Source organism: Mustelus asterias, chromosome 4 (genome assembly GCF_964213995.1).
Source record: "Mustelus asterias chromosome 4, sMusAst1.hap1.1, whole genome shotgun sequence".
Lineage (NCBI taxonomy): Eukaryota > Metazoa > Chordata > Chondrichthyes > Carcharhiniformes > Triakidae > Mustelus > Mustelus asterias.
Genome location: NC_135804.1, coordinates 91782345 through 91854433, shown reverse-complemented (window position 1 = coordinate 91854433; position 72089 = coordinate 91782345).

Here is a 72089-nt window from a genome sequence, read left to right as displayed (position 1 = left end):
TTTCCCCAGGTCGGTGGTGACGTTCACGAGGGGTCATAGGTTCAAGGTGAAGGGGGGGAGGTTTAACACAGATATCAGAAGGACATATTTTACACAGAGGGTCGTGGGGGCCTGGAATGTGTTGCCGGGCAAGGTGGTGGAGGCGGACACACTGGGAACGTTTAAGACTTATCTAGACAGCTATATGAACGGAGTGGGAATGGAGGGATACAAAAGAGTGGTCTAGTTTGGACCAGGGAGCGGTGCGGGCTAATTGTTCTTTGTTTCTCGTTTCAAGGCTTCATTCTATGATCATCTTGCTGGTGCCAGTACAGAGCGAGACTGCGGATAGTTGGGAACCTGCCTCGGGGGCAGGGAATTCATATGGTGTTCGTGGAAGTGGAAATGAATAGGGTTGGGAAGCATTTTCCGATCAGGGCCAGTGTGATCTCCTGGACTCGTTTCGATCGCCTCAGGGGGTCGGAGAGGAATTTCCCAGATTTTTTTTCCCCATATTGGCCCTGGGGTTTTCACTCTGGGTTTTCGCCTCTCCCTGGAGATCACATGGTCTGGAATGGGGCGGTGGGGGTGAGTTAATAGGTTGTGATGAACAAAGCATCGTAGCTGTGAGGGACAGCTCGGTGGATAGGATATTAGTATGTAGATAGGCTGGAAAATTGGGCGGGGATCCTGGATTCAGGATTCAATCCTGGACCGGGGAGCGGCGCGGGCTTGGAGGGCCGAAGGGCCTGTTCCTGTGCTGTATTGTTCTTTGTTCTTTGTTATCTCCACTGTAATCTGAACACCAGAGGCTTCCCTGCATGTCAGGAAAATGATGTGGTTTGCACATCCAATTGATCCTGCCTATCCTTGTTCAAAATTGGTCGAACATTCAGATGAAGTCTGCAAGTCAGAAATCAATGGGCAAGTTGGTCTTGAATACAAGAGGGATTAAGTGTGGGATTAAAAAGGTGTGTGTGCAGTTGACTGTAGCCTCTGTGAGATCTCATACGAGAACTGTTTGCCCTATTTGTCTCCAAGGGTAGGAATAGAACTTGCATAAAGGGATTGTGACCAAAGTTCACTGGAGTTCATTAAAGGACTGGGGTATTGTCCCATGAGGTGAGAATGAGTAGAATGGGCCTGAGTGCTGCCCTGAGTGGAAGTCTGAGAATTAAAATTCAGAGTTTTTGCAGGGGCTTTGCCATACAGGAAAGATGGGCAGCATGGTGGCACAGTGATTAGCACTGCTGCCTCACAGTGCCAGGACCCAGGTTCAATTCCAGTCTCGGATCACTGTCTGTGTGGAGTTTGCACATTCTCCCTATATCCATGTGCGTTTCCACATGTTGTTCCATTTCCTCTCACACTCCAAAGATGTGCGGATTAGTTTGACTGGCCATGTTAAATTGCTCCTTAGTGTCGGGAGACTAGCAGGGTGGATGAAGTCCCAAATCCCGAACAGTAACTCTTAGAACAGTACAGCACAGAACAGGCCCTTCAGCCCACGATGTTGTGCCGAGTTTTATCTGAAACCAAGATCAAGCTATCCCACTCCCTATCATCCTGGTGTGCTCCATGTGCCTATCCAATAACCGCTTAAATGTTCCTAAAGTGTCTGACTCCACTATCACTGCAGGCAGTCCATTCCACACCCCAACCACTCTCTGCGTAAAGAACCTACCTCTGATATCCTTCCTATATCTCCCACCATGAACCCTATAGTTATGCCCCCTTGTAATAGCTCCATCCACCCGAGGAAATAGTCTTTGAACGTTCACTCTATCTATCCCCTTCATCATTTTATAAACCTCTATTAAGTCTCCCCTCAGCCACCTCCGCTCCAGAGAGAACAGCCCTAGCTCCCTCAACCTTTCCTCATAAGACGTACCCTCCAAACCAGGCAGCATCCTGGTAAATCTCCTCTGCACTCTTTCCAGCGCTTCCACATCCTTCTTATAGTGAGGTGACCAGAACTGCACACAATATTCCAAATGTGGTCTCACCAAGGTCCTGTACAGTTGCAGCATAACCCCACGGCTCTTAAACTCCAACCCCCTGTTAATAAAAGCTAATACACTATAGGCCTTCTTCACAGCTCTATCCACTTGAGTGGCAACCTTTAGAGATCTGTGGATATGGACCCCAAGATCTCTCTGTTCCTCCACAGTCTTCAGAACCCTACCTTTGACCCTGTAATCCACATTTAAATTAGTCCTACCAAAATGAATCACCTCACATTTATTGGGTTGAATGGTACTTACCCAGCAAGTGTGGCTGCAGTCAGTGTGTCCATTGAATATGTGACATTAGTGATACCTCCTTTAGTGTCATTGATGCACTTAAACTTACATTTATTTTGAAAAACATAAACTACATTACAAGTATAGGACAAATTTACCTTAATTTTAAGATTCACTTTAGATGCAGTTGAAACCAGCTGGTTGAGATATCGGAAATGCTGCAGTGGGGGCAGCAGTCAAGGCATTTAGATTGAAGTTTTGATGCTGGCCACCTTGAAGAGCATTTTAATTACTTTTTCATATGAATTATTTTGCATGATAAGGTCAGAGATGCCAGTGCTTAAAAATGCAACACTTGCTATTTTTAGCAACCTGTCATCAGCAAACATTTCCAGGCGATATTTCATATAGTTAGGTGCACAGGAAGAGTGCCCTCTCTTCAGCCCCAACAGAGCATTTCTCTACTTTATCAGTGTGACAATTTTTAATTTGCCACACCAGAAAGCTTGAACAGCACAGCCAATTTGGCTCCGTTGGTGCCATTTCTGAACTGTGGCTCATTTCCATTAGGAAATCGTTTGAAATTGTAAGATTATCCTTTGTTGCACAGTTTACAGACAAACAATTTGTGACCAAGAGTGGTGCAATAAGTTCCTTTCACTTAACATTCAGCAAGTGTATGCAATAGACCTCCAATAGTAATATTACATAATAATACCAGCTTAAACAGGCACATGCACAGATTTATCCCTTCGGCTATGTCTCAGCTGACAGCATACTCACCTTCTGGATCACAAATTTCTAGTTCAACTCCCTCTGCACAAAAATCAAGGCTGACATTCCAGTGCAATACTGAGGGACCATTGCACTGAGGATGAGATGTCAAATCAAGGTCCCGAGATGGATGCGAAATCCCAAAATAGCACTATTTGAAAGAAAAACAGAGGTGTTATCTTCAATACTTACCCCCCAATCAACATAACTAAAATAATAGATTATCTGGTCATTATCACATAGTTAGTTGTGGAGGTTTGCTGAACACTGATTGTTTTCCGAGTTCCTTTTATCAATAGTTCAGCAAATCATTCATAGGCCTCAAAACCTGACATGTCACCTGGAGATGATCTTGTTCTTCATAATGGTCAAGTGGTTTGTTCCTTCCCTATCTGCGGAAAATAGCTTCAGTATTCAGCATTTTACTTAACTTTAAAAGGTCTGTTTAGCCTTCTGAAACATGTCGCTATATGAAGTTTGGTAATTTTTCAAGTTTAGTCAAGTTACAACAAAACTGTTACAGCAGTAATTTATCTTGTTACAAGACTGGCAAACTATTTAGGACCCTTTATAGTCTGTAGACTGAGAATATTTCCATTCCATTAGGCTCAGATGGATTTTGACAAGGTCCCTAAAAGAGAACACCTTTAACACAGATACAGTTTACTTACTCAGGATGTCATTTAAAGAATTTCAATATTATCTGCTGTTTTTCTCCCTTTGTATTACTTTGTAATACTTTATATAAATTGAACTCCGTTTAAAACACATGTAACACTGCTTAATATATTACATTAATTTTCATTCTCTTTGAATTCCATCTTTCAATCTATTACTTTTATGATCATTAATGTGTTCTGACATGCAAATTTTCCATCCACATCATTCATGGGATGTTGGTGTGGGTGCCACTGGGCGACACGGTAGCGCAGTGGTTAGCACTGCTGCCTCACAGTGCCAGGGATCCAGGTTCAATTCCCAGCTTGGGTCACTGTCTGTGTGGAGTTTGCACGTTTTCCCTGTGTCTGCGTGAGTTTCCTCCAGGCGCTCTGGTTTCTTCCCACAGTCCGAAAAATGTGTTGGTCAGATGCATTGGCCATGCTAAATTCTTCCTCAGTGTACCCAAACAGGCACAGGAGTGTGGCAACAAGGAGATTTTCACAGTACCTTCATCACAGTGTCAATGTAAGCCTACTTGTGACTAATGAATAAAACTTTAATTTTTAAACTTTAACTTATTGCCCATCTCTAACTGCCCTTGAACTGAGTGGATTTCCAGGCCATTTCAGAGGGCATTAAAGAGTCAACCACATTGCTGTGGATCTCAAGTCACACATGGGCCAAATCAGGTAAGAATGGCAGATTTTCTCCCGTAAAAGACATTCGTGAACCAGATGCAGGTTTTACAACAATCAACATTGATATCATAGTCATCATTAGACTTTTAATTCCAATTTTATTGGATTCAGACATCATTATCTGCCATGATAGGATTCAAATCCAGGTCCCAGATCATTATCCCTGGTTCTCTGGATTACTAGTCCAGTCACAATACCACTACCCCACCGCCTCCTGCATCGGAATGATGAATAGGCACTTTACAGCCTTCCAGACATCGAGTTCAGATCATAACCGTTTTTTTCTCGGAGTCACCTGGTGTTGATGATACAGCTATTCCTACCTGTTGATCGATCCTCTGTTTCTTTACATGTCTTGCATCATCATAATTTCCTTTGTCACTTCATCTCTCTTGCCTGCCATCCTATCACAGAGTTCTCCTTCTATTCTTTCCTCTTCTCCTCCTTTCCCTGCCTCAAAATCGGACACATCTCTTAAGTTTTTCAGTTCTGATGAAGCATCCACATACACAAGCAGGGATTATGACTAAAGTCACATCTCTCTACAGATGCTGCCAGACCTATCAGGTATTCCGAGCACTTTCTGGGTTTTTTAAATTTCAAATTTACAGCAGCTGCAGTATTTTGCTTTTGTATATCATAAATTCCTTTTTTTTCTCTCCAATCCAACTTTCTTCTGAGGTTGTCTCTCCATTAACACAACATCTTGCATTAGTTCAAAGTATTCAACTCCTTTTCAAAGATTTGTCAGTTTATTGTAATTCAAATTGACTGAAGTTATTCCTAATTATTACCTTTCTGTTCTTTCAATGATTGGAGACAATGTCATTTAATAATGTCCTCCCTTAAAATAGAATAGATTTTAAGTTGAGATGAATACGACCCTGGTTAATCCATCTGTGAGGCTATGATTATTTTATTATCATTTTCTTATTTACCTGGAAAATTAGACAAGCTCGGAGAATTAAGACTGAGAACATTTGATCATCCACCTCTGCACTCTCCCACGCCCATCTCCTTTCCCAGTAAGCAAAACTTTCTTTTTTTTATTATTCATTCATAGGACACGGGCATTGCTGGCTGGCTGGCATTTATTGCCCATCCCTAGTTGCCTGAAGGCAGTTGAGAGTCAACCACATTGTTGTGGCTCTGGAGTCACATGTAGGCCAGACCGGGTAAGGACAGCAGATTTCCTTCCCTAAAGGACATTAGTGAACTAGATGGGTTTTTCCGACAATCAACAATGGTTTCATGGTCATCAGTAGATTCTTAATTCCAGATTTTTAAAATTGAATTCAAATTCCACCAGCTGCCATGGTGGGATTCAAACCCAGGTCCCCAGAACATTAGCAGAGTTTCTGGATTAATAGTCTAGCAATAATACTACTAGGCCATTGCCTCTCCTATAAGTATGTTGTTACCTTAATTGTGAACTTGTATCCTTCTTGACATTCACTCCAATCTCTGATGTTCTTTGAGCTCATCTTGTCTGTGAGACTCACCTCCTGTTATCACAGCTTTATTTCAATGAGACAGTTGACCACCAAATTTGCCTGTTCCGATTTCCATGCTCGCTGACATTTTAAATGTCCATAAGACCATAAGATGTAGGAACAAAAATAGGTCAATTGGCCTATTGAGTCTGCATCACTCGCACTCAGTGAGATCATGACTGACCTGATAATCCTCAACTCCACTTTCCCCATCTTATTTCTACAGCCCTTGATTCCCTTACTACTAAAAGGCTATCTATCTCATCCTTGAATAGACTTAACCTCATGTCTACATCCCTCTGCAGTAAAGATTTCCACAGATTCACCTACCTTCTAAGAGAAGAAATTCCTCCCCACCTCTGTCTGAAGTGCCCAATCCCTTGCTTTGATATTATGCTGGTCCTAGACTCTCCCACAAGGGAAACAACTTTTCAGCATCTACCCTGTCAAGCCCCCTGAAATTCCTACATGCCTCAATAAGGTCACCTCTCATTCTTTGGAACTCCAGTGAGTACAGGCCCAACTTACTCTACCTCTCCTCATCAGAAAATCCTTCCATACCTAGTATCAACCTAGTGAACCTACTTTGGACTGCCTCCAATGCTAGCAGTAGGGAGAGAGCATGTTCTAAATGAGACACAGCCAGCATGATTGTGTGTGTTTGGGAATTTGGAGCACAGTGAGAATTCGGTGCAGAGGGGAAAGAGGTGCTTGTTTGGTTTCTAACTTTTTAATCTTCAAAGAGTGGCCTAGCCTTGCTGCAGGAGTAGAGGCTACAAGGGAGAGAGCTGATTGGTAAGTAGTGGGTTGGGTCAGTTGTTTTTCCTCAAATTTCAAGCTAAATTTAAATTTAAAGGAAAGGTCAGATTTCTAGCTTTTTTTAAAACAAAATTTGAATAATTTTCTAATTGGCATGAGTTTAATGTGCATCTTTTAACAAAAAGTCTGATTGAGGATCTCAGTCCCATGTTTTGTATGACCTGCAGCATATGGGAATTCCGAGATTCTCTGTACAGTCCAGATGACCACATTTTCAGGAAGTGCCACTGATTCGACAAGCTTGAGAGCCAGATTTCAGAGCTTGAATGTCGACTAGAGGCACAGCAATTCATCCGCAACTCTGAGAGTTTTGCGGATAGCACGTTTTTGGACGTGGTCTTCCTGCAGCTCAAGAAAATGTAGTCTGAGAGGGAATGGGTGACAATCAGGCAGAAGAAGGGGGACAAGCAGGCAGTCAGGAAAGTCCCAGAGTGCATCTCATTCAAGAACCGTTTGCTGTGTTGGAAAACGGTGAGAGTGATGGTTCCTCTGGGGAATGCAGCCAGAGCCAAGTTCATGGCACTGTGGGTGGCTCAGCTGCACAGTCCAACGCCAGCATCTCCACATCACAGCTGCACAAGGGGGGAGGAGTAAGAGTGGAAGAGCAATAGTGGTAGGAAACTCAGTAGTGAGGGGCATAGACAGGCATTTCAGAGGCCACAGACATGACTCCAGGATGGTGTGTTGTCTCCCTGGTGCCAGGGTCAAGGATGTCACTGAACGGCTGCAGGGCATTCTGAAGGAGGAGGGTGAGCAGTCAAAGGTCATTGTTCACACTGGTACCAATGACATAGGTAGAAAGAGAGATGTAGGATAGAAGGCAGAGAGGGGGGACTGATATAACTGAACAGATTGAGAGTGAGGAGGTGTTAGTGGTTCTAGTGGGCTCAAAAATAGATAATTCCCTAGGCCCAGATGAGATGTATCCCAGGCTGTTGTGTGAGGCAGGGAGAAGATTGCAGAGGCTCTGACGCTGGCTACAGGAGAGGTGCCAGAGGACTGGAGAGTGGCTAATGTGGTACCATTAATTAAGAAAGGAAGAAGGGAAAAAATAGGTAATTAGAGGCCACTGAGTCCAGCCTCAGTGTTTGGGAAATTATTGAAAACAATTCTGAGGGATCAGCCATGATCTTATTGAATGGCGGAGCAGGCTCGAGGGGCCGGATGGCCTATTCCTGCTCCAAGTTCTTATGTTCTTATGAATTGATCTCCACTTGGAGAGATAGGATTGTTAGTCAGCTGGGCTTTGTCAGCGAGAGATCATGTCTAACAAATTTGATTGAATTTTTCGAGGAGGTGACTAGGGGCCTGATTTTACCATTGCGTCGTGCCCGTTTTCGGGCGCGAAAATGGGGTAAAGTCGGGTGTGAGGCCATTAATACGATACGCACCCACGTCCACGCAGATAGCCACTTTACCGAAACCCGGGAGTGGCGGCGATTCGATTCACGCCCAAAATGGGTGCAACAGCGATTTAAATGCATCTGCATGCACTTAAGTTGAATTAATGAACTGCCCGTCCAACTTTATCAGCATTTCCCCCTTTACCACCGCGTTTGCCGATCCGGAACCGCACCGTAATGGACCTGCTAAATAAAAGTCTGAATCGGGCGCTCCAGCTTCTGAAGAGCGCGTTCGGTGTTTCCAACGGCTCTCTGACTCAGATCAGTGGTGGGGGTAAGGAGGGAGGCAGGTCAGATCATTCTCTGATTGGTGGGGAGGGGAGTGAGGCCAGATCATTGTCTGGAGGGGAGGGGGGGGCAAGTGAGGCCAGACCATTCTCTGGGGGGGATGAGTGAGGCCAGACCGTTCTCTGGGGGGGTGAGTGAGGCCAGATCGTTGTCGGGGGGGCAGGAGGAGGGTGACGGGTAATATGTATCTCAGGTGCGGGGGGGGGGGGGGGTGCGCGCGGCAGATGGATCTCTGGTGGGGGAGGGGGCAGATGGATCTCTGGCGGGGGGCAGATGGATCTCTGGTGGGGGGGCAGACGGATCTCTGGTGGGGGCGTGGGGAGGCTGGGGGGTCTGCTGCCACTCTGCGAGTGATTGGTGTGGGGGGAGGGGGCAGGGTGATGATTGGTCTGGGTAGCAGGGGGGGTGGATAAGGGGGACAGATATGTGTGTGGGTAGTGGGGGGGTGGATAAGGGGGACAGTGAAGTGTGTCGGTAATGGGGGTGGATAAGGGGGACAGTGATGTGTTTGGGTAGTGGGGGGTGGATAAGGGGGACAGTGATGTGTGTCGGTAATGGGGGTGGATAAGGGGGACAGTGATGTGTGTGTGCCACCCTCGCTCCTGCTTTTTGCTCCTGGGCCGCTTTCTCCGCTTTCTGCGGCCCAGGAGCGAAGTGACACGGGCGCACTTTTTCAAACTTTTTTCCAACTGCGCATGCGCAATTCAGAGCTCCAATCGTTTTGGCCACGCTAAGCCCCGCCCACAGCGCGAATGGGACTGGAGATGGCTGAGAGCGTATGGGGGCGTCTGAAAGCAGATTTCTAAGTCGGATCTGCATTACGCCCAGATTCAGCATTTAGAATGAAAATGGTAAAATCGGGCCCTAGGTGTTGAGATTAAGGTAATTGATGTAGTCCACATGGACGTCAGTAAGGCTTTTGACAAAGTGCCACATGGGAGACTGATCAAGAAAGTAGGAGCTCATGGGATCCAGGGCAAGTTGGCAAATTGGATCCAGGAGGCAGAGGGTCATGGTCGAAGATTGTTTTTGACTGGAAGTTTGTGTCCAGTGGTTTACCACAGGGATCGGTGCTGGGTGCCTTGCTGTTTGTAGTGTATATGAATGATCACAAAGCTAATATGGGGATATGATCAGTAAGTTCATAGATGACATGAAATTGGTGTGGCAAAATGTGAGGAAGAAAGCCTTAGATTTCAGGATGATATAGATGCTCTGATCAGATGGGCAGCATAGTGGCAAATGGAATTTAACCCTGAAAAGGAAGAGGTAATGCATTTTGGGAAGACTAACAAAGCAAGGGAATATGTGTGGTGAACCATCGTTGGTTCCCATTGGATAGTACTGAGCCAGGGTCTGGCCAGTACTACAAGGATGTACATATGTTACTGTTGGGTTGTGCTATTGTTGCTGTTGGGGTTAGGGTGGGGTTGTTACACCTTTGTACTGTAGTGTTGTGGCACATCCCAGTCGGGCTCCGCCTCCTGGGAGAGGTATAAGAGTCCCTGCTCTGGCCGGGACCCCTTCAGTCTGGGATAGTGTATATAAGTTCTGGCAGCTTCATTACAGTAAATAAAAGCCTTTCATTTACTGAGCTTCAGGCCTCGTGTTTGAGTAGCGCATCAATTTTATTTACTGTCGTTAAACTCTCGTCGAAAAAAAAAAGAGAGAGAGTATGGAGCAAATTCTGAAGCCGGAACGCCTTACGCTAGATCCACGTGTGGTGGGCGCTTCTAACAACTTCGACCACTGGCTGAAGTGTTTCGAAGACTACCTGGCAGCCTCCGCAGCGGTCACCACAGATGATGACAGACTCCGGGTCCTCCATGCGAGGGTAAGCGACACTGTCTACCTTGCGATCCGTGCGGCCACCGATTATACTAAGGCCCTCGAGCTTCTGAAGAAGCGCTATATCAAACCACCCAATGAGATACACGCTCGTTACCTCCTAGCCACTCGACGACGGCAGTCTGGCGAAACGATGGAGGACTATGCAAACGAGCTCCTACAGCTAGCCAGGGGCTGTAACTGCAAAGCTGTGTCGGCTGAGCAGAGCATGTACGACCTCGCCCAAGATGCGTTTGTGGCCGGGGTCGGTTCGTCGTACATTCGACTTAAACTGCTGGAGAAGGGTAACCTTAACCTTACCCAGGCCATCGAGCTAGCAGAGATGCTCGAGACGGCCTCCAAAAGCTTGGTATTATATCCGGAGGACCATGTGGAGACAACGTGGCAGGAGCAGTCGCTAATCCCTCCTCGTCCCTTGGGTTCGAAATGCTGCGTAATGGCGTGCTCACACTCGGGCCAGACGATGGCAGCAGCCCCGGGCGGCCCGCGGTGCTATTTCTGTGGGGGAGCGAAGCATGCTCGGCAACGGTGTCCCGTTAAAGCTGTGTAGTGCACCGCATGCGGTAAAAAAGGGCACTATTCAAAAGTGTGCCGATCTAAACCCAGGAACGGCAGTGCGGCCTGCGATTCTTCAGAGCTCGGGTCTTCGTCGTCGAAGTCATCGCGGGGTTCATCCATGTGCGTGGCCAGGACGACGTCATTACGGTTGATGGAGTCGGAGGAGTATGACCACCAGGGGTCGCTGAGTTTGGCGCCCTCACCCACGTGCGACTCATGGGAGCGGCCATGTTGGTCGACACTGACCACGAACGACCAGCAGGGGTCCTCCTCATCGATTTCAGCTGCCTGCAGTGGCGCTCATGAACCAACGGTTGCGTCGATCATCCTGGACCAGGCCAAGCCTCATAGACTTGACAAATCTATGATGAATATCCAGGTAAATGACCACGTGATTTATTGTCTGTTTGACAGCGGGAGCACTGAGAGCTTTATCCACCCAGACACTGTGAAGTGGTGTGGACTCCAGATTCAACCTGCCAAACAGACAATCTCTATGGCATCAAGGTCCCGGTCTGTTGCCGTACTAGGGAGTTGCGTGGTAACCTTGAAGGTGCAAGGCACAGTTTACGAGCGTTTCAAGCTCCTTGTGTTGCCATATCTTTGCGCGCCAATACTTCTCAGACTAAACTTCATGGTCCACTTGAGGAGTGTAATCCTACAGTACGGTGGGCCACTCCCTTCACTGGCAGTGGGAAAACAGCAGCAGCCTCCAAATTGCCCAACGCGCCCCGCCTGCAGCCTCTCGACGCTGAAGATCACCACACCCTCCTTGTTCCAGAATCTTGTGCCAGGCTGCAAGCCCATCGTGACTAAAAGTAGGCGTTACAGCGCTGAGGATCGGATCTTCATTAGATCTGAGGTTCAGCGGCTCCTCAAAGAAAGGATCATACAACCCAGTGCTAGTCCGTGGAGAGCGCAGGTCGTGGTGGTCAAGAGCGGGAACAAACCCCGGATGGTCATTGACTACAGTCAGACCATTAACCGATATACGCAGCTGGATGCGTATGCCCTCCCGCGCATATCTGATATCGTCAATCAGATTGCACAGTACCGGGTGTTCTCCACCATAGACCTCAAGTCTGCCTACCACCAACTCCCCATTCGCCCAGAGGACCGACAATACACGGCTTTTGAGGCGGATGGTCGCTTGTATCACTTTCTCAGGGTTCCCTTTGGTGTCACCAATGGGGTCTCGGTCTTCCAGCGTGCTATGGACCGAATGGTGGACCAGAACGGGCTGCGGGCTACCTTCCCGTACCTGGACAACGTCACCATCTGCGGCCATGACCAGCAGGACCACGACACGAATCTCCTGAACTTCCTACGCACTGCATCTCGCCTGAACTTGACCTACAACAGGGAGAAGTGTGTGTTTCGTACGCGCCATTTAGCCATCCTAGGATACGTGGTGGTAACGGGGTCATTGGCCCTGATCCAGACCGTATGCACCCCCTTTCTGAACTTCCCTTACCTGCTAGTGCAAAAGCACTGAGAAGATGCTTAGGCTTCTTCTCTTATCATGCGTAGTGGGTTCCCAATTACGCGGATAAAGCCCGTCCGCTCATTAAGTCCACGACTTTTCCCTTAACGCCAGAGGCCCGATTGGCCTTTGATAAATTGAAAGCCGACATCGCAAAAGCTACGATGCACGCTGTAGACGAGTCCATCCCCTTTCAGGTGGAGAGCGATGCATCCGATTTTGCCCTGGCCGCCACACTTAACCAGGCGGGCAGGCCCGTCGCCTTTTTTTCCCGCACCCTCCAAGGCCCCGAAATTCGGCATTCAGCAGTGGAAAAGGAGGCCCAGGCCATTGTGGAGGCCGTCAGGCACTGGCGCCATTACTTGGCGGGAAAACGGTTCACCCTGATCACGGACCAGCGGTCCGTGGCGTTCATGTTTAACAACACGCTGAGGGGCAAGATCAAGAATGACAAGATCTTGCGGTGAAGGATTGAACTCTCCACCTATAACTACGACATCATGTATCGTCCAGGGAAACTCAATGAGCCCTCGGATGCCCTCTCGCGTGGAACATGCGCTAGTATACAGGAGGACTGTTTGCACGCCCTCCATAATGACCTGTGCCATCCTGGGGTCACTCGGCTCTACCACTTTATAAAAGCTCGCAACCTGCCTTACTCGGTGGAGGACGTCAGGTCGGTAACAAGGAGCTGTCGGGTTTGCGCAGAATGCAAACCGCACTTTTACCGACCTGACCGGGCACATTTAGTCAAGGCCACTCGTCCCTTCGAGAGACTGAGTGTCGATTTTAAGGGCCCCCTTCCCTCAACAGATCGGAATGTGTACTTCCTCAATATCATTGACGAGTACTCTCGGTTCCCTTTTGTTGTTCCCTGCTCTGATACATCCGCTGCCACGGTTATCAAGGCATTCCGTGATCTCTTTACCCTGTTTGAGTACCCCGGCTACATCCATAGCGACAGGGGCTCGTCGTTCATGAGCGATGACTTGAGGCAATTCCTGCTCTCCTACGGGATTGCCTCTAGTAGGACCACGAGCTACAACCCTTGGGGTAATGGACAGGTGGAACGCGAGAATGCTACAGTCTGGAAGGCTGTCTTACTGGCGTTGAAGTCAAAAGGTCTTCCAGTCTCCCGTTGACAAGAGGTGCTCCCTGATGCGCTCCATTCTATTCGCTCCCTCCTGTGTACGGCAACCAATGCTACTCCCCATGAGAGGATGTTCTCATTCCCTCGGAAGTCTTCCTCGGGGACCTCATTACCGTCTTGGTTGACGTCCTCAGGACCCGTCCTCCTGCGGCGACATGTAAGGGCCCACAAGTCCGACCCGTTGGTCGAACAGGTCCATCTCCTCCACGCCAACCCTCAGTATGCCTATGTGGCATACCCTGACGGGCAAGAGGACATGGTCTCGATCCGAGACCTGGCGCCAGCAGGGGACGTAGCAACCCCTGTCGCTCCCATACCCCCTGTAACAAACCCTTTATCTCTTGTTTCTTCCCCGGACACGGCGCGGGCAGCATTGGGACCATTGCTTAACCATTTTACTCCCATGTACAGCTTGCCTGAGCCCAGAAGATGGTCGCCACCGCAGGGCGTGTCAGGATCCCATGGACTACCGTCACCTCAGGGTCAACCGGCCTGTGAGTCCGTGGAAGAACAGCTGGACGCCGCCTTGGGGAGAACGCCACCGCAAGTGCCTACTCCGGTGTCACTGCCGGTATTGAGGAGGTCACAACGACGGAGCGGTCCCCCTGACCGTCTGAACTTATAGACTGCTGACACTTTATTCTGTTTTTGTACCCCGCCGGCCTTTGTTCTCAAAGGAGGGGTGAATGTGGTGAACCATCGTTGGTTCACACTGGATAGTACTGAGCCAGGGTGTGGCCAGTACTACAAGGATGTACATAAGTTACTGTTGGGTTGTGCTATTGTTGCTGTTGGGGTTAGGGTGGGGTTGTTACACCTTTGTACTGTAGTGTTGTGGCACATCCCAGTTGGTCTCTGCCTCCTGGGAGAGGTATAAGAGTCCCTGCTCTGGCCGGGACCCCTTCAGTTTGGGATAGTGTATATAAGTTCTTGCAGCTTCATTACAGTAAATAAAAGCCTTTCATTTACTGAGCTTCAGGCCTCGTGTTTGAGTAGCGCATCAATATGCAAAGAATGTTAAGATGCTAGGAAGCACTTAGGACCGGAGTGAACTTGGGCTGCATGTCCATAAGTCCCTGAAGGCAGCAGGACAGATGGATAGGCAGTTAAGAAGGCATGTGTGATACTTGCCTTTATTAGCTGAGGCATAGAATATAAGAGCAAGGAGGTTATGATGGAGCTGGATAAGACGCTCGTTAGGCCACAGCTGGATTACTGTGTGCAGTTCTGGTCACCACACTGTAGAAAGACTGTGATTGCACTCGAATGGATGCAAAGACAATTCACTAGGACGTTGCCTAGGCTGGAGTATGTTAGACTGGGGTTGTTTTCCTTCGAGCTGTGAGGGCTGAGGGGGGGACGCCCATCGAGATATACAGAATTATGAAGGACATAGATAGGAAGAAACTTTTCCTCTTAGTAGAGGGGTCAATAACTCGGGGACATCGATTTAAGATAAGGAGTAGCAGATTTAGAGGAGATTTGAAGAAAATCTTTTTCACCCAGAGGGTGGTGGGAATCTGGAACTCACTACCTGAAAGGGTGATAGAGGAGGAAACTCTCACAACATTTAAGAAGCATTTAGATGAGTATTTGAAATGCCATACCGTAGAAGGCTATGGACCAAGTGTTAAAAAATAGGATTTGAATAGATAGGTGCTTGATGGCCAGCACAGACATGAGGGGCCAAAGGGCCTCTTTCTGTGCTGTAAAACTCTGTGAGCAGGATTTGGCCTCGCTCGCCCCAAAACCAAAAAATTCCGCCCGAGGTCAACAAACCTTTGCATGGTCCGCCCCCTGCCTGCTACGATTCCCGTGGTGGCGGAATGGGAAAATTCCCCCCATGACTTTATAACTTTCCTTAAATAAGGGGACCAAAAACTGTTCACATAGTTCCCTTTCCTCAGGTACTGTCCACCTCCATTTAAAAATCACTGTCACAACCCCCTTCTCAATGAACACACGCTCGACCCTCCTCCGTCCATGCAAACTATCATCCAATCAATAACTTCTATCATCTTTCCAAGGTTGCTGTCTTAAAAATTCATGTGCAACTTTTCCATAATTCCATTCAGGGATGCACTCCGACCGGGCTAATCAAAATCAAAAATGACCAGCTCCGAACTGACTGATTTATAATGCACTGTTTCTTTTCGTTCTAGTGCACACTGCAGCCTTTGAGATGGTTGACTAACCTATCCTCCTCCAGCATTTCTGCTCTTGTTTGGTTCTATTCTTATTCATCCAATCAGAGCCAAAAGAATGCCCAGCAATTATTTCTCTTCTCGACCAGCACCATTGTCTCTGGAATTGGATCTATATTTGTCTTCTTTTTCTTTTCTCATCACTGCACTTTTTGCTGAAGTTATCTGAAAAGAGGCATTAGGTTTCGCATGTACCTTGCTACCTCCTCAAAAAATTCAATCATGTTAGTCAGACCCTGAGCAAATCCATGCTGACTGTCCTTGATTAATCCATGTCTTTCTAAAAGAGGATTTATCCTGTTACTCAGAATTTCTTCCAATAATTTGCCCACCACCGAGGCTAAGTTGACTGGATCTATAATTGCTTCATCTATCTTTTTCTCCTTTTTTAAACAATGGTGCAACATTAACTGTCCTCCACTCTTCCAACATTACACTTGTAGCCAGAGAGGATTGGAAAGTGATGGTCAATGCCTCCACTATTTATTCTCTTGTTTCCTTTAAAAGCCTAGAATATGTAGTCCAGGCCTGAGGATTTATCCATTTTTTAAAGATCTCCTGAATACTTCCTCTTCACCATGTTAATTTATCTCGTATGTTAACACTTCTCCTTCCTGATTACAACATCTGTATCATCCTTCTCTTCTTTGTGGAAACAAACACAACATAACCATTAAGAACCATTCAGAAGCTTTGCCTCCACACACAGGTTGTCTAAATGGTCTCGAATAGTTATCCTCTAATAGATCATAGAATCTCTACAGTGCAGAAGGAGGCCCTTCAGCCCATCCTCTAATAGATCATAGAATCTCTACAGTGCAGAAGGAGGCCCTTCAGCCCATCGAGCCTGCACCGACAAGGGGGAGATCTTATAGAAACATATAAGATTATGAAGGGAATAGATAAGATAGAAGGAGGGGGCATAGCCTCAAAATAAGGGGAAGCAGATTTAGGACTGAGTTGAGGAGGAACTTCTTTATATATTTATGAAACCTCTTTGGATTTTCCTTCATTTTACTGCCAATAATTTGTGTGGGTGCTCTGGATTCCTCCTATAGTCTAGAGATGTGTATGTGATGTTGATTGGCCACGCTAAATTGACCCTTAGGGGGAAATTTTCATATCCCGTGCACCATGGGAATCGTAGCGGGCGGGGGCGGATCATGCACAGGTCTGTTGACCTTGGGCAGGATTTTGAGGAGAGTGCAGCAGGAAAATATTGCCCTTAGCGTCGGGGGTTTAGCAGGGTAAATCCATGGGGTTACAGAGATAGGACCTGAGTGGGATTGTTGTCATAAGACCATAAGAACATAAGAACAAGGAGAAGGAGTAGGCCATCTGGCCCCTCGAGCCTGCTCCGCCATTCAATAAGATCATGGCTGATCTTTTTGTGGACTCAGCTCCACTTACCTGCCCACTCACCAGAAGCCTTAATTCCTTTACTGTTCAAAAATTTATCTATCCTTGCCTTAAAAACATTCAATGAGGTAGCCTCAACTGCTTCACTCGGCAGGGAATTCCACAGATTCATAACCCTTTGTGTGAAGAAGTTCCTCCTCAACTCAGTCCTAAATCTGCTTCCCCTTATTTTGAGGCTATGCCCCCTCCTTCTATCTTATCTATTCCCTTCATAATCTTATATGTTTCTGTAAGATCTCCCCCTTGTCGGTGCAGGCTCGATGGGCTGAAGGGCCTCCTTCTGCACTGTAAAGATTCTATGATTCTATGATTTTTTTCATGCCATCTCTTTGGTTTCCTTATTTCTTTTTCTTAATTTCACCCCTAAATAAAAGTTGTTGAGGCTGCATATATCCAATTTTAACAGGACCTCAGATTTAATGGTCAAAGATTCAGAAACCTAGTAGCAATAGGGAGGAAAAAGCTCAAATACATCAAGTCTTTCCAGCATTCTTTTTAGGCCGGGTGGAGCCTCAGGAATATTAGCAAGCTTGCTTCCTGAACCGTGCTCTGATCTCCCGACCAACGCACAATCTTCTCCTGACCTGTTTCTATCTCCCACTGACTCACTCTCCAATCTCTTACCCCAAACGACATTCCAATCCCTCCTCAGTCGATATACTGTAATCTCCCCACAACCAACAATTTGATTTTTCCTGCAGACAAGCTTCTCTCCCCCAACCTGGAGAAACATATGGAAATTAATAGGCCTGAGCAAATATAAAGTGGCAAAATGATCAAGGCTGGGAACTAAATATTCCAAGATACTTAACTTTTAGAAGAAGTGGGCAAAATGGAAACAGGCTGATGAGGGCTGGGATAAAGACAGGGAGATAAATATTGTAGCTCAGAAAATCCAGAAGTTGAATCAATTTGAGGGGAGCTAAGAAGCATTAGTGGGGGTTGTTACTAGACCTATAAATATTAGTTATAAGGTAGGGCAGAATATAAATGTGGTGAACCATCGTTGGTTCCCACTGGATAGTACTGAGCCAGGGTCTGGCCAGTACTACAAGTATGTACATATGTTGCTGTTGGGTTAGGGATGGGTTGTGCTACTTGTTGCTGTTGGGGTTAGGGTGGGGTTGTTACACCTTTGTATTGTAGTGTTGTGGTACATCCCAGTCGGGCTCCGCCTCCTAGGAGAGGTATAAAGGTCCCTGCTCTGGCTGGGACCCCTCAGTCTGGGATCGTGTATATAATTGGTAGCTGCTTTGTTACAGCAAATAAAAGCCTTTATTTCCCGAGCATCAAGCCTCGTGTATGATAACGCGCATCAGTAAATCAGGAAATCTGAAGTGAATTTAACAAGATGAATGAATGCACAGTAGCACAGTAGTTAGCACTGCTGCCTTACAATGCCTGGGGACCTGGGTTCAATTCTGGCCTCAGGTGACTGTGTGTAGTTTGCATGTTCTCCCCGTGACTGCGTATGTTTCCTCTGGATGCTCCGGTTTCCTCCAACACTCCAAAGATGTGCAAGTTAGATGGATTGATCATGCTAAATTGCCCTTTAGTGTCCCAAAATATGTAGGTTAGGGGGATTTGTGGGGTAAATACTTGGGATTACGGGGAACAGGTCTGGGTGGGAATTCCCCTTAGTGTCATGGGGGATTACGTGGTGTTACAAGGATAGGGCCTGGGTGGAATTGTTATTGGTGCAGACTCGATGGGCTGAATGGTCTACTTCTGTGAATAATGTATTCATGGGGATGTGGGTGTGCTTTAATCTTCATGTAGACTGAGCAAACCACATTTGGGCAGTAATGGCTTGGGGAAATTAGTATTTTTGATAGAAAAGGGAAACAAGGATCATGTTTCCCTTGTTGAAACAAAGTCTCAGCCTACTTAGCCATGATTTTATTGAATGGTAGGGCAGGCTTCTAGGTCTGAATGGCCTACTCCTGCTCTTAAGTTCTATTTTGCTACATTCCTGTAAATTCATGGAGTGTATACAAGATAGTTTTCCAGATCAATATGTGATGGAAACGAATAGGGAACAGGCTATTTTATATCATGTATTGTGCAATAAGAAGGGCTTAATTAATGATCCTGTAGTAAACATGCCTTCAGCGACATAGAAACTTGGAAAATAGGAACAGGAGGAGACCATTTAGCCCTTTGAGTCTGCTCCTTCATTCATTATGATCAGGGCTGATCATCTAACTTAATAGCCTAATCCCACTTTCCTCACATATTCTTTGATCCCCTTCACCCCAAGAACTGCTTCTTGAAAACATTCATTATTTTGGCCTCAACTACTTTCTGTGGCAGTGAATTCCACTGGCTGACCACTCTCTAGGTGAAGAACTTTCTCCTCATCTCTGTCATAAACAGTCTACTCTGTATCCTCAGACTGTGATCCCAGGTTCTGGACACCCCCGCCATCAGGAACATCCTTCTTGCATCTACCCTGTCTATTCCTGTTAGAATTTTATAGGTTTTATAGATGAATGGCGATATGATGGCAACATTTTATGTTGAGTTTGAAATTTAATTCATTCAGTAATTCTGAAATTAGGATCATATGTCACTGCATCTTTTGACATAGCAACAAGAGGGGAGACTGATTCCCACACATTTGCAGATCGCACTTGTGACAGTGACAGCACTGTCATGCCAGTACCAAAGATAGTGCCAATCACCACAGAACCTGAGAGGGCAAGAAACCTCCTCATTGCAGAGAGAGAGGGAAAGAGACTGGTTGAGAGAGGAAAACTGGAGGAGAGAAGAAGCTTTGTGACTACTTGGATATAAATGGTTGTTTATTTTCTTTGACATTGTGTTCCCCCACTATTTTAATGGGAGCATTAGTTTATTTAAGTAAAGTTAAACCAATGGACAAAGCATGAAACATGCATGTAATATCTCACAAGGGAATTTCAAAAACTTTGTTTTCCTGTTGAGAACAATTTGGAGGATTTTTTCAAAGCCAATTATGTTATCACTTCTGGATTTGCCTTCTCAACTTTGTAATTCTGCAGTTTCCCTGTACTGTGAAGCATAGGGTTTTCCGCTCACTTCTACCATTTCTGGAAAGTATTCAGATAATGCCCTTTAGGGAAGGAAATCTGCTGTCCTTACTTGGTCTGACCTACTTGTGACTCCAGAGCCATAGCAATGTGGTTGACTCTCAACTGCCTTCAGGCAACTGGAGATGGGCAATAAATGCTGGCCAGCCAGCGACGCCCATGTCCCACAAATGAATTTTAAAAAAGGGCAGGAATTTCCTCAAAGCTGCTCCTACTTCACCAGCCATAACTTTGTCAAAAGTGAGGAGTAAACCGGACAAATGGGGTTTGTTCCAAAGCAATGGTTGCAGCTTGAGGAGAATTCAGGGCCAGTAATTTATATAGTCATGCAGAGCTGGTGGTAAAACAGCTGTAATGCCTATGAAAACAAATGTTTATTTTTATGGAGTCCTAAGGCACAGAGTAATTCTCTTTCCTGCGCTTTCACGAACAACAATTCATTGGTGGTCTGTATTTTAAGGCGATCATTAACTTGTCGTCGCTGTACTCATTGACCTTCGAGCTGATACTGGGAAAGGGGGAACTCCTAACTGCTGGCTCTTGACACATTGCATGCAGAAAGAAGGCTTTCAATCAGTGTCAGGAGATACAGTGTAAATCTAAACAACACAAACAAACAGGTGTGATTCAGGCAATTTATCAGCAAGGATTGAGGGTTGGTTAGTGGGCAGACTAATCATTTTGGGTTGGCAAGCTGCAACTAGTGACACTAGTGCAGGGATCGGGACTTTGGCCACAGCAAGTTACAATCTACATTGATGATTTAAGTGAGGGAACTGAGTGTAACTTATCCAAGTTTGCTGACAAATGTAGGTGGAAAAGCAGGGCCTGTTTTGGAACTCTATCCTGGAGAACTGTGAATGTTCAGTTATTGATTACATTCAAGGCAGGAGTCAATAAATTTTTGGGCACCAAAGGAATTAAGGGCCCTGTTGATAGTGCAGGAAGGTAGAATTGAGGTGGAAGATGTTGCTAAAAGGCAAAGCAAGCTTGAAGGGCCAACTGACCTTCTGCAGCTCATATTTTTACGGTTTTATGATTTATGATCCTCATGGCTCAAATTTCTACCTGCCCTGACACACACTCCAACTCTTTTATCCCTGATCTATGCACCGCCGATGCATTCATGCCCCGAATTCAAATCTCCACCGGCTGTACAGTGATCTTCTCCCCAGGCCATCCTCTGATCTTCTCCTGAAACAGGCTCTGATCTTAACTCCCATCCTGCCCTCACCCCGCACCCCCCCCTCCCACAAACCCACCCACCACCCCAACACCCTACCACCCCACCACCTCCTATACCCTTACCAACTCAGCCCACACATTGACTTTCCCTTGAACCATAATCTGACCTCCTCCTGGACCAGATTCTGACCTCTCCCCCAGTGTGCACTCTGAACTCCACCCCAGTCCATACTCTAAACTCCCCCCAGTCTACACTCTGACCTTCCCCCAAGTCCACATTCTGACCTCCCCCCAGTCTGCACTCTGATCTTCCCCCCAGTTTGCATTCTGACCTTCCCCCCAGTTTGCATTCTGACCTTCCCCACCCCCCCCAGTGTGTACTCTGCCCCCCCCCCCAGTCCACACTCTGACTGCCACTCCTGTCCACATGCTCTGACCTCCCCCCCAGTCCACACTCTGAACTCCACTCCAGTCCACACACTCTGACCTCCCCTCAAGTCAGCACTCTGACCTCCCCCCAGTCCACACTCTGACCTTCCCCGCAGACCGCACTCTGATCTCCCCTCCAGTCTGCACTCTGATCACCACCCCTGCCCCCCCAGTCCGCACCCTGACCTCCCCCCCTCCCCCCAGTCCGCACACTGGCCTCCCTCCAGTCTGTAATCTGACCTCCCCCAGTTCGTACTCTGATCACCCCAGCCCATACTCCAATGAAGGGCCAGCCATTATTCTGGTGTCTATCCATTCTCGATTTCCCTTTGCAGGTCAGGCTCAAATCTTTCCACGGCCCATACTCCGATCACCTCCAATCTCGCGCTCTGATCTCTCTCTCCAGGCGTGCATTCCTTTCATGTCCTAGAATGCATCCCATCCTCCCTCTCTTCTTCCTCTTCTATCTTCACGCTCCAATCAACTTCCTTATTGACTCATACTCTGGTCTTTCCCGGTCCATAATTCAAGAACATACGAACAAGGAGTAGCAGTAGGCCATTCAGCCCCTCAAACCTGCATCGCCATTTAATAAGACCATGGTTGACCTGATAGCAACCTTTACTCTGCATTCCACCTAACCCTCAATAACCTATCACCCCAAATCTACCCCACTCCCTCTACCCCACATTCTGAAGCTCCCTCCATTCCCCCCCCTCTAAGTATTGAAGTCACTGTCCTCTCCTACAAGTTTCATTCCTTTTTCACTGATTCTGTCTCTCTCTCTCTCTCTGGTTATTGATTCAACCGAAAGCAGATTATTTGCAGGCCCAGTTTGGTTTGATCCTAAGCTAAGCTTCAGAATCCATATTCCCTCATCGTACAAAACACCCACCTTTACCTCTGCAATTCTGCCCATTTACTCCATGATTTAGCTTATCTGCTGCTGCGAATTGGAAAACCTCTTTTTGCCAAGTTTTTAGTGGCTAAAGTCTCATTCTTTGGATCAGTATCAATTTTTGTTTGATTACACTTTTCTGAAGTGGCTTAGGTTCTTTGTCTGCGTGAAGAACACAATATAAAGGGTGGCATAGTGGCACAATTGTTCGCATTGCTGCCTCACAGCTCCAGGGACCCGAGTTCAATTCCGGTGTTGGGTAATTGTCTATGTGTAGTTTACACATTCTCCCCATGTCTGCGTTGGGTTTCCTCCGGGTGCTCCAGTTTCCTCCCACAGTCCAAAGAAATGCCATGCTAAATTGCCCCCGAGGGAAGAACATTCCCACCCTGCCCGCCACAGGAATTGTAGTGGGCGGGACACGGGCCATGCAAAGGTCCGTTGACTTCCAGTGGGATTTTCCAGCTTTGGGGGCAAGCGCGACTGGAAACTCCCGCCCCAAGTGTCCAAAGATGTGTAGGTCAGATGGATCACTGTGTGGGGTTACAGGGATAGGGTGGGGGAGAGGGCCTGGGTGTGGTGGACCTCAGTTGTGCCTTTGTCCTATATGGACCACCGTTGTGTGTGTTTGTCATACCTGGACACATCCCCTTCCAGTTTGGTTCCTCCCCTCAGCACCTAGTATAAAGGTGGCTGTCTCCTCCCCCTTGTTCAGTCCAGGTCGGTTAATTGTTGGGATCTGCTCCTGATTCTGTTGTGAATAAAAGCCTACACTTATATTGGCATATCGGTAGTCTTTCGCCTTATTGATAGCGCATCACTGGGTAAAATACTCTGTCAGAGAGTCAGTGTCAATGCGATAGGCCAAATGGCCTCTTCTGCAGTGTAGAGATTCTATGATTCTATGAAATACAGGTCCTTCTTGTACATCAGCTTGACTTAAATTTAACTCTTTAATTTAATTGAAGTTTAGTAGTGTTTTGTAAACTGGAAGCCCAGGTATTTCAACATTTGCCAACCTTTCAAAGAATTGCAAATTCAAATTTAGCTAAATTGTGGGCATTCCATAGTTCCAGGAAGTACGCAGCACTGACAAGATAATTTTCAGAAGTGATTCAAGGCTCGCTGTAGTATTCATAACATTTACAATGAGTTGGAAACAAACCCAACATCAGAGTCCCCAGCTGTATACAGAATACAGCCTTTATTTGGTACCTCTCTTCTTTTTAATGAGTTGCCAGCATGAGGCAGATATTTCTATGATTTGAATTGGACCCCAGGTTGCAGTGATTCTAGACTAATATTGCCTTGGATGTTTCCATGGAGCATTTCACTGATTCAACTCTGGATTCTCTTCTAAGGGAAAAACCCAATATAGAAAGGGCTTCAAGCAAACAATATGTGTGGTGAAGTTCTGTGCAATTAGTTGCCACAGTTACAGAGAAATAAAAGTCCAATAACTTGGAGTTGGAATGATACAGTTGAAGATTAATCAAGTCAGTTTATTTTAAGCAATTACACAAGAGAAAAAGGTAATATGTGTGTGTGTGTCTGTGCATATATGTGTGTCCACATCTTTATTTGCAAGTGTAAATCCAATTGGGCAAAACCAAATTGAATTCTAAAAGTAATTTGAAAGTACACCCATTTGGCCCGATGAGTACAGCTTTTATCTGTATTTGGATAAATTCCCATTTTATTTGAAAACAAGTACTCTACATTCTGAGGATATGAGCCTCTGAACAAATATCCAGCCATTTTCTTCATGCAACTTTTAAATTCCCTTATCACTATCCACACATGCTATTTATGTTTTACCTGGACATTCAGCATGTTAGGCCTGGTGTCAACATGTCCACATTTGTCCTGCTTCACAATTCTTCCCTCTTTGTCAGAAACCAATGATTGTGGAGGTTGAAGTCATAGATTATGCACAGACATTTCTATTAATTCAAAGTTCAAGATGAGGGGCAGAAGGTTTAGTGGGGATGTGAGGGAAAACCTTTTTACCCAGAAGGTGGTGATGGTCAGGAATGCACTGCCTGGGAGGGTGATAGAGGTGAGTTGCCTCACATCCTTTAAAAAGTACCTGGATGAGCACTTGGCACATCATAACATCCAAGGCTATAGACCAAGTGCTAGTAGACAGGTTTAGGTGGGAGTTCAGGTGTTTCTCGCGTGTTGGTGCGGGCTCGATGGGCCAAAGGGCCTCTTCTGTGCTCTATGATTCTATGATCCTATGATTCTATGAATTCAGGTCAGAAGGGGATAACTGGAGAAGAAGAGAAATGGAGAACAATAACTTTGTGAACTAGTGGAGACAGGGCGAAAGAAGAGCACACGTGTGAATACATGGAGGAAGAAAAATGCCAGAAAGAACTGAGATGGTTGGAGGAGGTGGAATAGAGTAGATTTTAAAAAAATCAGTGGAGCTTATGGGCGAGTAGGGAATTCAATGTTTGTTTCTCAAAATCTTTCTTCTTCCTACAATGTTCCAGCTTTTTCAAACCATGGTTGAATCACCTAAAAACTACGCTTCCTGATTTACCTGAACATTTCTTGTGCTCTTTTCTTATGCACCTGCTCATGGGTCGTGTCTTCACCTTGGTCTCAGCTTCCATTATTTTGACTGCAATTTTTCTGGCCATTGTGTTTTCTTTTCCAAACTGGACCTAATTCAATTTGAAATTGAAAATTTTGGAATTCAACAAATAGAATTTTGAAAAAAATTGTCAAAATGCCAACTCAATTTTCGCCTTGCAAATAATCAACTGGTTTGAAATCATTTATTATATTTAATGAGTTCATTATGTAAAAAGAGAGTTTTAGAAAAAAATCAATTATTATGAAATGGCTGACGAACCGTATTATAATTGATTACAAGATTGTGAAGAACCATAATAGCCAAATAGTTCCAGAAGAATTGCACTATAGGGGGTGCTCGTATAGTTGTGGTGCCATTGGACTAGCAATCCAGAGGCCTAGGTTAATGCTCCATGGGGTGGAATTTAATCCAGGGCTTCCACCAATTCTCCAGCCAGCGAGAGGCCTGCAATGACTCCTTTGAAGACCCATCATATTAAATGGCATTTAGACACATTGCTGGCCAGTGTAGGCACTCCCCAAGATCAAGGAGGCTGGGAGAATGAACTCCCAGCCCCCAAAAGCTGCAGGCCAATCAAAAGCCAGCAGCTCTTCACTGCAGCTGGCAATGCATCTACCAGAGGCCCAGGGCCAGTGAAGGACTCCAGTCACAGGTGAGAGAGGGTGAGATGGTGTTACCAGAGAAGGAGCAAAGGGGTTTGATAACAAGATAAACCTGTTTATATTTCCTAATCCTGGGTCACTCAATCAGGCATGAGTGCCTGATAATGAGGGACCTCGCTCCCCCATGAGGAACTCACAAGAAAACCTATCTGTTTTTGGCGCTTCCTGCACGTTACTGATACTGATAGAATGTCAGCAACGGCAGGAGGAGGCCCTAATGTGATTAGTGATTGTCCACTTAAAGGGCCTCGATTGGTTTCAGGATGGGAAGGCCATCCATGAGTCTTCCTGCCCTGGGTTTAATTGGGGCAGATGTGGAAAGGTGGTCCTTGGGCCCACCCACCCAATTAAAACCTTCCCTGCTTCCAAACTCAACCTTGGTCGAGGGTATTAAATTCCACCAATGAATTTAGCTCCAACACAGCAGCTGGGGCAAATTGAATTCCATTCATTCGTAAATCTGGAATATAGACTTAAATCATTCATAATGATCGTAAAACCACCACAGTGTTGTAAAAACACAATTGGTTCCATTAATGTCCTTCAGGGGAGGAAATCTACCATTTGTACTTCGTCTGGCCCACACATTACACCAGGTCCATAGCAATATGGTTGACTCTGAACCACCCTCTCAAATGTTCTGGCCAGTTGTATCAAACCACCTCAGGCAAAAGAGCACCATTGGTGTATGCCACACACACAGATGGTAGCAGTTCCAGAAGACAGCTCATTAGCAAATTCTTAGGAACAATTAGGGATTTGGACTATGAAGAAAGGTTGAACAAACTTGGATTGTTTTCATTGGAATGTTGGAGGATGAGAGGGCACCTGATAGAGGTTTACAAGATTATGACAGGCTTGGATAGAGTGGATAGTTAGAGTCTTTTTCCGAAGGTCTAAGGGTCAATTACTCAGGGGCATAGGTTGAAATTGAGAGGGGGAAAGTTGAAAAGAGATGTAAGGGACAAGTTTTTTACACAGAGAGTGGTGAATGCTTGGAATATGCTGTCAGAAGAGGTGGTGGAAGCAAGATTCAATAACAACGTTCAAGAGGTATCTGGGTAGATACGTGAATAGGCAGGGAATAGAGGGATATGGACTCGGTAGAGGCAAGAAAATTTTAGGCAAGAGAGGCATCTGTGATGGCACAGACTTGATTGGCCAAAGGGCTTGTTCCTGTATTGTACTGTTCTTTGCTTTGGACAGACAGTAAAGATTGTCAGTGGCACTCACATCATGAGAAGAAATAAAAAAATTGTAAAGAAAAATAAATAACCTTGTTGCAGCCAAGAAAACTTTGAAGGCAGAACAAACATCCCTCAATAAAGACAAACTATCAAGAGACAGATTAACACCATCATCTTTCATTAAGAAGATTAGTTCACAACTCTCAGATGTGCAGTTACAAAAACAGGGGCAAGGTCAGACTATACCCAGGAGATGAAAACAAAATAAAGTAATCATGGTTCAATAACACAAACATGAAAACTTCAGAATCCTGAAAAGTCCTGGATCTTCAAAACAAAGCCTACTTATTACACGAGTACATAGAAATAAATTTGCTAAACCCTAATAAATTGCCCTGCAATCAAATTCATTAATTCTGTTTTGCCACACTCGTAAGTGAAGGATATGCTGATCAGGTTAGACGATATAGAATGGGAGGAGACTCATTTGAAGCAAATTGGGCCAAATATTGTATTTTTTCTTCTATCGAATCATAGATTCTCTACAGTACAGAAGGAGGCCATTTGGTCCATCAAGCCTGCACCAACAACAATCCCACCCTTGCCCTATCCCCGTAATCCCACGTATTTACCCGAATAGTCCCCCGTGACAGTAAGGGGCAATTTAGCATGGTCAATCCACCTAACCTATTGATTACCTCTTAGTTCATGATTTGGCCCCTGGTACATTTTATAGCAATCTGATCCCCTAAGTTTAATGTCAAAGTGAGATTGCCATTTTCTATGTCTTTCAACCGTCAGTAACTATTCTACCACTATTGATCTACTTAATATTCAAAGGATGCTGCTGGAGAAAAGAGAGATGTGTTTCATTCCAAAAGGAATCCTCTGGTCATTCATGTCAACGGGATTCTCCAGTCCTGCTGGCAGTGCACTCTCGCCCGTGGGTTTCCCGCCGGCGTGGGGTGACATCAAAGGGAATTTCCATTGACAGCGGTGGGACCAGAGAATCCCTTTTAAAATTCAATCTGACTTGGGTAAAATGAACTACAACAGTATATAAAATGTAGTGCAAACATAATGTCTGTTTTTTGTCATAACCGGAAAAGTATTCAATTCCCTTTTGCAGGTGGAAGCAATTCAGATGTGTTTTAGTCACTTATGGTTGATCCTAACTTGTGTATTTTTTCAATAGTAATAATATCAAATTCTCTCCCATTGGAAAACAAATAAACCATAGAACCATAGAACCATAGAAGTTTGTCTAAGTGTAATAAAAAAAATCAATTAACCTGGATTTTTATAAATGATGAATGTTCTCTCACCTTATAAATGAACATACACAAATGGCAGGCATAAATCAATTCTGTGATCCTAAGAAAGTTCTATACAGTATATCCAATATGGTGGAGGGACCTTGCACATCATGGCTGGAATTCTCCGGCCATTCAGGCCAGTAGGATTCTTCGGTCCCGCCACCAGTGCACCCCGCCTCCCGCCCCGTGTGGGATGATGTCAATGGGAATTCTCATTGACAGGGACCAGAGAATCCTGCCGCTAGCAAACAACGTGCAACCTCTCGCTGATGGGAAACAAACAGCTGAGGCTGGGGACTGTCCCCCTAAGATGCACATATTTCCTCTCCACCTGGAATCATATGACTTCCACGGGCAGGTTAGAAACAGATGAAACCACAGATTTAATGAGAGAGAAAATTCTGGAAAATTCTTCTCTAGCTCCTCTAGGTAACTGATCATTATCCGAGAACTCACACTGACTGACATTAGGCCAATATATCGATGGTGCTTGAAGTAATCTCTGTTCGAACCAAGAACAGGCCCAGCTGTCTTTTGAATGAATAATGTGAATCAAGGTTAGAAAGAGTTAAAAAAAATAAAATCTTTAGCTTTTTCCATTGTCTTACTTAGTGGAAAGAATGAGGTTGATGAGTTGAGTAATATTTTTTTCTTTGTGCTTTCAAATTTACCCCATCAGATTGGCAATCATTGTATATGAAACAGAAATGTTACAGTAAATAAATGTCGCAATTAAACTTTCCACTACAGAAAGAGAGAGAACAATATTTCAGTGGTGCTGTTCAGCATTAGTAAGTCCATGATGCAATTGTTTTGTCAATGGAAATTGTTGACAGATTTAACAGTTGACAGTGGTCAAATAGGTGTACTTTTTAATTCCATAAGTTATTATGAACAACTGGGACATTGACAAAGAGTTTTTAATCACCATTAAAAGCACGTTAAATGGCCATTCATCTCATTGTTGTCTTTGGGGCGATGATGTTGGTGTAGAATGGGTATGGCATTTGCCAACAGAACAACAGATGTTACATTTCAAAATAAATACATTGGGCCGAATTTTCTGGCCCCACTGGGGTTGAAATGGAGGTGGACATCGTCATAGAAATACTGTTGATGGTGAAGCCATTCCTAATGTTGGCCATGTTTGCCAGAGCTATTCATGCTGCCTGAGGCAGAGTGGGGGTGAAGGGAAACAGCTACAGAGTGGGAAGCAAGTTATGGCTGCTGCAGGGAGTTACCTCGAACTACACATGTTCCAATAGTGCAGAGGGTCACTTGATCATCAGGAAAATGGTGCTCTTGGCACTGCGCAAATGGCTTGGGCATGTCCTCCTCTGCCAGGGGTTCTACTTACCTTTGTGCCCTCAGTGGGTTCCCAACTGCCTCATGTTTTCCAAAAGCAAATCCTGGCTTGTGTAGCTTCACGTCGGTGAGGGGGAATTCTTTGTATGGGGGAAGTTTGTCTAGTGTAAATAGTTCTTTTTCCCTCCACCAGCCACTTTTGGAAGGAGGACCTCCTTTCTCTCATTCACAGCCTCCAGCATTACCTGGAGGTCATAATTATCTGAGGATTGCGGGTTGCCCTGGCCCCACTGCCTGGCCTTATCCAGTAATGTTTAGTGACACTGCAGTCTAGTCCAAAGCTCCATGGTAATCTTCTCTATGCTCCTTCAAATTCCTCATGGCTGTTACAGTAATGGTTGTCATAAGAGTTTACATTTGGCCCACACTTTATCTGGCTAAGCTCTGTTCCTGACCCCGTGGCCTCTAACTGACAACTGAACCCGACATCCAATTAGGGAGTTGTTCCTGGGAAAGCCATGAGTTATTTCTGCTTCAATGGTCTTCCTCCATTTATTTTTATTGATAATGAACACCATTTTGGTCTATACAAACACATAGACCAGTGAAGAATTACCACAGGCTCAACACAAAGATTTGTTGTTTGGGATTGACACACATGCAAATGTTTTTCTTGCGAATACTTCTTGCCCAATTTGTATCTCACCCTAGGATACCAAAACATAACTGCACTTTAAACTCACTGGTGGTGATTTTGCACCTGTGTTGGCTGTGACCGCGATCTGGGCGAGATCTCATTTTCCAACATTTCCTGCCCCTCACCAGTGATGTAACGCAGTTCCTGCCCAGACAAGGGAATGTAGCACCTTTAGCTTTGATCCTGTTGCTAAAAGTCATTTAAAAATGTGGTGGTATTAGCATTAAAAAGCTTAATATAAAAAAATGACAATGATAACAATTCTGAGAATTGAATTGCTTTCATTCTTGTGTGCTTTAATTGTACGAGTTTTTTCTTTACTCTCATAGTTACTCAACACTCAAGGCTCTTTGCCATTGTGAAAGACATGCCTGGATCAAATTTTGTGCATTCCCTTTTAGACCTCAACAAGATGACCTTGCAGCCTTTCTTCCAAAGGAAATAAGGACTAGGCGATAAAGAAATGAATAATCTTGTGTACAGCTCCTTTGACCATTAGTATTGGAAAGAAATATTTTTAAAATATTGCCTTCATTGCTTAATTGTAGCAAGCAATTACTGCCATCTGTAGTTAGCATGAATAACAAGAATGAGTTCATTTTCTCTGGACAGAGATAAATGTGACCTAACGGTACTCATTTATTTAATATTGTCAATGTGAGGTGCCAGTTCTAAAGTTACAAATACTACACTATACAGATAGCAGTAATTGACTGCTTAATATGACATAAATCATGTCCACCTTCTTAATGTTTACTGTGAACTGGTGTTTCATTTGGAATTCAGTGGGAGGCAAACAGTCTTGTGTTTTAAATGAAACCTCACTGAAGGGTGTTAGCTGAATTACTTTTCTAGATCATAATGCTCATCTTCAGCCCTGTGACAGCATTTATATGGTCTGGCCAACATAATCCAAGATGGAATTTTTCAATTTTGAGCTCCAAGGTATATTTCTGGCGCACTTTGTTTTCATTCAATTCTCGAGTACCCTTCAGATGATTTTGCAAGGATGTGATTTTACCTACATTGGCTAGGCTGAATTTGTGCAGTATGATTAGTAAGGAAGAGATAAGCTTTGACTCTCTCTCTCTCTCCTTTCCCCACCCTACAGCTCTATCTTTTGAAATTAGTGGCAAGATTTGTGCTCATGTCACATTTTAGATAGATATTTTCCCCAGCCTCAGTTTTGCTCTCTCCAATATATCCTGGATTGCTGCATCTGTCACATTAAACAGAATGGCTCTGTTATGATTTAGCCCCAGTCATAAATATGTTATTCTATGTTTCTCAAACATAATATAAATGTGTATGCAATATATTCAAAAAGAATCTAAGGGGAAATTCAACTATTCTATTCCTCCCAGTAGGGCATTTTCTTCAAAGTGAGCAAAGTTCAAAGTATCAGTACTATAGCATTGTTGCCCTACCTTCAACCTGGGCAACCTTTGGTATATAGCTCACCACTAGAAGCAAGAGAGTGATAAATTTAGGACATATGGAAATAAAAAAATAAGTTTCCCTTTCTGCCAACTATGAAGGATCCTAACTTTGAGTCATCGAGCCTAATGTCTTCATATGTAGCTTAGTGCCATGTTTTTGTTTATAATGCTCCTTTGAAGAGCCTTGGGATGTTTTATTACATAAAAGGGACTATATAAACGTAAGTTGCTGCTGATGAAATAAGACCAACTGGATTATTGTCCAATTCCATCTAGGTCCATTTCCTCGGGGTAGCTGCTATGATTCAGTATTAAAAATAAATGGGGAGAAATTTTCTCAGAAACATTCTAAGTGTAAAACGGTATGTTTTCTTGCCCGTTTTGACAGCAAGGTAACTGGTTGTAATTTACGGCATTCTTGCAAAACAGAGGCAATGATGCAATACTGGGGAGGGTGGGGGTGATGGGTGTGGAGGGGGGGGGGGGTTGCTAGAGTGTCAACTCGCTGGGAATCGGGCTGCGGTGCACTCTCCCTACTGTGAGATCTGTCACTCCCCCCACAAACTTTGCCTCCCAACGGCTCCCCATCCCACGGACATCACCCCCCCAATGAACATCACCCCACACCCCCTGATAGCCACCCACTCACCTCCCCTGATGCAGAGGTATCCCCTTTCCTCCCCTCCTACGAACCTCCCTGTCAGTTTCCAACTCCTCTGGTCAGGCCCCCTCCCATCAGGCCCCAGATCTTTAGTACTGCCAGGGTGTTAGGCTGGCACTGCCAGGCTTGCACCCAATGTGCACTGTTCAGCCCTGCCTCTGACTACTAGAGGGCCTTTAATGACCACCAGTCCCACCAGCGAGGCCATCACATTTGGTCCTCATTGGTGCATACCGTTAGTAATCCTGGTGAGGACCTCAACCAATGAGGGGAGTAAGGTAAGTGAGCCTGGACGATTGTGTTCAGGGCTCGTTAAATCAACCTCACATTTTTCCCATGTGCGAAGCTGATTTTGTTGGCAGAACTAGGCTGGCAAGATCAGGAGAGGTGAAAAATTGGACGCAAACCTGATCTTTTTGCCTTTCACTCATATTTTCCGCCCTGCTATGCTATTTGACCAGCGCAGCAGGGCAAAAAAATCCCACCCACAGTCTTTCACTACATAACCAACAAACTCAACTGGATTTACATAGTGGCCTAAACACTGTGAACTTATAAGGGAGACACAATGATGTCCCTGTCTTGGAGGCACCAAGATTTATTTTTGGTTGTTCCCACTGCTGGAAAGTATTAAACAGTCATTATTGCACTAGGGTGAAGATGACCAGATTGGACCAGACATTGGGAAAAGTCTAGCCTAATTTCCATGTCACCAATATACATGTGAGATATCTCTGCTCCTTTAGAGTGATTGTATATGCATACTTAACTTGCTAACAAGCAAATTGAATTCAGAATCTGACTTACCCTTGGCCAAAATGATTTTGTGAATTCTGTGATCACGTACAACGTTTGTGAAAAGTGTAAATGGCATATTGGAACAATCATAGAACTGTCTTGTAATTGTTATTTGGTGTGTGAATGTGGATCACATCGGACTTTATTCTTCTTCTAACCAGTATGGGATTGATGTTAACATTCGGGACAACGGAGGACACTTTTAAAAAATGTTGTTCTTGTGATGTGGATAATAGTCGCTAGGCTGCTTTTATTATTGATTCCTAATTGTTTTTAGAAATTGATGCTGGCTGTCCCTAAACTGCAGAGATCCCTATAGTGATTGTAGTCCCATAATAGGGAATGTCGGGGTCTTCGGGATGTTGATAAAGCAACAAATCATGTCCAAATTGGGTTTGGGCATTCATTTATTTTTGCTACCTTTGGTTTATAAGAGTTGGATCTGCTGTCAAAATGACCTTGTTGAGTTGTTGCAATTTGTAGCTGATGTGCTGGTGGTAGTGCACAGGAACCCTGCGCATGGGATAGATATTTGGCCAAGTAACAAGCGCATAAATCAAATGAACTTCTTTGTTGTGAATGTTATTGAGCTTTCTCAGTGTTATTCTGGCTGCATCCATCCAAGCTAGTGTTGAATATTTCATCATACTTCTGATTTAGGCTTTGTAAATGGTGAAAAGGCTACACATCATAAAGTATCTAGCCTCTATCTTGTCTTTGTAGCCATATTGTAGCCTATCTACTCAAAGTTTCCGATCAGTGTTGACCTCCAAGATGGCTAGTGTGCTGCCAAAGGTTAGTGCGAAATGTTTGGAATTTGCCTGTATGATAACTTTTTGCTATGTGGTGTAAGCATCAGTTGCTAATTATCTAAGGCCAAGCATCAATGTTGTTAAGACCCTGCTGTAGGTCAACTTGCGTTGCCAACTTCTTGATTGCTCAAATTATGAACACCGTTGAACAATATATGATGAACCATCAGCGAACAGCCCATGTCTGGGATTGTACGATTGGTCCCAGACAGCACAGCCATATTCCTGTGTGTCAGGTATGACTTCAACTACTAGCAGATTTTCCCATTGGCCTTGGCTGATGTCAGTTTTGCCAAGACTCCTCCAATGCCGTATTCAGTTGAATGTCACCTTGATGTTAAGGACAGCAACTCTTGTTTGTTCCGCCTATATCTAGGTGATGGTTGTGTAAAGGCCAGGCCCAAGACTTTCCAGCAGAATTCTACCGGAGGATCTGTGGAGATTATTAGTATGTAGATAACTCTCATCGTTGGTTTGCTGATGATGGAAAGGAGGCTGTACTCAAACAAATTTGGTGGAATTTTACGAGAATGATTCTAATTGTCCAGTTTAGCTTGAAAAAATAAGAGTTGCAAATCAGTTTTTTGGGCGCGTTTTCATGCCAAATCTTGTGTACATAATGCATGGAAAAATGGTCTATATTGTTTCTAGCTGCTGCAGGCAGTGGGCTGGGCTTAAATCCCCAAGCCAGCCTGCAGAGGCAGCTATTGCGCATATGAAGACCTTTGATTCTACACAAGCGCAATTCCAACAGCAGAGGTCTGACAGGCAGAGAGAGTTGCCAAGCCCTTGCTGCTGCAGACAACCTCAACAAACTCCCTCTCCCCCGCAATTGCAGGGGCTGATCGTGAGCCCCACACCACCCAAAATGCAACCCCCATCACCCCCATGGTCACCCAGACCGATCACGCCCCCCCCCCCCCCCCCCCCCCCAGTGCAATGATCGCGATGCAAAATGGACTCCCTTCCCGCCCAATCTGATCACAGGCAGAGTGTGCAGTGCCCCTTGATTGGACTACCCCCTATAAGCCCCACCTCCTATAACCTATGTCCCATAGGCCCTGTCCCATATAAGCCACTCCCCTATAAACCTGCCCCATAGGCCCCACCCCAGTACTTCATAGTGGGCAGTGCCAAGATGCTAGGCTGGCAGTGCCAAGGTGCCAGGCTGGTACTGCCTAAGAGGCACCATCCCTTGCTCTCAGCCTCCCAGGGGGCCTCAAGGGCCTCCAGTTCTACTGGCGAGGCCAACACGACTGCTCCCCGTTCATGAGGAACAGATGTTTCCTTCGTTGGCGAGGCCATAAAGACAAGTGAGCCCGGACGATTCAGATCGCAAGATCGCAAGAGCTGAGAAAGTGGGCGTAATCCTGATTTCTCAGCTCTCATGAAATTTTACCATCTAAGGATGGGGCAAACCATAAAATCCCAGCCATCATATATGATGTAGCTGATCTGTTTCTTGATGATAGCTGGAAAATGTAAGTGTTTGGATGTTAATTTACTCAGTTGGATTCACCTTGGTTACTTGTAGATAGAACATAATTAGGAAATATTCCCTGTTGCCGGGTAGGTGCCCCATATCATTGCTTTATTCCTTTATTCTTCATTATGGGTTTCTTATATTCAGAATATTAGAAGAATGAGAGACTAAATCACAAAATTGGTCAAACCTACCTAGATACTCCTAAGAGGAATAGCATATTAAATATCAAACCTCTCCTCGTCATAACCTTCATTTTCACTTTAAAGGGTGAAAAGTTCTGATTTGATTTTCTAGATGGAAAGGATTCAAATTCTCTCAGAAGATAGTTTCTCATTTCTGTCTGGCCAGAATAACTCTTCACTTCTGAGCATAATTACAGTTTCGAGGTCCAGTCTTTCATCGCTACACCAACAGCATTATTCATCACACTGTGCTCAGATAAATAAATAAGACCCCACACAAATTACTGGTTACTTGACAACAGCTGGGAAAGGAAAATGTTATTGCAATGTCTTTTCCTGAGGAGGGAGAGATAGATGACGCTCATCAGCATGCTGTAGAATACAAATTTATCCCATGGTGGAGAAAAATCTGATAAACCACAAATGATGCATTAAGATTCACCTTATCACAAACCTGGACTCTGCTCTGCAATTCTGTTTTATGTCATGGAACAGAGAATATAATGAAAATATTAAAAAATGGATTATTTTCCCTGCCAATTTCTCCTCTCCTCTCCAAGTATTTAGTAATCTGCCGAGGAAATTATCACTCACAGGTAAGTCAACCCAATTAGTGTTGTCAGGCTATTGAACCATGAAGGATGTTCCTGGAAAGTGATCTGATGCAGAAACTGTCATTGCATTTCCATTCCTTAACCCAGAGGCATTGTTACCAATTATTGTACCCTCTAGTACTGCGCCAGCTTAGGTGATCTACCTGAATACAGACTGAAAGCTTGATATCTTCCCAATCCATATAGCTCTGCTACTTACTGTGTAAGATTGTACAGTTCGGAGAATTAAAAAAATAAATCACAACAAGAATAGTGACAATTGTGGTGAGGGAACATTTTATGCTGCTCTGAAAAGGCCAAGGAGCTACCCTGTACTTCTCTTCAGTAATCAGTGACCATTGTCTTCATTTGTGGCATTCGAGTAATCTTGCAAAAACTGATTATCACCTCCAAAAAGCTGGCAACGTAAGAGGTCCATAATATCATATAGTTATACTGAAATTACAGTCTGGCCTTTTCATCATTTAAACTGCCTGCAGGTTACATTCAACAATACGAATCATTGCTTTAGGCACTGCAAGGTAGTGTATGAATGTATGGGCTGCAATTATTTTCCCTGTGCTGCCGGTAAGCTTCCTTTCTTGCTGGGGACATTGGAGGAAAGACTTGATCTTCAATACCCTATCCTATCTATCCTTTCACTTGAATGATGACACAATTCTTCTAACTCCTGCCTTCAATTGTCCAGTTTTGTGCAAGTGACCTCACTTGGTTCCACTCTTACTTATCTTACTTAAATACCAGAGCATTTCTAGCAATGGTGAGAATTCCCACTCTCATGCTGTCAGATTGAGAGTTCCCCAAGGACCTAATTAGCCTCCTCCCTTCCTCAGCAACAATTACAAAGGGCTGGATTTTACACCCCCTCACTGGCAAGTGTGAAGATGGGGGGGTGTAAAATCTTATGAAATGCATCACGTGGCTTTCCTGCTGCCTATCTGCCCACCCCGATCTGTTGTCTCACTTCATGTTGAAAGCATAAGTAGCCTGTCTCCTGTCTAACCTTGTGCCTATTGAGGCCTTTATGTGCTTTATCACCCCCCCCCCCACACCACCCCCCACCACCTCCCCCACACCCCCTCCACCCCTTCCAGCTCATTGCTATTTTACCCATAGCAGGGCAGGGCAATATCATGTGGGAAGCCATAGCCTTTACTGGATGAGTTATTGGGCAAGGGGTACGCTCACCTTTTAGAGTCTATTGTGCCCATTCCCCCGAGATAACACCACCTTCTTAACAATACACCCTGAGCTCTCAAACTCAGCCCCTTCTTCACTCACCCCCTCACTGGAGCCTGTCAGTCAGGTCTGCTGATGCACTAAACTTAATTTGAATTCCTCCCCCACCCCCAGATTGGGGTGGAATTCTTGCCCCGAGCCAATTGACGTTTTGCCAAGTGAAAAATGGCCTTACAGGGTGCCATGATTCCCACTCTTTTTAGTTGAGGGGGGTGGGAAACATGGCACCCTGTAACATCCAACCCATTGAGCTAACAGCATAGAAATAGACCTTTCAGCCCAATTGGTCAATGCTGGTCATAATGCTGTATGTGGAACTCCTCCACCTGCTTGTCACCCAATCAGTATATTCTTCTGTTCTTTTATCCTTCATATACATTACTACCTTCCACTTGATTATGGTAATGCTGCTTTTTTCCCAGCTATTACTTGTGATAGCACACTCCACTTTCTAACCACTCTTTGAGTTAAAAAGTCCCTCCTGAACTATCGATTGGATATATTAGACATTCGAGATCATTTTATATTTATGGCTCCAGTTTTTAAATCCCTGACAAGTAGAACATCTTAACTTTATCTATTCTATCAAAATCCTTCATTGATTAAAAGACCTTGACCATTTCACCTCTCTGTCTTGTCCTTCTGAGAGAAAGAGCCCCAGTCTCATCAAACATTTCTGATCGTTATAATCTCTCAGTTCTGTTATATTCTTCGCAAAACTTTTTTCCCCCTTGACAAATGCCTCAGTATTTTCCTTATAACATGGGGTCAGAACTGTGCTCTAAGTGTGGTCTAACCAAGGTTCTATACAAGTTTAACATTACTTCCCTGCTTTTCAATTCTATCCCTCTAGAACTGAGCCACAGCGTTCAGTTCTTTAAAAATGACCGTGTTAACCTGAATCGTTAATTTTGGTCATTTGGGTGTCTGTAAGCCTCGATCCCTTTTGGTCCTCCACTCCTTATTGTTATTATTCAAGCAAAGTATAAGCTTTCTCTTCCACCAAAATTTCCTATTTATAAAATCCGAAATACTGTTAGCATTTAATTTCCTTGAAAACAAAATCTACAGGAATGGGTTCAGCTTCCACATTTAAGTTGATGGCACTTATTTCTACCTCTCCATCAGATATCTCCATTCCTTCATAACTTCCATGTTGCTGGACTGCTTGTCAAACAGCCAGCTTGAAGCCATCACTTTTGGCCCTGTTTGCAGCATCCATAAGCTTGCTACTTCCTGAACCTGCAGCTCAATCAACCAGACTGTTTGCAACTTGATTGCTCTGTTTTTTCCCGAGCTTACAATTTCATATTCATCATGGCCATTGTAAACCAAAAAAGAAAATGTTGGAAAATCTCAGCAGGTCTGGCAGCATCTCTAAAGTTTGACAAAGGGTCATCTGGACTCAAAACGTTAGCTCTTTTCTCTCCTTACAGATGCTGCCAGACCTGCTGAGATTTTCCAGCATTTTCTCTTTTGGTTTCCGATTCCAGCCTCTGCAGTAATATGCTTTTATTATGGTCATTGTAAAGACTGCCTCCTTTACCCCACTTGCCTCTACCCTACCTTAATGCATCTGCTACTGAAACTCTCATCATGTCTTTGCAATCTTGAGATTGAATTATTCTAATCCATTTTTAGCCATTTTCTCATCTTCCACTCACCGTGAACCTCAGCTCATCTCGGAGTTAGCTAAACCTACTATCAGAGCAGGCTGGAATTACACCACGTCAGGGAGAAAAATAGAGAGGCGAAAGAAAAACTTACTATTTATTGAGCTCAGGGTGTCTGCAATTTTAAAGCCAATGAAATACTTTTGAAATGTAGTCACTGTTACAACATTGGAAACACTGCTATCCTAATGTAGAATAACATGTACAGTGCCAACATTACTGCTACAGAGCTATGTCTCAGCACTTACATTATTTGGCATGAAATCAGAGTTCAAAAATGAAAGGATACTTTGGAAGTACTTTCAGATGATGGCATAGTAATGTTCACACTGAGCTAGTAATTTAAAAGCCCAGCCGAATGCTTTTGGGATGTGGTTTCAAATCCCATCATGGCAGCTGGTAGAATTTAAATTCAATTGTTAGTTCTGGAATTGAATGCCAGTCTCAGTAATGGTGACCATGAAGCGATCTTTGATCATCATAAAAACCCATCTGGTTTGCCCTTTAGGGGAAGAATTCTGCCTTTTAGACCCTTTCTGGCCTACATGTAATTCCAGGCCCACTGCAATGTTGTTGACTCTTTTAAATGTTGAGTTCAAGGGCAATTAGCGATGGACAACAATGCTGGTTTTGCCAGTGACTCCCACATTCCATGAAAAAATAAAGGATTCAAAAAATCTAATTAATTCTTTACAAGCTGAAGATGCTGGAAGTCAGAGCCAATATTGCACCTGTCGGAGCTTCCATCAAAGTTTTCAGTGGAGAGCTCCAATAATGTGAATACTGATGCAATTCCCACAGAGTTCGACAGTTGACTGTAACATGTCTGTGCTCTTTTGCAATACCGCACAGCAAGTGGGGGCTAAAGTTTCTATGCTGTCTGATCTTGGAAGCTTTGTTAGCAGGAAATCCACTACACCAAGCAGTTTTTTGTGAGCAACTATCCATTTTCCTCTATGGACTGAACTCTGAAAGTCACTCTGCAACTGGAATTAGGATGCAAACTCTCAAACAAGTTGGTTCCTGGGCCAGTACCCCTTTGCTTTTACACATGCGTAATTGTGAATCCCATAGTGCAAGTGCCTTTAGCTGATCTTTCACAATAAGTATGGTGTCAGTTCCTGAGCTGGTGCCTGCAAGCGCAAGGTTCAGTAATGGTGTACACACAGGAAGACTGTCATCTTATTTCTATGCTGTTAAAGGAGCCTCTATCTCTGTTGGATCTGGAAAGGAAGAAGAGGATAAAGGATGCATCTTTGTGTGAAGTATAAGAAGAAACAGAGTCACAGGCTGGGACTTCCCAGTCTTGCTGTGGCAGGACCCACTGCAGGGGTTCCAGCGGGCCAGACAAAAGTCCACTAACATGTGATGGACTGGATGATCCTGGTGGTGGCGGTTGGGATGGAACATCTCAGCCATAGGCAGTACTCCCATATCATCATTCCCGAACATTTATCGGGGAGACTTCATTGAGAAGGGAAAAGTGAGTAAGATGGCTAATAACTATTGAGAGGATCTTCTAGCCTTGCCAGTTGCAGCACACCTCATATATTTCCTGCTTGCAATATCTATGGCAGCATCTTCCAACGGAAGGGGATATCGATAAATAATCCCTCTCCTCCTATCCATACCTACTCCTTGTTGTTTGACAGTGTCTGTAATACAGTTAATAAGTTAGGGTATGTGTCAGTGAAAGGTCATGAAGATGTAATTGTTAAGATGTATTAGTGTTGCTGATTGATCCATCTTGTGTTCAGGGTTTAGATAGGAGATCTTTAGGATTTTCCTGTTACCCTAAGAATGCTACCATAGACTTATTTCATAAACCATTCTTATTTAAAGACAAATATACATGCCATTGCTGTACATGAGGTTATAATTCTACCTTTCACCAGATCTCAGAAACTTAATCTTGTGACATTACATCACAGTTATGTCAGCAGTTGTATCAATATCAGGTGCTTCTTATATTACTCATTTACTCTATATCTTCCCCAAGGCTTTATCGAAGCTGTATACATCCTCCTACATGCCCCCCAAAGTCTCAGACCTCACAGAGTTAGTCTCTGTGGTGTCTTGATCTAATTTGCGCGATCTGGTCCTGATTTCATTTTCATGAACTGCCCTCTTTCATTATTCAATAGGAATATCTTCCACTTGGGTTGTTCCTGGCTCCTTATCTTTATTTGGATCTAAATAGTATGTCCAATATTCTACTGGTATCCTGCCGAATAATATCAAGGCGCTTCAATACTTTCTGATATTTCCCTGCTGCAACTCAATTCAATAAGATCTCAGTTTTGGAGCCCATTCTATTTCTCTGCCTTTTTTCTGTTTATCTCCTATCCACACTTTCTCCCCAGGATGTAGCATTTTCAAGTCTCGTGCTCTGTGCCTGAAGTTGAAATTGCGAGTGGAACAGTAGTTAGCACGGTTGCCTCACTGCGGCAGAGACCTGAGTTCAATTCCGGCCTTGCTTGAGTCCCTACTTGGAGTTTGCACATTCATCCTGTATCTGCGGGGTTTCCTCAAGGCAATTTGCTTTCCTTCCACAGTCCAAACATTTGCAGGATAGGTAGATTGGCCATGTTAAATTACCTCTTATGTGTCCAAAAAAGTGTAGGTTGTGTGGATTAGCCATGGTAAGATTGTCTTTTGGAGAGTTGGTGCAGACTCGATGGGCCAAATGGCCTCCTTCTACACTGTAAGGATGCTCAGGTTCTATGTGCTGTCTCTTGGTTGTTCCTGTCACGATGATGTGACTTACGCTGAGTGATATCAATCTGTAATTTAATTGGTTAATCAAACACATATTGAATATTAAAAGGTGGGCAGTGCCAAGGGGGCAGGTTCTATGGGGGCAGGTCCTGATTGGGCAATCGGTGGGGGAGGGAGGGAGTCTAGCAATCGGGTCAGCCTGTTGTGGGGGCGGGGACAGGGCGGAGGGGGTCAGGACTGGGGGGGGGGTAGAGGTTCAAGACTGCTAGTGGGGGAGGTGGGGGGGGCGATTGGAGCTGTGAGGGGTCGAGGTTGGGCCGGACATGCATGGGGGGCCAGCGATCAGACCGTGGGTGGGTGGCGAGCCGGCGTTATGTGTGTCACAGGGCTGACCAGCGATCAAGCTAGCCAGCAATTGGGAGGCTGGCAGTGCAAGACCACTGCACATGCACCGATCTCCGCCGCTGGCAGATTGGCACATGCGCAGGGGCCCACTCTGCGCGATGCTGCCGGCCTCCCGGGTGGGCATAGGCCCCGCCCACTGAATTCTGGACTGATTCACGCTCGTGCACTTTGCAGTACACAGAGTGTCGGAGATTCATTTTAAAACTCCCACTGGAAAAAGCAGCGGGATTTACTCCAGTTTTCACGCAAATTCAACACTTTTGTTCAGGAGGATTCTAGCCATTAACCTTTTTGGAAAAGACAGATTACATTTTAGAAAGAGATTATCTCCAGATATTGCAGTCTCCATCATCTTCGACTCCACTGAATTTTCAAGACCATCAGGAAAAGTTTCTGCTTCAGCCACACATACCAGCAAAGGGGCCCGATTTTACTATCGCATAGTGCCCATTTTTGGGTGCGAAAGCTTGGTAAAGTTGGGCATGAGGCGAGTAGCGTGATCCTCGCTCACCTCTGCGTTCACCTCCATTTGCATGCATTTAAATTGACTTAATGGGCTGCACGCCCAAACTTACGTGCATTTCCCCTTTACCACTGTGTTTGCCCGTCCATATTCGGCGCGAAACAGACATGGTCCGCAAAGGTCTGTTTCGGGCGCTCCAGCTTCTGAAGGGTAAGAGCTTCAGGCGGCTCTCTAACTCATATTGGTGGTTGGGGGGGGGGGGGTGGTGGTGGAATCAGTGATCAGTCTGGGTAGTAGGGGCGGTGGGTGAATAAGGGAGACAGTTTATGTTGTGGAGATAGGGCAATGTCTGTGGGGTCACGGGCGCGATGTGTAGGGGAGCGTTTTTCAATTTCTTTTACTGCGCATGCGCAGTTAAGAACATAAGCACATAAGAACATAAGAAATAGGAGCAGGAGTTGGCTATCTAGCCCCTTGAGCCTGCCCCGCCCTTCAATAAGATCATGGCTGATCTGAAGAGAATCAGTTCCACTTACCCACCTCCTCCCCATAACCCTTAATTCCCCTACCGATCAGAAATCCATCTATCCGTGACTTAAACATATTCAATGAAGTAGCCTCCACCACTTCAGTGGGCAGAGAATTCCAGAGATTCACCACCCTCTGAGAGAAGAAGTTCCTCCTCAACTCTGTCCTAAACTGACCCCCCTTTATTTTGAGGCTGTGCCCTCTAGTTCTGGTTTCCTTTCTAAGTGGAAAGAATCTCTCCACTTCGACCCTATCCAGCCCCTTCATTATCTTATATGCCTCTATAAGATCCCCCCTCAGCCTTCTAAACTCCAATGAGTACAAACCTAATCTGCTCAATCTCTCTTCATAATCTACACCCCTCATCTCCGGTATCAACCTGGTGAACCTTCTCTGCACTCCCTCCAAGGCCAATATATCCTTTCGCAAGTAAAGGGACCAAAACTGCACACAGTATTCCAGCTGCAGCCTCACCAATGCCTTGTACAGATGCAGCAAGACTTCTCTACTTTTATGTTCTATCCCCCTCGCGATAAATGCCAACATCCCATTTGCCTTCTTGATCACCTGTTGTACTTGCAGACTGAGTTTTTGCGACTCATGCACAAGGACCCCCAGGTCCCTTTGCTCAGTAGCATGTTGTAATTTATTTCCATTTAAATAATAATACAATTTGCTATTATTTCTTCCAAAGTGAATAACCTTGCATTTGCCAACATTATACTCCATCTGCCAGATCCTCGCCCACTCACTCAGCCTATTCAAATCTCTCTGCAGGAAGAGTTCTTAGAATGCTCTCGGGGTACTTTCCTTGAACAGTATGTTACAGAACCTACGAGGGAATGAGTTATCTTAGATCTGGTAATGTGTAACGAGACAGGTAGAATTAAGAAAGCGATAAAGAAGGGAAAGATAGATTATGAAACTAAACTAGCTCTAAACATAAAAAATAATAGTAAAAGTTTTTACAAATATATAAAAAGGAATAGAGTGGCTAGAGTGAATGTTGGACCCTTGGAGGACGAGAGGGGGGATTTAATAGTGGAAAACGAGGAAATGGCTGAGACTTTAAATAGGTTTTTTGTGTCGGTCTTCACGGTGGAAGACACAAATAGTTTACCGAATATTAACGATAGAGGGTTGGTAGGAGGAGCGGTACTCAATACAATTATTGTTACTAGAGAGGCAGTGCTTGGTAGACTAATGGGACTGAAGGTGGACAAGTCCCCGGGTCCGGATGGAATGCATCCCAGGGTACTGAAAGAAATGTCAGAGGTAATAGCAGATGCGTTAGTGGTTATTTATCAAAATTCACTGGACTCTGAGGTAGTGCCAGCTGATTGGAAAACGGCTAATGTTACGCAGCTGTTTAAAAAAGGAAGGAGACAAAAGGCGGGTAACTACAGGCCAGTTAGCTTAACGTCTGTAGTTGGGAAAATGCTGGAATCCATCATTAAAGAAGAAATAGCGGGCCATCTGGATAAGAATGGTTCGACCAAGCAGACGCAGCATGGATTCATGAGAGGAATGTCGTGTTTGACAAACTTATTGGATTTTTATGAAGATGTGACTAGTGCGGTTGACGGAGGGGAACCGGTAGATGTGGTGTTTTTGGATTTCCAAAAGGCATTCGATAAGGTGCCTCACAAAAGGTTGCTGCAGAAGATTGGGGCACACGGAGTTGGGGGTAGGGTGTTAGCGTGGATCGGGGATTGGCTATCCGACAGGAAGCAGAGAGTCAGAATAAATGGGTGCTTTTCTGGTTGGCAGATGGTGACTAGTGGTGTGCCGCAGGGATCGGTACTGGGGCCTCAACTGTTTACTATTTACATAGATGATCTGGAGGAGGGGACTGAGTGTAGGGTAACAAAGTTTGCTGACGACACGAAGGTAAGTGGGAAAGTGAATTGCTCTGATCGGAACAGCAGCATTTCGGAAACAATAAGCCCCGCCCATAGGCTTCTGCAGTGCAATTCAGACTCACTGATTTTTTTTCAGGCAGAATGTGTATGGGGGTGCCGGAGAACAGGTTTACAAGTCGGATCTGGAACACACCCAGATTCAGCACTTAGAATCAAAATGGTAAAATAGGGCCCAAGGAGTCATAAACAGTGAACCTTCTATTTTTCTTTTATATTGAACATAAGGAAGTAACTTCCGACTGTATTACTTGTAATTCTGCATGCTTGTGTATGTATGAATGGGTTGCGAAGATAGGACGTGGGCGTACCTTTTTAAATATTTTCATATTTTTGCCTGGGTCAGTTTTTGACTCAATAAAAACTAACTCGTCTTTGTCTTAAACTCAAGAAAGCCTGCCAGATTAGCTTCTTTACATCCAGAACATAAATAGTCATGCGCAGATAGAGAAAATACCTACATCCTTTCTAAATTCACAATAATACCTGTTATCAGCAGGATGGGGAGTCATTTCTTTGTTCATGCCTCTACTATCCTTACCACCTGACCCACACCCCTCCCCCCGCCGCCCCTCCCCCCCCCCCCCCCCCCGCCCCCTTCCACAAGAAATGTAAGCCAACTCCTTTGTACTTATTGCTGGCTTAAAATCTCAACTGAAAGAGATTTCTCAGCATTAAAGGAACATAGACTTTGACTGGGTCCTCAAATACAAATCCTCTCTTCCAGGAATCTCAAGCCTGCAAAAGTATCTTAGGACAGGGCATACATTGAGTGTTTCCTGGTGGGCCAGCTTCCTTGAATGTTTACCAATATCAGCGCTTAGAAAACTGACTAACACTTCTTGAGTAATATTGTTTATGTGGATTCTTGAGATAATAAATAATTGAGTCTACACGTCGTGATGATAGTGTGCTAGTACTATATATGTATATATATATATAATATATGTTTAAGGGGACTGTTTACTGATTTAACCTTATTCTGCAGTCAGTCGGCGTTTCTGGAAAATATTTAGCTCGGGTGCTGGGAGAGCAGGATAATTATTCATTTTAGCCATGCAGTATGTACTTAGGATAGAGCTAATGGATTTCTGTTTATAGATGGAGATAACCCCTGGGGTTTTGATTCAAGGAATGGAAGGTGTGTTTAGGTAGGCAGGGTCATGTGGTGATGTGGTTATTGGGAGGAGCTAGGTTTGGAGCAGAGAAACAGCTTTTCAGTTCTGCCTGGGAATTACTCGAAGATAGAGGTATTCTGCAAGCTGCTGAAACTCATTCTCTCTCTCTGAAAGCTTCAAGACTGTCTACACTCATTATAGCAAGTATATGTATGGTTGCTACTTGTATTTAGAGTAGCATTGTAATTCTGTAAGACGAATGCGGCTTATTTGGAAGTGAAACAGTAAATTATAAATTAAAGTGGTTTCCTTTAATTTTTAAATATTGTTCAACTGTCAATACATCATTTGTTAGAGTTATATTTAAGCTGTGCTCTTATCTTTTATTATAAAAAGATCTCTAATTTGTCAGTGGAATCACTCCTGGATCAAAGCATCCTGTCCTCACATTTATGACAAAGTAGAAAAATAGTTGGGGCTGAGTCTACCTTGGGGTTCTGGTCCAATACCCCAATAATGACCTATGTTAGTGGTGGGAAATCTGCAGCATAGGGCCACATGTGGCCCATTAGGGTTCTGAGTATTGCCCATGCAACATTTTGACTATTGCCCAAGTGCAGAGTTGTCACAGTCCACTGTTTTTCATCTGCATAGGTTTTTTTTTTACTATCAGTATAACTGCAGTGCAAGTGAACAACTTTGACTGTAGGAGTCATGTGCTCCCTCTGCATCCAATCAAATATAATTGTTTTGTTTTTATCACTTGAAGTTGATGACAGTTCTATTAATATATGAATAATTTAGCATTTTTGATAACTTATGAAATATTCAGTGTGTATGAAATGTATTCAAGGATCATAGTTGGTGAACATGCCCAATTTCAATCGTGTGACCCACTGAGATGAAGGGGGATCACTCATGTGGCCCACTCACCTTGGTTGCTTATCACTATCCTATATGCTTCAAAAATATATACATTTTATTAAAGCCCATCATAGGTTACAGCTTACACATGAAGTTTTAAATAAAAGTTTAGTTTATTTATTAGTCACAAATAAGGCTTACATTGACACTGCAATGAAGTTACTGTGAAATTCCCCGAGTCGCCACAGTCCGGCACTGTTCAGGTCAATGCACCTAACCAGCACGTCTTTCAGAATGTGGGAGGAAACCCAAGCAGACACTGGGAGAACAAGCAAACTCCACAGACAGTGACCCAAGCCGGAAATCAAACCCGAGTCCTGGTGCTGTGAGGCAGCAGTGCTAATGACTGTGCCACCATGCCCCCACCCCTATAAATAATAACTAAAGCAAATCATGACATGTCAATCATGCAGTTTAAATGCATGAAACTTATAAATTAACTTTTAAAGCAAACCTTGTTGGATAATCAAACAAACAGTCATTAAAAATGCATACTCACAAACTTAAATATGCTGATATTCGATTTTGGAGTATCTCTGTCTCAAACCAAGGGGAAATTACTAAAGAGAACTCAACCGCTTGTGTCCAAAAATGGCTGACAGGTTGTTCCCTTTCAAAAGTAAATCAGTTTCCTCCGAGAAGTTAGATACTTCAAGATTAGCTATTGTCTAATGCTGGGCTACGTTTTTAATTATCGCTAAAGTGATTTCATCTTCTGAGCAAACTTCTTTGAGAAAGATATCAACTCTAAACACTCTAACATGTCTATGCTATTTGCATTCCAATCTCCAAAGGCTTCTTTTGTTTAATATATATGTTAGCAATAATTCAAATTAACAGCCATTTTAGGTTGGTACCTTTTATGTTGATGCTGCCATTTTATGTTGCTAACCTGATGCTGCTAATCCTAGCACTGACACCGTTAAATCTTAGATTTTCCAGCTGATATGTAACCTTATTTACAATTTTACCCTTCATCACATGGTCATAGAATTCCTCAGCCTTCCCAACTCTTGCTTATGTAGGGCTGAAATTTTTCTTTTCACAGCCATCTTTCCATCAACAGTTCTGATGACGAAAACCAATTTCTTAATGGTGAGGTAGTTGAGAAGGGCAAAGCTACATCTTTGTTCTTTCTCATCAATAGCTTGATTGTTTTAACTCCTCTTTCAGCTTCTCTATTCAACTGAGGATACCTAGGCAAACTAGCCACATGCGTAAAACAAAGTCCTATGCAAAGCTATGGAACTGCTCATTAGCAAACTGAGATGCTGGGCATCACAAACATTTCTTTTAGTAACGGAGTGACTGCCTCAACCATGATGCTGTGCTGCCTACTCACTTCAAACTATCAGGAGTAGTAATCAATGATGATGATGAAAATATTGCCTTTGAACTCAAATAACTCCATTCCCATGTGCTGTCATGGCCTTGAAGTAAAAGTGGAGAGTGCTAGTGTTTCCCCTACTGTTTACTGGCTATTCACTACACACCTAAAGTAATTTGGTGTGATCAACTCTTCAAAGGAGTAGCACATGCCTAGTCACTAGACTGACTGATGGGCTCTTGCTCTGCCTTCTTCCTATCCCCAGTGATCTTGATGAATTTTTTGGAGAGTTCTGAATTGATGTATTTTAGAGAGGACTAGCTTGAATGCTAAGAAACCATCAATGATTGTTGGATGTTTTCTCTGAAGTTTGGTGAAGAATTGGGTTGTTAGGAGTAGAATCTGACCATTCCATTTTGGCAGTACTTTTTTTCTGAATGCATTTGTTATTCTGCTGTTGTGTTTGCTTAATCTCTTGTAAACTCTTTCAGTGACTGGTTTGTGTTTATTTATGAATGAAGTATATGCTTCCTCTTCCTCAGTAAAATGCAAATCTTCATTTTGACTTGTTCCACTGATAATCTTGATAATGCATCTGTTGTCATCTGGTACCTCTCTTGAACATACTCAGGAACTGAATAATATCTCGAGTCTCAGTCAAAAACATTGAATTCTAGGCAGCATTTTTTGCAATTTCTTTTTGGTTTGGGAGAGTAATCAAAAGTTTGTGGCCAATTTCAATTTTAAAACTTAAAATCCATGACATAACCAGAGACTCTCTCAAAGGCCCATGTGACTATTAATACTTCTTCTCAATGGTTGCATACTTTTTCTTGATGTGTGTGTGAGATTTTGAGATGTAATAAACTATTCTTCTTTGTCCATCTTTTTGAACTTGAAACAGCTATGTACCCAAGCCTATAATGTTTGCTGCTACAATTATCAGTGATGATGCGGAGAGGCTGCCATTATCTTACAATTGTACCTTTGCCTATATATGCCGTGTTTGTGAACCCAACTCTCCACTCACCCGATGAAGGGGCAGCGTTCCGAAAGCTTGTGATCCCACATAAACCTGTTGGACTTTAACCTGGTGTTGTGAGACTTCTTACAATTGTTAGTGGCTCTGGATCATAGTGCATGGTAATTTCAAATGATATTAGGGAGATTTATGAGCATATCAAAAGCATTTTGCTCATCCATGTTCCAGAACAACTGTTGAGCTTGTCTCAACAGCTGTTGTAATGGCTTGTTCATTTCCTCTAGGGTTGGTAGGAACTTGCCGGTTTGGTTGGCCATCCCAAGGAATCTTTGTAATTCAATGACGATCTTAGGCTGTGGGAACTCTCAAATCACCTTGGTTTTCTACAGGTTGGCAGTAATTTCCAAAGCTTGTACAATGTGGCCTGTGAATTTTATCATAGGCTTTGCAAATTCACATATGTCGGTTGATATCAAACCTGCTTCTTATTGAACTTTATCGGCTGCTCCCTCTCAATGGTCATCTCCTTCCTTCAGTGAACTATACATGAGAATGTAGTTTTTATGGCATATTACTCCTTTCTTGCCTCCCGGGGTCTGAGACAACATTCTTTGGAAAATCTCAGGTGCAGAAGCAATTCCGAATGGTAAACTGTTAAAACAGAAATGACCAAATGGGGTGATAAAAGTATTAACAATCTGGATTGTTTATTCAGAGGAAACTGCCAGAAGCTGTTGTGGGCATCCAATTTCGTGAAGAGTATGCTTTTTACTAATTTGGTATGACTTTCATTAGTTGATGCCATCTGGCGAATTTCACACTCTCCTGATTTGTTAAATTGAGTCAAGTCCACATGTATTCAAATTGAACCATTAGGTTTTAGTACTGTGACCATTCCAGAACACTACTTCAGCAGTATGGTTACTTGTTATAATATGCGTACAATCACACTTGTGATTTTGTCCAAGAATGAGTGAGGGACCTTCCCAGCTGTGAAGCGATATATAGACTTAGCACCTGCCCTCAGAGTTACATTACATTCTATCTTCTGTCTAATGACTCCTGATTCTGTGTAATATAAAATGTTTTTACGCTTTTAAACTTGCCAAGTGTTAGCCTATCTCTTTCAGTGTAGTCCCCCCTGGACCTTGCAGCTGAATGGAAGATGGCTGTAACTTACATTTCTAAGCCACTTTGCTTTATCAAGTAATATTGAAACAGTGGGCCCGATTTTACCATTGGGTTGCGCCTGCTTTCGGGCATGAAAAGTTGGTAAAGTCGGGCATGAGTTGAGTCGCGCGATCCACGACCACCTCCGCGCCGGTTTCCCCTTTACCAAGGCCTGAAAATGGCCACGATCGGGACCGTGCCTGAAATGGTCGTAGCGGCCATTTAAATGCATCAGCATGCATTTCAATACACTTAATAGGCTGCACGCCCAATTTTACCGGCACTTCCCCCTTTAGCATAGCATTTGCCAATCTGTAATCAGTACAAAACAGACATCCTCCATATAAGTCCGATTCGGGCGCTCCATCAGTGAGGGTTAGTGAGGAGGTAAGTGCCTAGCATCTGATGGCTCTCTGCAGCTTATGGGGGTCCTCTTGTTGCAGTCATTTTGTTTCTCGGGTTGGGGGGCTCTGCAAGTGTGTGGTGGGTGGGGGTTTGTTGCTCAGAGCGTGCCCGATGTCCGATTTGCAACACGGACCTGGGTCTCAGCACTGACCTCGGGTCTTGTGGATGCTGCTGGATCCTAGTGCACTCAGCATTCTTCCAGCTGAAGGATGTGCACAAAGCCCTTGCAAATTGCACTGGGGCAGCCTCTGAACTTTTCAAGGAGCTATGATTTTGGGGAGCATGTGGGTGGGGGAATGGGATTCTGTGATACTGGGGAGCATGTGGCTGGGGGAAATGGGGAGGTCAGTGATTATGGGGAGTATGTGGATGGGGGAATGGGGTCTATGATTCTGAGGAGTATGTGAGTGGGGAATGGGCAGTATGGTCAGTGATTGTTGCTGGGCTAGGTACAAGCAGCATTCCTTCACCCCTACATGTATTCCTCTATATCTCCAATTTTCAGGAGCTCTGACTACCAGAGGCATTTGAGGAGGAGTCCAGGCTGCGGGGGTGGCTTGTGGGTGATATGGGTGAACCACTTTGGACATGGCTGATGATGCCTGTGCGGAGGCCTGTGACTGAGGCGGAGACCCGCTATAATGGGACCATGTAGTCACCCACGCAATAGTGGAGAGGTGCATTGGGCTCTTCAAAATGCAATTCCGGTGCCTGGACCGCACTGGTGGGCCCTACAATACAGCCCAGTGATCTCTTCCCGCATTGCGGTTGTGCTCTGTGCCCTGCAAAACCAGGCACAGCAGAGAGGTGACCTATTGGATGAGGAGGACACGGAGGTCGACCAGCCGGGTGTCACTGAGGAGGAGGCCGCCCAGCAGGAGGAGGAAGAAGAGGAGGAGAAGCACGCCGAGCAACATCACCCAGGCGCTGAATGGCTGGCAGCTCGAATGACGCATGTGAGGGTGGCTAGGGAGGCCCTGATCACCAGGCAGTTCAGTCGCTGGTCTGTGTCTGTGGGTTCTATTTCCACGCTACCCCCCGCCCCCCTCCCCCCACCCCGAAAGTCCTTCTATCTCCTGCAACATTGTCACACCAGAGTTGTGGGCCTGGGTTCGCGGTGTTTGTGAGTTTCTTTGGCGGGCAGGAGGGTGATGGCAACTCACTAAGCACCATTATGATGATTCCATGGTGCAAACTAGTCTGACTCCTACCTGAGTTCCGCATGCACGCTGGCACCTGGGCCCACATCTGTGTAGTGGGTAAGGGATCTGAAACCCCCACACAAGACCCTGGGGCGGATGGGGTGGGGGCGAGGAGGGAATTGCTCATGGGTTCTGGGGAACCAATGGCTTCCTATTCTCAGTGACACAGCATTGAGGGGCCTCCCCAACTGACATCAACATGAAGCATCGCTCCGGTGATTGTCAATGTACGAGGATTCCTGCTCGGGACCACTCTGAGACAAATTAGTCACAGGTGGGTGATGAAATACACTTAATGATTACAAGAAAGGTATTTAAATAAGATATTCTAACATAAAAACATGTGAACGGAAAACGTTAAGGTGTTTCTTAAAGATCTTACTAGTTAGTGCAACCCTTCACCCGTGCCATCTCAGTGCAACTACAACTTCCTAACCTTATGTGGCCTACCTCTACATCTCAGTGTCTCCCCAGAATGTACATCGGAGTTGGAGGGGGCCAGCTGCCTACCTTGCCCTGTTGCCTGTGATGCGCTTGGCGGGCATCCTCTGAAGGTCCTGGACCTTGAGGGCCAAGGTGTGTGGGATGTTTCCATGACAGCCTCTTCATCCCGCTGCCTCTGAAATGCCCCAGTGTCAGGAAAGGGGGAAGTAAGAAGGTGTAGCCACAGCCACAGCTTCCTGGCTGGAAGGCCCTGGCATGGGCTTGAGCCCTTCCTCCTCTCTTGGGGTTCCTGTGGATCCCTGGGTCGCTCCATGGGATGGCAGTGCTTCTGCATTGAGCTCCAGAAACTCCAGCATCACCTGGCCCTGCCAGTCCTGGAGAACCATCTGCGTCCTACCCATGCTGGTCGAGTCCTCTGTGATGGCCACCTGAGTCGGGGGCAACCTGTCAGAGGCCGCAGCAGGTGCCATCTGAGACTGCGTCATGCTCTGCATCCCCTCAGTCATGACCCTCTGAGACTGGGCCATGTTCTGCAGCCCCTCAGCCATGACCCTGTGCAATGGGCCACGTTTCCAAGGGCTGTTGTGGTAGCCTGCTGTGTATCAGCGCTGTCCCGCTGGGTCTCCTGCAAGCTTTCGAACCTCTCAGCCATGGGCCACAGAACCTCAAGAATCCTGTTCAGTCCCTCAGCTGTGACCTGCTGTGATTTGGCCGCAGCCCTCTGGGACTCTGCTGTGACCTGCTGTGCCTCGACCATCGCTTAGAGCCTTTCACTCATGGTGAGGATTCCCTGCCACAAGCTTTCCACCACAGACGCCACCCTTGTAGTTTTGGCCTGGGAAGCACGCAAGGCAGGCAATAGCTGGTCCGTCTGAAAGCTTTGGGACTCCTCCCAACAGCCTTGGTCCAGTGTGGCCCATCAGCCTCTCCTGCATTCTCTGGCTCTGTTGCTGCATCTCCAGCAGCTGAGGGAGAAGTGATCTTAGAGGCCCAGCAGGTGGCCTGGGGCCAGCTGAATCCGCGCCTCTGGCAGGCCCCCGCATGCTAGAGGCCTCGGACGTTCCCTCCTCCACCCGATGTACATTATCAGATGTGTCGTGCTCACCAAAGAGTGATCCAAAAGCCTCACCACTAACTGGACCCACCGACATGTCACTATCTGAGATGATGAGTTGTGTGGTGGAAGCTGACGCCAAAAAAGTGCCACCCTCGGAGGCCCCTTCAGCCACTTCCTCCGAGGACTCGTTCAAGCTATCTGGAGCAGGATGGGCGGAAGCCGCAGTGGAAGCCACAAAGCCAGAGGGCCCCGGGACGTCCAGATCTGTCCCTGCAACACAGGACACAAGGTTAACTGCAAGGGAGCGAGAGGAATCCGGGAGCAAACAACGCGATTCACATTTCTCCATTGAACATAGAACAAAGCAGAAAGAAGATTACATCACAGGAACAGGCCCTTCGGCCCTCCAAGCCTGCAGCGACCATGCTGTCCATCTGATTTGTAGCCCCCTACCCTTCCTGGGACCCTCTTCCCATCCCATCCACGTAGCTGTAAAGATGCCCCTTAAAGGTCACTATCATATCTGCGTCTGCGACCACCACCGGCAGCGAGTTCCAGGCACCCACAACCCTCTCTTTGCAAATGAACATGCCTCGTATATCTCCTTGCTACTCACACCCAAAAACCATGCCTCCTAGAAGTTGCCTCAAATTGAGTGGAGGATTGACTGGTGGTCACTTCTTGACTCCAGCCCAACCATGCTATCACTGGCATCCCACATCTCCCCTTCCCTAGACAGCTCCAGCACCCACTCTTCAAAGGGAGTGAAGACCCGGAGGTTTGGCTCACCACCCCCTGTCTTCGCCCCCGCTCTGGTGTTATGGTTGGCCTTCTCCTGCGGAGTCAGAAGGAGTCATGAAAGAAATGATGGCGTGACTCCTGTAGTGGTGGTGGCCTTTAGAGGGCAAGTGCAGTGGGGCTCTTGGCAGGGATAGGAAGGAGGTGCTTGAGGGTTGGGGGCTGGAAACGTGCAAGGTGCTGGGGGTGGGGGGAACTGGGGGTGATTTGGGGGAAGATGCTGGATGGGATTAAGCATTCACCGTTGCTGCCCAGATGAGGTCCCTACTGCATAGAGTAAAATACTGACTTAATTCTTTTATTCCTTCTTTGAAAACTTCTTTGAAGCTATTCTGCAACTAGAATCTGAATTAATTCCTCCAACTGTCCCAGTGTTGAGTCTGTTGCAAAGCTTTAGCACTTTGAAAAGATTCTGGGAATAGTCGTGTCGACTCCATGCTTTTGGGTCTGTTTACTTCTTCTGTAGTTTTCAATGTGGATTGAGATCTGTGTACACTGCTATCTTGACTGTGTCTCTATATCAGCTTGCATTTGCTGCACCCATAATGTTCCACACTTAGGTGAGTTTTCAATCTTGTTTCCATCTTATCCTTTTTCCAAGGATTTGTAGGTCTTTCAGGTGTGCAATCTTCACTTCAAATTTTTCTGGGTCCTGTATGGTTCTGCCCACTGCCACCATTTTGTGTTACATTCAAGGTCGAGAATCAGTAAAGTGAAATTTGTTGTTGTGATTGGAAGAAAGTGATGAGAAGCAGAGGATGATAAGCTTGTTGAGAGGAGGGTGATTGGAAGAAAATACTTGAGTGTTGACACTCTAATTAGTGCAGGGGTAAGACTGAAACCATTCAATTTTCTTTCTGCCACTGCAGCCAAGATGCTGCACTTTATGTGTTCATTTTTTATGTCATGTTTTCCCACTAAAACCTTGCATCTTAGTTGGGGTTATTTCTGGCACTAGAAGAGGATAGCAGCTCCTTCCACAACAACCTCTTGACCATTCTTGAAAATTGGGTGGAGGCACCTTATCTTGGGCTGAGAAGCAAAATGGCCGAGTATTATTAAATGGTGATAGATTGGAGAATATTGATGTACAAAGCTACCTGGGCATCTGAGTACACCAGTCACTGAAAGCAAGCACGAAGGTACAACAAACAGTTGGGAAGGTAAATGGTATTTTGGCCTTCATTGCAAGAGGACTTGAGTACAGGAGCAAGAATGTCTTACTGCAGCTGTACAAGGTCTTGGTGAGACCACACCTGGAATATTGTGTGCAGTTTTGGTCTAATTATCAAATACGGCAAACACTTGCCATAAAGGGAATGCAGCAAAGGTTCACCAGATTGATTACTGGGATGGCAAAATTATTGTATGAGGAGAGATTGGGACAACTGGGCCTGTATTCACTGGAATGTAGAAGAATTAGTGGGGATCTAATTGAAATGTATACATTTCTGATAGGCTGGATGCAGGGATTTTTTTCCTTTGGCCAGGATATCTAGAACAAGGAGTCACAGTCTCAGGATATGGGGTAGTCCATTTAGGACTGAGATGAGGAGAAATCTCTTCATTCAGAAGATGGTGAACCTGTGGAATTCTCTATCACAGGAGGCTATATTTAAGAAGGAAATAGATGGATTTTCTAGATTCAAGGTGTGTGGGAAGAGTGCAGGAGTATGGTTTTGAGATAGAAGATCAACTATGATCATACTGAATGGCAGAGCAGGCTCAAAGGGCTGAATGGTCTACTCCTGCTCCTACTTTCCCTATTTCTGTTTCCTTTTCAACCCTGATATATATTTTAGTTTACAAAGAGATATAGGCTACCTTTAACTGGCAGTAATATGATTTTCCATCCCGCAAATCAATAACCTTGCAAAAAATAACGTGGGTACCACTAGAGCTTATAAATCACATGTTAAAGAAGCAGTCATCACAATTTCTTACGTGTCACTCGGCGACCAGGCACTCATTCCGAACATGTGCATGTTTCTGACACTACTCAAATTTTTAAGCATGTAATTGACTGACAAAAGTTGTTTTTGGCCAGGATGGCATTTGGCATTAATAATCGTTGGGCCAGAAACTGTGCAACATTTACCCAATGTTTCAGTCTGAATGAAAAGCAACTTGCAGCAATTAATAAAAATTAGATTTTACCCAAAGGCATTCTGACTTAACTACGAGAATATATGCGGCAGAAATTTGTCAGTTGTGCTTAATGTGCAGAGTATTAAAAAAACAGATACTTGTGGAAAGTTTTATGTCAGGATCAGCTCTTTGTATGCAAATGTTTGACTAAGAAGAGGGTAATTATGCAGTGGAAGAGAATGGGAAATGGTGTGGTAAATTACTTTGAGAACAAGTACTCCAAATGCAGCACAACAATTCACAAAAAAAGGACCACAGATTGGATTTCTTACATGCCATGAAAACCAAATTGTTGATTGCAACAAACATGTGAACAAATTCCCTGCACTTTTTAAAGCACTTCCTACTGTGACTCTAGCTATTAACAATTCAAGTCCCCATGAGGAAAGGTTAAGGAAGCTGGTCTTTTTTAAAGTTAAAGTTTATTTATTAGTCACAAATAGGCTTGCATTCACACTGCAATGAAGTTACTGTGAAAATCCACTAGTCGCCACACTCCGCCACCTGTTCGGGGACACTGAGAGAGAATTTAGCATGGCCAATCCACCTAACCTGCACATCTTTGGACTGTGGGAGGTTAACCAGAGCACCCAGAGGAAACCCACGCAGACACAGGGAGAACGTGCAAACTCCACACACAGTGACACAAGCCGGGAATCGAACCCATGTCCCTGGTGCTGTGAGACAGCAGTGCTAACCACTGCGCCACCGTGCCACCCCCTTCTGCTTTTCTGCTAAACAGGAGACATCTGCAGTGCATCAATATGCTTTTCAAGACACTCACCTAATTCCAAAAGATTATTCATGATGGGTAAAGTTCAAAATTGTAAGATAAAAAATGATGGTGTTAGGAGTACAAAAAGAAGTCACACGGGTTTTTTCCCCTACGCAAATGGTAATTGAGTTGCAAGTTGAAATTACCAGGAAAGACAATTGAATCAAAGTATGAATTAGTTCATGAGACAACTGGATGTATTTTTAGAGAAAGAAAGAGTTGGGGATCCGATGTGAAGGAAGAAAAGTGATATCGATCTCTAAGAAATAGATAGTCTTGTCGGGCTGAATGGACCTATCCTGTTACAAAACATGATTATGGATAGGGTTTTCCGGATGGCAGGGTTTCTCAGTCAAAATGTCAGCCGGGAACACATTTCTGCAGATCGTGGCTGCCCCAGAACTATTTAATGCTTCACGGAGCGTTAATAGGCTAGAGAAGAGGCTTTCACCTCCCACTTGGAAGGATGTCACGCCTCAGAGATTTGTTGGCCAAGTTAACTTGCTGGCAGCTCTGGAGTCCCCGCATTGCCACAGGGAATGGTAATCACTGCTGGGACTTCAAGCAGTCCCACCAGTATAAGTGCTGGAGCACTAGATGGATGTAGGGTCTTATGTGGGGAAGGAGACTGGGGACAGGGGGTTCAGAGGTGGTCGGTGGAGAGGGAAGTGTGGGCCTTGATGCCACGTCCAGGTGGACTGGAAGCACTGGGGGAGGTGGGGCGCAGACCTTCAGGGAGAGGCCCCAATCTGTAAAGGGAGTCAGTAATGGATCCTCTCTCCCCATCATCTCTCCTGCTCCAGGCCTAAGCAGTGTGATCAGTCAGGCTGCATCCGTCCTCTCCTCCTGCTGGTCTCATAATTGGCCACTTAGAGTCTCAACTGGGGCAAGGGTGGTGTGGTGTATGTGGTGCCTGTCTCTTTAAGACATGTAAGAAGTCTCACAACACCAGGTTAAAGTCCAACAGGTTTATTTGGTAGCAAATACCATAAGCTTTCGGAGCGCTGCCCCTTCGTCAGATGGAGTGGAAATCTGTTCTCCAACAGTGCACAGAGACACAAAATCAAGTTACAGAATACTAATTAGAATGCAAATCTCTACAGCCAGCCAGGTCTTAAAGGTACAGATAATGTGGGTGGAGGGAACATTAAACACAGGTTAAAGAGATGTGTATTGTCTCCAGACAGAACAGCTAGTAAGATTCTGCAAGATCAGGGGGAAAGCTGTGGGGGTTACTGATAATGTGACATAAATCCAACATCCCGGTTTAGGCCGTCCTCATGTGTGCGGAACTTGGCTATCAGTTTCTGCTCAGCGACTCTGCGCTGTCATGTGTCGTGAAGGCCGCCTTGGAGAGCGCTTACCTGAAGATCCAAGGCTGAATGCCCGTGACTGCTGAAGTGCTCCCCCACAGGAAGAGAACAGTCTTGCCTGGTGATTGTCGAGCGGTGTTCATTCATCCGTTGTCGTAGTGTCTGCATGGTTTCCCCAATGTACCATGCCTCGGGACATCCTTTCCTGCAGCGTATCAGGGAGACAACGTTGGCCGAGTTGCAAGAGTATGTACCGTGTACCTGGTAGATGGTGTTCTCACGTGAGATGATGGCATCCGTGTCGATGATCCGGCACGTCTTGCAGAGGTTGCTGTGGCAGGGTTGTGTGGTGTCATGGTCACTGTTCTCCTGAAGGCTGGGTAGTTTGCTGCGGACAATGGTCTGTTTGAGGTTGCGTGGTTGCTTGAAGGCAAGAAGTGGGGGTGTGGGGATGGCCTTGGCAAGATGTTCGTCTTCATCAATGACATGTTGAAGGCTCTGGAGGAGATGCCGTAGCTTCTCCGCTCTGGGGAAGTACTGGACGGCGAAGGGTACTCTGTCCACCGTGTCCCATGTTTGTCTTCTGAACATCTCGCCAAGGCCATCCCCACACCCCCACTTCTTGCCTTCAAACAACCACGCAACCTCAAACAGACCATTGTCCGCAGCAAACTACCCAGCCTTCAGGAGAACAGTGACCATGACACCACACAACCCTGCCACAGCAACCTCTGCAAGACGTGCCGGATCATCGACACGGATGCCATCATCTCACGTGAGAACACCATCTACCAGGTACACGGTACCTACTCTTGCAACTCGGCCAACGTTGTCTACCTGATACGCTGCAGGAAAGGATGTCCCGAGGCATGGTACATTGGGGAAACCATGCAGACACTACGACAACGGATGAATGAACACCGCTCGACAATCACCAGGCAAGACTGTTCTCTTCCTGTGGGGGAGCACTTCAGCAGTCACGGGCATTCAGCCTTGGATCTTCAGGTAAGCGTTCTCCAAGGCGGCCTTCACGACACACGACAGCGCAGAGTCGCTGAGCAGAAACTGATAGCCAAGTTCCGCACACATGAGGACGGCCTAAACCGGGATGTTGGATTTATGTCACATTATCAGTAACCCTCACAGCTTTCCCCCTGATCTTGCAGAATCTTACTAGCTGTTCTGTCTGGAGACAATACACATCTCTTTAACCTGTGTTTAATGTTCCCTCCACCCACATTATCTGTACCTTTAAGACCTGGCTGGCTGTAGAGATTTGCATTCTAATTAGTATTCTGTAACTTGATTTCTGTGTCTCTGTGCACTGTTGGAGAACAGATTTCCATTCCATCTGACGAAGGGGCAGCGCTCCGAAAGCTTATGGTATTTGCTACCAAATAAACCTGTTGGACTTTAATCTGGTGTTGTGAAACTTCTTACTGTGCTTACCCCAGTCCAACGCCGGCATCTCCACATCTTTAAGACATTACAGTAGATGTGAGTCACTGTGGAGCCCTCAGCCAGAATCATCTCGGGAAGATCTGCAGCTCTCCTATACTTAAGTTGCTCTTATCAATACACACCTTTTGTTCCTAACAAAGTGTGAAATCTCTTGACAATGCCACAGTGCTACAACATAACAGGCAGGCAGGCTGCTGTTTCTGGACTAAGAAGCAATAATCGATTCACTTAAAGATTGATTCCATATGGTGTAGGCTTTTCTGCACTAAAAGGTTGGTTTCTAGTAGTAGCAAAGAGGAAAAGGTGATTGAACTGTAGCGTTCCAGATCTTCATCCTCATATTGCTACATTAAGAGTAGAACTGAGCCTCAGCTTGGAATAGATGCAGGTCTGGCAATTGCCATGCGGTACCTTCCCTTCCTTCTCTTTAAGTTACACAAACAGAGAAGACCCTACGAGTCTCATGGTAGATTTTGCAGCACTACCTTTGCACAAATATTTCATAGAAGCCCTACAGACCAGAAAGAGGCCCATCGAGTCTGCATTGACCACAATCCTACCCCGGCCCTAGCCCCTTATCCCTACATATTGACCTGCTAATCCCTCTAACCTACGCATCTCAGGACACTAAGGGGCAATTTTAGCATGGCCAATCAACCTAACCCGCACATCTTTGGACTGTGGGAGGAAACCGGAGCACCGGGAGGAAACCCACGCAGACACGAGGAGAAAGTGTAAACTCCACACAGACAGTGACCCAAGCCGGGAATCGAACCCAGGTCCCTGGAGCTGTGAAGCAGCAGTGCTAACCACTGTGCTACCGTGCAGCAAGGCGTGAACGGCCGAATAATTCCAGCCATCATGTTTGTAGCTACATTTATCTGTAGCGGTCTGGGAGCACTGTAAAAATGCATGTGCCAGGGATAAACAAGATGCTTCCAGCGAAAAATGGACAGTCCTCATATCAGCAGCTGGAAATAGTAGTTGCAGGCCTTAGTCCAGACACAAACCCCTGCCAGGTGATGCATACTGCCCATAAGGATGTCTAACTTGGGTAGAAAATTTGGGTATAGGCTGTTCTCTTCATATCTTTGGCATATTCTGTTCCACAAGGATAGCTGCACTTTGCACTGTATCACTGACTAATTGGGTTCAGTGTTTTTCTTTCAACCAGCAGGTTTCTGGTGGCAATTCTCAACCCCATCACCAAAGTTCATGCTCTTTGAGGACTCTGCAACTGCGTACCACTCTACCCAGCTCCTAAATCATTTGGAAGGCAAAAGATTCCAAGGTAGATTACTGGCCCCTTTCGATGGAAAATTATTAGATTCATTAAAAACTTCAGAATCTCTTGTAGCTACAAACATGATGGCTGGAATTATCTGACTGTTCACGCCTTGCTGCCAATAAAGATGGAGAAATTGATGCTCAGCCAAATCTCCATTCACTGCAGCAGGACCGCCGGCATGAGTGGCCAGAAAATTCCCCTCAGTTTGACTTATTTAAGAATTGAAACAATTGGCTCTAGTCTACATTCAATCAATTCACTCAACTGAAGCTATTTCCTATTTATTTGTATCACAGAAAAAAATTGATTCAAGCATTACAATTTTCCTCAAGCAACTTTGAATAAAAGGTCAGCCAAAGGGAAAGCAGCTCCTCTTTTTTGCATAGTTCCTGTATCACAGTCTCAATTTTCCATCAGTAACCTGCTGGTTGAAAGAAAAACACCTAACCTAATGATTGTTTTAGGAACGTGACCTGTGATCCTGTGAAAGCAAAAGAAAAGTGGTTCAAAAAGATAGGTCATAAATTCTAAATACGAGGAGAAAATTGGAAGAATTATTGGGATGTTTATTCAGAGGTTGACATTGTAATGTTGCTGCCTAGGTGTAGTTTTTTTATTAGATTGGATAATGCAGATTAACTAACTTGTTGTACATTTACTTCTTATTCTTGTAATTTTTCACAATCTGATGTATTTCTATCTTAGTTTACAGGGTTGACATGTACATATCTTCAGCTAAGCCAGTTTTATCACCTAAATGGCTTCTGAAGCAACTGCCAAGCATATCCAACGATACAGGTTACTCTCATCAAGTCATTGTAATGTGATAAGCCTAAAGGAAGATAGGAACATTTCTCTGCTTGTATGCCCCAATAAATGAAAACATGGGGGAGAATTCTCCCATCCCGTCCGCCACGGGATTTGTAGTTTGTGGGGTGGGGGGTAGGGAGGTGGGGATTGAATGGGGGAGCGGACCATGCAAAGGTCCATTGACCATGATGGAATTTTCCAGTTTTGAGGTGAGTGTCGCCAGAGAATCCCACCCATGCAGAGAGGAAATACAGAAGAATGTCCCTTTTGTAGGAATGTCAAAAATGGTGAGGGAAAAGTAGAAATGAAATAATTGGTAAATACATATATCAATTAGTAGCAACTTGAAAATCAGGAGCAAAATGGATGTAATATTGTGGCATAAATCATCATGATTAAAACTGTCATTTATCATCGGGGAGGCTCATAGACCTGCAGAGTTAGTGAAAAAAAATCCCACTGACAAATATTTTAATGAGCAATTAAGGGCAGTGGAAGCTGTCATCAGAATATCTGTCATGGAAAATCTCATTTTCATGTTGTCATATTTCATAGTCTTAAAATTACCCTATGTAAATAGCGTTGAAACACTTAAAAAGATTCAGACTTAGTTATTTGCAATGTTGGTGGAGGTGGTAACCTGTCTATAGTAAATGGCTTATTGCTCTATTAAAATAACAAACTAAGAATTTCATACAAAAGCATAGTAGCATTTAAGGGGCATCTAGATGAATTCATGAATAGGATGGGAATGGAAGGATACAGACTCTGTAAGCACATATGATTTTAGTTCAGGGAGGCACCATGATCGGCGCAGGCTTGGAGGGCCGAAGGGCCTGTTCCTGTGTTGTACTGTTCTTTGTTCTTTGTTCATTAAGTGTCTTTTGCTAATATTCATACGTGATTTCAAGGTCTATGAAAAATCCCCAATATGAATGATGTACTAAATTCAGCACTTTTCACAAATCTCTGAATTAAGTAAACATAATTAACATTGCAAAATGGAACAAGCCAACATTCCATTTCAGTTTTATTTCAAAAGACATTACTTACTTTGAGGCACCTGAAGTACTGTACATCACTCTTGTATTTGCAAAGAACGTTGAGGTGTTTTAAGATATCTGAAGTCCATTCTAAAAATGTTTGAAGTCGTCTTCAGTTATACTTAATGATCAAAATGGCTGCATTATTGAATTTTCAACAAACTCGTGATTTATTAATAAATGTATGTTCTGCCAAAACGAGACTCAATTTGAAACGATTTTGAACTATCATGGAAAAAGCAGTACTGTGAAAAAAAAATTGAGGTGAGTTTGAGTCAGACATCACCCAGTATATAGATTTTTTAAAAAAAACTTGAGACCCCTTTTGATAGAACTGGAAATCATTTATTGCCCACTTATCCAGGTTAGAGGAAGAAACTTGAGAATCCTATCTGGCAGTGGCAATAAAAAATAACTAACTTGAGAGTTGTTTCACAGACCTTGAGGTAAAGGGATCATTTGTTGTTCCATTAAATTGTGAGACTGGAAAAACTCCTTCCACTCAGACTTAATGGGTTTGAACACTTTATTGTGGTGCTTGGAAAAGATTTACAAAGCTAACTCAGTGAATACTGGACACTCTTGGTAAATTTTTGTTTTAGGCTTAGTTTATGCTGTGCAGCATCTGCGAGATGCCTTCTCGGTTTTTTTTTCTCTTGATAACTTTCTTTTATCTTTTGAAGAATTAGGCTGGGGTTCCAATTCCATTTGTGCCAGCTAACTTCTGACAGCTCGCCCGAGTGATTATTCTTGTGAGCACTTGGGAGTGGACTTCAGCAGCTAGGCTACAATTACTGTGAAGGGGCTTCACAAGTGAGTCGAATTCTGTCCCTTCCAGGTGTCCATAAATGCATTTTTACCAACTACAACAAATTCAGGGTTGCCATAGATACCTTTTGAGTTTCATGGCTTCAGTAGTTCCTGTAAGCAGTCTGATTGCCCTATTTTCACAGAAGCAGACTCATGTTGCTCACTGTTTGTTGAGTATAATAGCATATCCAAAGAATTATATATATATATATATATTGCATCCCTTTACAATCGGGTTGATAACCATGTTTTTTGCATGTGAGTTTCTTTGCCGAAGGTGGGCTGAGCAAATACATTGTGAGATAAGGCCAAACATGCACCATAAAGTGGTTTCATTTCACAGGAAGGTGAGCATACAGAACAATTGTTATGATTAAATACGGTTTAATCTGTACGCCTCATATCTCTTTATAATAACAGCATGCTTTCGTACAGCTCCTTTAGTGTAGTTAAAACTGGTGCAAGACAAACACAATGCAGCAAGCAGTTGTTGCCCAGGTATTCCAACTCTAGATGTTTCAAAGCTATTTTTAAATTTGTGCACTTCTCTCAGAAGGAAATGATTTATCTGTATGTCTGTTCAGCAGCCTTTTTTTCTCTGTAAGATCAGAAATCATGCATGCATAGAGCACAGAATAGCACTGTGATGCTTCACAGAGGCTAGAATGCAACATTCAGTGGTCTGGCAAGAGCCACCGTAACCGGAATATTGAAGGGAAGGAAGCATGAAAACTTCCAGGTGCCCCAAGGACTTTGGCTAAGTAATTGGGCAGAATTATGTGGAGAACTAATTACATTGATAGATGTTGATATTCATCCAACTAAATAGGTGGGGTTGAGGGGGTGTGGCTTGGGTGGGATTGTGATCGGTACAGACTCGATGGGCCAAATGGCCTCCTTCTGCACTATAGGGATTCTTTGATCCTGCTTGGCCACACTATAAACACAGCTTCCTTGGCCATCAAATCCTGGAGTCAGACTTAAATCCAGAGCTTTTGGTTTGATGCAGGGATGCTACCACTGTGCCGCAAGAATTCTTCATTCTTCTTCCCGAAGAATGTATCGCTTCACACTTCTCTCTATTAAATTTTATGTGCATATGTTTGCCCATTCAACCAGCCTGGCTACATTCCCCTGAAATTCTCTCACTATTGTCCTTCCAGTTCACTACCAGATTTTCTGTTATCTGAAAATTTTGGAATTGCGTCCAGTACAAATCTAAGTCATTAATGTATATGAAGAACAGTTGTCCATGTACCACTCCCTGCAGAATCCTACTGTGTACCTGTTATCCAATCCAAAAAACAAGTGTTCACTAATGCTCTCTGATTCATGTCAGTCAGCCAATTTTGTATCCACGCTGCTAGTATACCTTTTAGTCATTGAGTTTCAACTCTGCTAGCAAGCTTATGGTGTGATTCTTTAACAAATGCCTTTTAATCAGCCAGATATACTGCATCAACCAGATTACCCTCATCAAAAAGTTCACTCAATTTAATTAAAAACAATTTGCATTAAATAAATCCATGTTGACTTTCATTAATTAATCCAAACTGATACAAGTATCTGTTAATTTAGTTCTGGATTATAATTTCCAAAGTCTTTTCTACCACGGGGTTAAACTGACTATTTGCTAGGCTTAATGCTACACCTTTTTTTGAATTTTTCTGTTCTATGATCCTCTGGCAATGTCCTTATATCTAAGGGGAATTGGAAGATTATGGCCAGGGCCTCACAATTTCCATCCTTTCTTCTCTCAATATCCTCATATACATCTTATTCAGTCATGGTGACTTATCAACTTTCATGCAGCCCACTCTTCCCTTACCTCTTTATTAAATTTGAACCAATCAAGTATCTCAACTATCTCCTCTTTTACTATGGATTTCGTAGAATCCCTACAGTGCAGAAAGAGGCCATTTGGCCTGTCGAGTCTGGACCGACCATGACCCCATGTATTTACCCTACTGATCCCCCGACACTGAGGGGCAATTTTTCATGACCAATCAGCCTAACCCACCACTGGATGCCTCTCTTTGATGAGGGGGTTGGTGATGCTCCAGTGGTCAATGTGGGGCCACCATTTATGTTTTTGTGGGAAGGGTGGCCTGCATCTGAGTGCGGAGATTGGGTCGCTTTTAAAAAATGGCGGCCTGGTCTCAGAGCACCGGGGCTGGCCAGCAGGTTGTCCGCTATGAATAAATTAGCATCTATCAAGTGGAAAAATCCCAGCTGATAAGCGCTGCTAATGTCAGTGGCGAAATCCTCCAGGTTTCCTGCCGGCGTGGGCACTTATTCCCAATTCAGGAGAATTGTGGCCACAGTCAACATCTAATACTCCAGTTTAAATTAATTGTTGGAACTTGCCAACTTTGCATTTGAATAGTAGTAATCTTTGCTCAGTTTCCTTTGTAACTAGACATATCCAATTATAATTGTAACCTGCAATGAAGAAAGGGTGCTGAATTTATGTGATTGACAGACATTTGGATGAAGGGACTGTAGCTGTATGATGAATTGGGTCTCCAAGTAATCTTGCCTCATGATTGATGAACTCCTTATACGAATGCATGATGGACAACTGCCCTGGGACAGTGTAATTAAGTGATTAATAGGGAACTGTCTGAAAGCCATGCTAAAATCTATGCAAAATAAAACTGAAATCGATCCGGCTAGCATTTTTCAGTATGCAGAGTGCTTCACCAGAGCTGAAGATGTCAGAAAATCTGCACAATTGTGTCAAGATAAATGTAGAATTGGAACCAAATCAGGAAAGAATAACAAAAGATTTTGATTTGAATCTCTCAGTCCATTTTAACGCAACCTATGCAGCAATGTGGTTGCTATTTTCCATAGAATCATAGAATGGTTACAACACCGAAGGAGATCATTCAGCGCATATCTGTGCCGGTTCTCTGCGGTAGCAACTCAGAGAGTTCAGCTGTCCTGCATTTGTCCCATTTGTCTGCAGAATGTCTTCTTCAATCTTTTGAAAGCCGTGATTGAATCTGTCGCCAATGCATCTTCAGGCAATGGCTTCCAGATCCTAACCATTCAATGTGTAGCTAAAGTTTTCTTCACATTAAAAACATGGCGCTGGAACTTCTTGCAAGCTATCCCCAGCATACCTTCAAATTCTTTCTTTTACTCTTACTTTATGCTCTTAAAACTTAACTCTAATTCCTTTAAATTTTCTAATAATGTTGTGATCTTTCTCTGCACCCTAGCTATGACTGTACATTCTGCACTCTCTTCTTTCTTGCTCCCATAGAACCATAGAAAATTACAGCTCAGAAACAGGCCTTTTGGCCCTTCTTGTCTGTGCCGAACCATTTTATGCCTAGTCCCACTGACCTGCACTTGGACCATATCCCTCCACACCCCTCTCATCCATGAACCCGTCCAAGTTTTTCTTAAATGTTAAAAGTGACCCCGCATTTACCACTTTATCCGGCAGCTCATTCCACACTCCCACCACTCTCTGCGTGAAGAAGCCCCCCCTAATATTCCCTTTAAACTTTTCTCCTTTCACCCTTAACCCATGCCCTCTGGTTTTTTTCTCCCCTAGCCTCAGCGGAAAAAGCCTGCTCGCATTCACTCTATCTATACCCATCAAAATCTTATACACCTCTATCAAATCTCCCCTCAATCTTCTACGCTCCAGGGAATAAAGTCCCAACCTATTCAATCTCTCTCTGTAACTCAGCTTCTCAAGTCCCGGCAACATCCTTGTGAACCTTCTCTGCACTCTTTCAATCTTATTTACATCCTTCCTGTAACTAGGTGACCAAAACTGTACACAATACTCCAAATTCGGCCTCACCAATGCCTTATACAACCTTACCATAACACTCCAACTTTTATACTCGATACTCCAATTTATAAAGGCCAATGTACCAAAGGCACTCTTTACGACCCTATCCACCTGTGACGTCACTTTTAGGGAACTCTGTACCTGTATTCCCAGATCCCTCTGTTCAACTGCACTCTTCAGAGTCCTACCATTTACCCTGTACGTTCTTCTTTGGTTTGTCCTTCCAAAGTGCAATATCTCACACTTGTCTGCGTTAAATTCCATTTGCCATTTTTCAGCCCATTTTTCTAGTTGGTCCAAATCCCTCTGCAAGCTTTGAAAACCTTCCTCACTGTCCACTACACCTCCAATCTTTGTATCATCAGCAAACTTGCTGATCCAATTGACCACATTATCATCCAGATCATTGATATAGATGACAAACAACAATGGACCCAACACCGATCCCTACGGCACACCACTAGTCACAGGCCTCCACTCAGAGAAGCAATCCTCCACAACCACTCTCTGGCTTCTTCCATTGAGCCAGTGTCTTATCCAATTTACTACCTCCCCATGTATACCCAGCGACTGAACCTTCCTAACTAACCTCCCATGAGGGACCTTGTCAAAGGCCTTGCTGAAATCCAGGTAGACAACATCCACCGCCTTCCCTTCATCCACTTTCCTGGTAACCTCCTCGAAAAACTCTAATAGATTGGTCAAACATGACCTACCACGCACAAAGCCATGTTGACTCTCCCTAATAAGTCCCTGTCTATCCAAATATTTGTAGATCCTATCCCTTATCACACCTTCCAATAACTTGCCCACCACCGACGTCAAACTTACTGGCCGATAATTTCCCGGATTTCTTTTGGAACCTTTTTTAAACAACAGAACAACATGAGCCACCCTCCAATCATCCGGCACCTCCCCCGTGAATACTGACATTTTAAATATGTCTGCCAGGGCCCCTGCAAGTTCAACACTAGCTTCCCTCAAGGTCCGTGGCAATACCCTGTCCGGTCCTGGGGATTTATCCACTCTGATTTGCCTCAAGACAGCGAGCACCTCCTCCCCTTTAATCTGTAAAGGTTCCATGGCCTCCCTACCAGTTTGCCCTATTTCCGTAGACTCCATGCCCGTTTCCTCAGTAAATACAGATGCAAAAAAACCATTTAGTATCTCCCCCATCTCTTTTGGTTCCATACACAGTGTACCACTCTGGTCTTCAAGAGGACCAATTTTATCCCTCACTATCCTTTTGCTCCTAACATACCTATAGAAGCTCTTTGGATTCACGATAAATGGAAGAACCATAAAGGGTGTAGAGACGCAGAGGGACCTGGGTGTGCAAGTCCACAGATCTTTGAAGGTGACGTCACAGGTGGAGAAGGTGGTGAAGAAGGCATATGGCATGCTTGCCTTTATAGGACGGGGCATAGAGTATAAAAGTTGGGGTCTGATGTTGCAGATGTATAGAACGTTGGTTCGGCCGCATTTGGAATACTGCGTCCAGTTCTGGTCGCCACACTACCAGAAGGACGTGGAGGCTTTGGAGAGAGTACAGAGGAGGTTTACCAGGATGTTGCCTGGTATGGAGGGGCTTGGTTATGAGGAGAGATTGGGGAAACTGGGGTTGTTCTCCTTGGAAAGACGGAGGATGAGGGGAGACTTAATAGAGGTGTATAAAATTATGAAAGGCATAGATAGGGTGAACGGTGGGAAGCTTTTCCCCGGGTCGGTGGTGACGTTCACGAGGGGTCATAGGTTCAAGGTGAAGGGGGGGAGGTTTAACACAGATATCAGAAGGACATATTTCACACAGAGGGTCGTGGGGGCCTGGAATGTGTTGCCGGGCAAGGTGGTGGAGGCGGACACACTGGGAACGTTTAAGACTTATCTAGACAGCTATATGAACGGAGTGGGAATGGAGGGATACAAAAGAGTGGTCTAGTTTGGACCAGGGAGCGGCGCGGGCTAATTGTTCCTGGTTTCTCGTTTCAAGGCTTCATTCTATGATCATCTTGCTGGTGCCAGTACAGAGCGAGACTGCGGATAGTTGGGAACCTGTCTCGGGGGCAGGGAATTCATATGGTGTTCGTGGAAGTGGAAATGACTAGGGTTGGGAAGCATTTTCCGATCAGGGCCATTGTGATCTCCTGGACTCGTTTCGATCGCCTCAGGGGGTCGGAGAGGAATTTCCCAGATTTTTATTTCCCCATATTGGCCCTGGGGTTTTTCACTCTGGGTTTTCGCCTCTCCCTGGAGATCACATGGTCTGGAATGGGGGGGTGGGGGTGAGTTAATAGGTTGTAATGAACAAAGCATCATAGCTGTGAGGGACAGCTCGGTGGATAGGATATTGGTATGTAGATAGGCTGGAAAATTGGGCGGGGATCCTGGATTCAGGATTCAATCCTGGACCGGGGAGCGGCGTGGGCTTGGAGGGCCGAAGGGCCTGTTCCTGTGCTGTATTGTTCTTTGTTCTTTGTTGATTTTCCTTCACTCTGTCTGCCAAAGCAACCTCATGTCTTCTTTTAGCCCTCCTGATTTCCCTCTTAAGTAGCTTCTTGCACTTTTTATACTCCTCTAGCATCTGATGTGTTCCTTGCTGCCTGTACATTTCATACAACTCTCTCTTCCTCTTAATCAGTGTTACAATCTCCCTCGAGAACCAAGGTTCCTTATTCCTATTTACTTTGCCTTTAATCCTGACAGGAACATACAAACTCTGCACTCTCAAAATTTCTCCTTTGAAGGCCTCCCACTTTCCATTTACATCCTTACCAGAGAACAGCCTGTGCCAATCTACACTTCCCGGATCCCTTCTCATTTCATCAAATTTGGCCTTTTTCCAGTTCAGAACTTCAACCCGAGGACCAGATCTATCCTTATCCACGATCAGGTTGAAACTAATGGCATTATGATCTCTGGATCCAAAGTGTTCCCTCACACTCACATCCATCACCTGCCCTAACTCATTTCCCAATAGGAGATCCAATATCGCATCCTCTCTAGTTGGCACCTCTATATACTGATGTAGAAAATTCTCCTGAACACATTTTACAAACTCTACCCCGTCTAAACCTTTAACAGTATGCGAGTCCCAATCTATATGTGGAAAATTGAAATCCCCTATGTACTCTATAAACAGTATGTTTTCTCTGTTTAGCGCACAAGAAACAATTCTTTTCATGTACCCCAATACATGTGACAGTAATGAATCAAATCAAAAATTGAATCACTGCCTTTCTTGCCAGTCATCTTTGATCCATGTCCTCTGGTTCTCAATCATTCCACCAATGGGAACATTTTCTCCCTATCTCCTCTGTCCAACTTTGAACAATTTTATTACACCTCCTCTCAGCATTCTCTTCTCCAGGAAGAAGAACCGCAGCTTCTATATCTGCATCACTTAAGTTCCTCATCCCTGGAACCATTTTCATGATTTTTTTACTGCAACCCCTCCAATGACTTCACATTCTTCTGACGTATGGTGCCCAGAATTGGATTCATTACAGTTGAGGCTAGTTTATACTGTATATTGCTTCTTTCCTTTTGGAGGGAGAAGCAATTGAGGGGAGAGTTGGAGCAGCAGCCCCTTCAAAAGTAGGAGAAACTGTGCTCATCATTGGTAATAATGAGGTAATTGAAGTGCTTTCTGCATTGAAGTTAAAGTTTTATTTATTAGTTACAAGTAAGGCGGTTACTTCATTAATGCTACAATGAAGGTATTGTGAAATTCCTCGAGTCACCACACTCTGGCGTCTGTTCAGGTCAATGCACCTGACCAGCACGTCTTTCAGACTGTGGGATGAAACCAGAGCACACGGAGGAAACCCACGCAGACACAGGGAGAACATGCAAACTCCACACACATAAAGACCCAAGCCGGGAATCGAAC